General features: G+C 34.1%; 1 protein-coding gene and 1 long non-coding RNA gene across 11 annotated transcripts; one reads left to right on the top strand and one right to left on the bottom strand.

Moving 5' to 3' along the window:
- Positions 1-13,293: 13,293 nt before the first annotated feature.
- Positions 13,294-51,377, bottom strand: YTHDF3 (YTH N6-methyladenosine RNA binding protein F3). Of its 10 annotated transcripts, XM_074278772.1 has the most exons (9): positions 51,050-51,376; positions 50,540-50,564; positions 48,358-48,445; positions 46,502-46,649; positions 44,129-44,214; positions 41,866-41,952; positions 38,319-39,920; positions 35,313-35,375; positions 13,294-16,530 (listed from the first exon to the last, which is right to left on the bottom strand). In XM_074278772.1, exons 7-8 carry the CDS (start codon positions 39,900-39,902, stop codon positions 35,331-35,333), a joined length of 1,629 nt encoding a protein of 542 aa, XP_074134873.1. In that variant the 5' UTR covers positions 39,903-39,920; positions 41,866-41,952; positions 44,129-44,214; positions 46,502-46,649; positions 48,358-48,445; positions 50,540-50,564; positions 51,050-51,376; the 3' UTR covers positions 13,294-16,530; positions 35,313-35,330. The 10 variants fall into 10 exon arrangements, with proteins under 10 accessions (XP_074134873.1, XP_074134874.1, XP_074134870.1 ...); XM_074278773.1 differs by lacking the exon at positions 46,502-46,649; XM_074278769.1 differs by lacking the exon at positions 41,866-41,952 and having other exon boundaries at positions 51,050-51,375.
- Positions 51,378-51,516: 139 nt separating this feature from the next.
- Positions 51,517-70,138, top strand: LOC141549330 (uncharacterized). Its single transcript, XR_012484329.1, has 2 exons — positions 51,517-51,904; positions 55,450-70,138. It is a non-coding gene; the product is annotated as an uncharacterized LOC141549330 (long non-coding RNA).
- Positions 70,139-72,089: the final 1,951 nt, after the last annotated feature.

Raw genomic sequence — 72,089 nt, 5'->3', positions numbered from 1 at the left:
TGTGAAAAAATTTACATGAAATAATATAGAGGAAAATGAGCAAAACCAAGATAATTTTATATACAATAGTAGTAATATTGTTTTGAGAATGACTTTGAATGAAAAAGTTATTTTGACTTTTAAAAATACCCAAATTAAGTATAAAGGACATATGAAGACTGTCTATATCCAGAGAAAGAAGATTGATAGATATATAGAATTTTACATTCATACATATATATATAGGTATGCATATCTATAGATATACATATATAACTATGCATACTGAATGAGATGAGGTGAGATCTTTCAAGACAGTTGTGAAAATCGAGTAAAGCTTCATCTACTTTAGTGTCTGAGTAGGCCTGAAGGACTCTGAACATCGAATCAAGGACATAATTGCGTTCCCCTCTCATGATATCTCCTCCCTATTTCAGCCAAATATGGGCAACTATGTACTTATTGGTCAAGTTCAATTTCATGGGCAGATCTCGAATTTAGAATGTAAGACTCTCAGCCAATGAGGATGAGGGTCAGTGGTGGGAGGGGGTGTTTTGCCTTAGTGATTAAAGGGGCTGTCCTGCCCACAGGAGGTGCTTCCTCTTTTCCATTGTCTGCTCGAAGGGTGGGACGCCCTTCTCTGGAGAATGTACAATAAACTTTGCTTTTCTCTAGAGCTCTCTCCAGCTTTTTTATTAAATGGTGACCCCTCACCATTTCCGTACCACACAATACTTATACCTTTACCTATATATTTACCTCTACACACACACACACACACACACACACACACACACACACACACACACATATACACTAACATTTTACAACATATATCACAATAAACTCCAAATGGATAAATGACCTAAACATAAAAGATAAGAGAAACAAGAGACTGAGACAAATAGTGAGAGGCATGAAGACAAGTGTAGATACATGTATGTACACACACATATGCAATGAATAGATGGGTGAGGAGATAATTTTCACAATGCCTGGGAATAAGGATGCTTAACTAAAAAAGCAATAGAAGAGATCATACAGGACAAAATGGCTAATTGCAGTTATATAAATTTGAAAAGTTTTACACAAGCAAGATAAATTGAGTTAGAATTAGGAATTTTTAAAAAATTAATTGATGAAAAATACCATTAAAATAAAATTTCCTTGGTTTCACTGGTTTCCCCTTGACCAATACTAATTTTCAGAGTTATTTTCATCATTGAGATTCTGTATCTCCTTTTTTAGTTGATTAACTTTTTTTTCACAACCTTGTTTTTCTTGGATGGTTTTTATTTAGTTAGTTTTTCCTCAGTGTCTCTCATTTGATTTTTAAATTCTTTTTTAAGTTCTTCCATCAATTCTCTCTGGACAGGAAGCCATTTCACCTCTTTGGGGTAGGGTTTTTTTTTTGTTTTTGTTTTTGTTTTTAAACTTCATTATCTTCCTCTGAAGATAAATCCCATGCTTCCTTGTTCCCATTGTATGCTTCTGTGGTGGAGTTCTCACTTTGCCCATTCTTAGGTAACAGTATTAATTAGTTTTATGAAGTATTAATGTAAGCACCTCTAAAACAGGAACCCCAAACCAAGAGCTCCCCATTCCTACAAATGTCTACAGCCAGCACATCCCTGTCCCATGGCCTTGGTACTCACAGGTGTGCTGGTTCCTTCTGACCCAGGGTTGCAGCATCCCTGCAACACAGCTGGGCTTTGCATTCCTAATCAGCTGAGATTCTCACACAGAGACCTCGACCCTACAGGTGAAAGTTTAGATGGTTCCTGCTGAGGCTCCAGCCACACCCAACTAGCCCCAGGACTCCCCATTTGGCATTTCAGTGCCTCAATTTCACAGGAGTTAATCCCTGGCCCCAGGGCCTTTCTTAGTGGGAAAACTGCTGAAAAGTTGGGTTTCCACAATGTTGCAAGCTTAGAGTTAGGGTGGGATAGTGGGTACCACTCACTAAGAGGTTTTTCCGAATGTGAAAGGTTAAGATTAGGATTCACAGAACAATTAAGTGATCAATAGAAGCCAATAAGCAATGGGGGGGGGGGGGGGGGGAGGAAGGGGGAAGGGCAGGGCTAGGAAGGTACAGGTGGATTTAGCCAATCAGAAATAGAAAACCACAAACTTAAGATAATAGCCCATCCAGCAAAACTAGTTGGAGGTCAATCGAGCTTAATAGAATTAATTAAACAATACATCCCAGAGGAGGAATGTATGAATGTGTGTGTGGGGGGGACATGTTTTATACATATTAAGGGGAAACATATAGTGGGCATATCAGAAAGAGTGTAACCCGGATAAAACGGACCAATTCCTTCTCTGAAGGGAGGAGCTGCATCATACAAGCAAGTATAAAGGTTCTCTTATTTCTGTACTCAGTGCTCCCTCTTCCCTAAGAGGAATGGGACCTGCTTTTGGCCAAAAATGTTAAGACAATGCCTTATGATTATTCTTTAATAAATTTTCCTTGATATCTGAGTTCCAGTGTCAAGAGAATGATTTTTAACATTAGGATTTTCTCAAATTGTTTCAGTAGGACCCCAGTTCTGCCCAAAGTCTTTATTTTTCACCACTCTGATGAGGAAACCCCAAAACTCTGAAAAATCCTTAAAGGAGTAAACCTCCTTAGACTCTGCCTCAGGGAGGGGACTCCACCCTAAGCACAAACAGTTTATCTTTGTTATCTGGCTCAGTCCCAAAACCCATTGAATTCAATTCAAATTCTAACCCAGGTGGAAATCCAGCCAGGAGCCTACCTGAGACTCCACCCACAGCCCCTTTAGCTAAATCTCTCATTATAAAAGAGCCAATTGGGCTGGAACCCTCTCTTTGCAGAGGTTCCAAATATGACAGTCTTATGCCTGGCATGCCAAAGGATCTCTACCCACTGGAACACTGGTTTACTTAACACCTACTAACTAGACTTTACTTCCAAACCCCAAAATAAACTTCTTTTATCAATCTAGGTCTTCGGGTCTGTAAATTCCTTTATAGGGGACTCTTGCACCACTACTAGATCTCATTTAACTCTGTATCCTTGTGTCGAATCCAAAGGGATTGCAGGAGAGCTCTATTTGACTCCCTCTACCCCAAACCTGCCACTAGAAAACCTAATTTCATTCAGGTATCCCAATTCTAAACCTCATCAAGTCTATGTTCACACTGAGATGCAAATTTGATCTATTTGTGGGGGAAATTTGGGGGAGCTTGAAATTTATCAACCTACGCCACTATCTTCCCAGAATCTTCTCTCTGAAAGTAATTTCCAATCAGATAGATGATCAAAGGAAATGAGGCAGCTTTCAAGTGAAGAAATGCAATTGTATAAAAATTATCCAAAACATTAGTAAAAGAATATAATTTAAAATAACTGAGCTACTTTACATTCAGATTCGAAAAAATGAAAACAGGAACTGTTGGATGAGCGACAAAAGAGATAGCAAAAATGTAGCCGACTCCCTAGTACATACAGCATGAACCAAATTAAAATGTAATTGGGAAATATTTAACAAAATAAATAAAAATCTATTAAAATATAAATAACATTAAATTTTAAAAGTAAGCTAATATATCATCAGGATCCTAATATATGAATTAGTGGTCCCAGTTTGTTTGATTTTGACATGACTGAATTACAGAACCAGCACTACTGATGGAGGTGGGAATTGAAGTATTCTAGAATCTACTTCAAAACTATACCCCCCCCCCAATCATTAAATAAGGCATAGCCTTTGGCAAAGACATATAGAAGTCAACAACAGAGGGAGAGGTACAAAAATACTAAGAGGTTAATGTACTGAAATATTATTATGCCATAAATGATAAACATAAAGGACTCGAGAAACTTGGAAAAACTTGTAGAAACAAAGTGTGAAATAAAAAAGTTTACACAATAACCACAACAATATATGGGGAAAGAACTTTTAATACATTTTCAAATTCAGATCAATACAATTGATGGGGGAACCCTGATACAGTCTTGATTTTGGGGGGGGGACCATGAGGTAAATGCTTGAGAAACTCCTTGAAGGGGAGAAATTCTCCTTGAACCCTCAGAGAAGCTCTCCCCTGAGAAAGATGCACCCCAGGAAATTAAGATAAGTAGTTTCATTCTGTTACCCTGGAGACCTCCTACATCCTCCATTGATAACACTCACTACAGATTATTGAATTGAAGATTAGTCTAGGCACACTCATTCAATTGGAAATCTTCTATTCCATAGGAAGATTTCTGATTTCAACTCAAACTGCCCTCAGCCAAGATAAAACAAGTTTCTGTTCACTCATCCCTTTGCAGAGGGCCAAAGCAGGAATGTGCCAGGCCAAGGGACCTTTCCTTGGTATAGCTGCTCTGCTGAGAAGACACCTTTTTTTTTTCCAGCATTAACCCCTCTTTATGTTGCTGCCAAGATTTCTCTACACACCTTGTTTATCTTTCTGCCAGGACTCCTCTGCTAGCCCTTTACTTTCCTGTCAGGAGCTTGCTAGGAGGCTGACTTCTCAGTGCCAATATCTCTCAGGGTTTCTCTGCTAGACCTTTACATCTCTGCCAGGACCTTGCCACTGAGGAAGTCAGCATCCTAGCAAAGGCCAAGTTCTCAGTGCCTTCTTTCTTTTTTTTACCAGCCTAACTTTTTGGATACATAAATTCTTTTATGAAGGACCTGCACCAACCAGAAGGTGTTCCCACAACTCTCTGTCCTGCTCCAAACCTCATCACAATGAACCCTTTATTTTCTACTAGTTTAATTCCTAGGATTAGACTTTATTATGCCCCTCAGGGAACTTCATCAGGAAACTCAACATCCTTTGAGATTTCATCAGTCTTGGTACTCATCCGAAGGCAGAGGAAAGAACTCCTCAAAAAGTCTCTATTTAAAAAGGGCTACCAGGCAAGCCATCTCTTCATTTCCTACTCAGCAGCACTCTAATGAACTGGGGGAAAAGAAGGAAATAAGCATTTATACAGCCCCTACTCACTGCCAGGCACTGTGCCAAACATTTTTTTTTTTTTTAAAACAAATATTCTCTCTCAGTTCTCAAAATAATCCTCTGAGAGACAACAAGGCAAACCGAGGTTACTTGTTCACAGTCACACAGCTAGCATCTAGGGCCAATGTGATTGCCCAGTCTTCCTGATTCCAGACCCAAAGGAAAAAAAAAAGAACATTTAGCCTAGAAAAGAAAACATTTAATGGAAACACAATTTGTCATAAAATATTTAAATAGCTATTCTATGGAAGAAAGGTTAGAAAACTTTTGTTTGATTCCATGGGGGGCAGAATCAAGAGCAAATAGGTAGAAGCTGAAAAGAGGCCTGTTTAGACTGGTGCCAAAACAAACTATTAATCAAATATTTACTAATCACCTATTGTCCTAAGTGAAGAGCACACAAATACAAAGCTTACAATCAAATTGGAGCAGACAAAACACAAAAGGAAACTGAAAATGAGGGGAGGCTAGTAGAAAGAACTCAAAAGAAAGCAGTTAATGCTGGAACATGGAAAAATCAGAGAAATACCAGAGTAGTGCAGTCAGGTAATAAAGAAATTCTCTGAACAGAGTTCCCTCATTAACTGAAAGTTTTGGAGTTCACTCTCCATTCAGAGGGATAGAGGGTGGTGACAAGATGGAGTACCAAGGCTTATGGGATCCTGTAGCATGTCAAGGTTTTCTCAACTATGAGCTCTGAACGGTGCCATCCAAAAGTGTAATGGGTATTTTTGAGAGGTAGTAGATTTCTCCTCATATATTTCCAAAGTAGAAGCTAGGTCACCTACAGGGTTTCTTTCAAAACTGGGTTGGATTAAGTGCCTGCTTAAATCCTTTTGACTCTCATATTCCACAATGCAGAGAATAGGTGGACAATACATAACTCCCACTGGTAGCAAAGGTTATTAGTTTATCATCACTGGATTGGGAAATCTCCATTCCATACAAATTAATCTTATATTACATAGCCTTGGTTATTTTTAATGTTAGAAATATTTTTAGAACCAACTCATCTTGTCTCATTTGGCTTTACTATAAGAAACCAAAATAAAAATTGAGTTTAATCAATTTTGAATTCTAAAATATATCAAATTGGGCTTCATGGAAAACAACTATTCTACTCATATAGTACTACGTATGATGTTATAAAGTGTTAGTGTTACCAAGATGTGGTATAATTGGAAAAGAATAGAAAAAATTGGTTTGAAAGAATAGCACTCTTTTATTGCAAGGTCAGTGATCTCACATGTAGGCTGAGAGTCTTGGGTCTTGGCCCAGTCTCATCTCAAGAACTGAATAGTTATCTCAGACTCCAGTTAGATTAATTTTTGGCTATGTCAGGATTCAGCCATCACAAAAACCAGTGATTGCTTAGTAATCAGCTTTCCAAGAATGCTTTGAATGAATCTTAAGACCAGAATAATTTCCAATTGGATTTTCCAAATGTTTCATTTCACACATTTGTTAAAAACAATTCATCCTGAATTTGTAGAAACTCCAATTAAGTCAATGCTAGTTAAAGTCATTGGGGGCAGCTCCATGGCTCAGTGGATAGACTTGAGCCTAAGACAGTTACTGTGTGTGATGCTGATCAAGTCACTTAACCCTGTTTGAAAATTAGTAAACAATTCTATTATCTTTGCCAAATGGGGTCACAGAAAGTTGGATATGACTGAAAAATCAGCTGAACAACAAAAAAATTCAACCAATTGAGAAAAGAGTGCTAAGTATTGGCAAATCAAGTGGTGTGGTGTGGGATGATAGAAGGAAAAAGAAATACCAGGATGGAATTTCTCTCACTGGCCAAACTGAATAAATGTTACAAGCAACAGAGCAATATACATATGTATTGCATATATTGAAGATCTGTAGTGTTTGTTACCTATGTAATAGTAACCTTGCTCACAGTAGTTAGCAAACACTATAAAATAACTGCCATTTATGTATCAAGATTTATTGCAAATAAAGGGAAGATAAAGGTTATGAAGCCAGTTAAATACTTCAAAAGAAGTCATTACATATGTTTATCTCAGTGACTTCAATGTTTTCAGATCAACAGCTCGGGGAAAAACAAAAAAAGCTTCATTCATGTAGGACACTATCTCAGCTGAGTTTTGAAGGAAACAAGGGATTCCTAACATGGGGGACAGACTTTGCAAACAATGGAGAATGAAGTTGAGATGTTACATAAAGAACAGAAAGTTCAGTATGGTGGGAATGCGGGGTGCATTAAAGGGAGTTGTGTATAAATTGGAAAGATTGATTTAGAATTAGATTGTGAAAGGCTTTAAATTTCAATTTATATTTGATCCTAAAAGGAAATAGGAATTACTTTAGTATGAATAGGGGAGTTGAATGATTAAACCTGTGATTGAAGATATCATTTTCAAAACTATTTAAAGAATGGTTTCAAGTGGGAAAAGATTTGCAGTGGTCGATCATTTGAAGATGATGATTTACAAGAGACCATTGCAGTAGTCCAAATGAGGTTAAGGAGGCCCAAAGTAAAGTGGTTCATGGCCATGTTAAGTAGAAAGGAATAGATAGGAAATATGGAAGATTTAACAATAGGACATGTGAAATCATTGGATTGAAGATCACACCCAAGCTGTGAGCCTGAATGACTTAAGATTGGTGATACCCTTAACAGAAACAAATTAAAATTAGAACAAGGATGGGTAAGAACATGAGTTCTGTCTTGGACATATTGAGTTTGAGATGTCTATGGAACATAGATGGATAGGTTGAATAGGTAGTTGGAAATGTGTTACTCTACCTTGGTAGGCAAATTAATCAGGAGATATAGGTTTAGTAATCAGTTGCATATAGATGATATTTTAAACTCACTGAAAACAATGCTGTCAACAAACCCTAATGAGAAACTGGTCAACTAACCCTAGTAGAGAAAAAAGGACAAAGATTTGGGTACACTCATAGTTTGGGGATATGACATGGATGATAAAACACTAAAGGATAGTGAGAAATAATCAAACAAAAAGAAAACAGAAAGAATCAAGTCATGAAAAACCAAAGAGAGTATTGAGAAGAGGTGGTCAATAATGTTAAATGCTGAATAGAAATCAAATAAGAGTATTAAGAAAATATCATCAGATTTGTCAATTGAGAAATTATTGGTAACTAGAGACAATACATTCAGCTGAGTAAAGAAATAATTGAATAATCACACTAGAAAGACAACAATTAAAGGAAAAAATCTGTAATATTATTTTCCTGCAAATTTTTTACCATCAAGGACAATGGAGGCACCACACTTATATCCCAATATTAGTCCTAGATGTCCTTAAAAAGGTAGAAGTACAATTAAAAAAAAGAATAAAGAAAAGGCAACTGGACTAAATCAAGTATAAAGGAGGTCCATGCTGGAAGAAAAATGATTTAAGGGCAATGAAGGGCATGAAGTAGTCCAATATAAAATTATAATACATGAGTCTGAACCTCCATTTTACTATCAGAGTGTGTGTGACACTGGGTGAGTCATTTAATTTCTCTAAATTTCAATCTGCTCAAAAGGAAATGGACTAGATGATCTCCAAGGTTCTTTTCAACTTGATATTTATGAAGCTTAAAGGTGTCAGTTTTTATGATCTATGAGAGAAGGTAAGATATTAAATGAGAAGGAAAAACTTTTGACATCATACCAAAAAAGAGGGAAAAAAAATCTCTACAATCTCATCACTTGCTTTCTGCTCTATTAAAAAATTATATACATGCTTCTTAAGAGAATAAACTATTAGAATGTTCTTGATGAGGGTGGTAGAAAGGAATAGAAAGGTTTTGACAAGTTAATATTTTACACTAGGCTACATTTTTTTTAAAAAGCTGAAAAATACAAACTAAATCACATTTTATTACATATTTGCTTTAGTAAAATACCAAATTAGATTCTCATTCAATAAGATGTCTTCAATGTATATATCAAAATTATTCAAGACGTCTTAAAAACATAACATTGACTTTATTTGCTAATCAGGGAAGGAATGAAACAAATTTATGTATTTCAAAATGTTCATAACTATCAAGAAGGACATTTAGCACACAGTTAAGAATTCATTATAAATAGTAAAGGTCTCCTCCAGATTATCCTGTTTGCAGATGGCACTGATTTTATTATACCATAGAGCACTGCAAAACCTCCTAGATAAAATCAATAACAGTTAGGTTCTTACTAAATGCTAAGTCATTACTTAACAATTCTCTAGTTCACATCTTTGGTTCAGGCCTTTAAGGGGAGTTTACCCCTTTGAACTTCTGAAGAGGAGTTTACATATGAAAAGGAGTTCACACAACCTTTAAAAGGAGCAAGTTCATTGATTGAAGTAATTTTCTCTTGAGTTCTCACACACCCATTCTCTGGGAGGATAAAAAGAAGACAACATTGAGCAAGGAGTTAGTCTACTCTGGGATTGAGTCCAGACAGCAGATCTCCTCCCAGAGAGTGATTTGATGGGCAGTTTCTGGAGACAACAGGACATTACAAATAACCTTGCAAGAGCATGACCTATTTAAGGAAAAAAATCTAGATGGATATGAAATTATGTAGATAAACCACAAAACATGTTGAATTTACCTTCGACACTACTTTCAAATAAAGAGTTGTGCTTGAACTTACCTAGTAAGAAAAAGGTAGGCAGGATGCCTAAAAGGCGTCTTCTCCTTAAGACCATCCTTTAAATAGCAATATTCTATGTGGCTATGCTGCTGAGTCATGGAATACTAGCCTCTAAAGAACTGAAAATGATTATCATCCAGAAGGGATTAGAGAGTATTGTGGGCAAGAGTAAACTAAACACACTACTAGGAAAAAAAATATTTTTAAAAAAATATAATAATGAAAAAAGATGAATTTAACATGACCAAACTTTGGCCTACCAAATAATGCAACACTATTATGCATATGCATAAATATGGCATAATAAACTTTTTTTTTTTATCAAGAACACTAAAAAAATCATAAAGGAAACATGAAGACTAAGTCCTTAGAAGTAAATATGGTTTGCTGGTCACTTAGCTAAGGAGCCTATGCTGGAATTTGAATCCAGATCATATGAAGATTTTACTCAACATTCTTTAGCAACTTCCTATCTGTGCTACATTGTAACAGGAATTGACTTCAGGTATTTAAAATGTTATAATCATGGTGTAAAACCTCTTCCCTACTGCTAGGTTTCCCCCCAATGTTAAGGCTACAAGTCTAGGCCCAGTGTTGGAATGCTTCAATCACTTGAGGACTAGCCAGACTCTCAAGCCCAGAAATTTGAAAGACATGAATTTTTCTAGCTATGGAAACTTATGGAATAGGTAAAAATGCAAAATGGTCATTACTGTTCTGTCAGTGGAAAAAGAAAGAGGGCTAAGAATTGTATTATGTGAAGATTCTTTAATAATGAATATAATCTCTAAATAGTCTATCCAGTTAAGGAAAAGAGAAAGTTCAAAATGACAACTTGGTTTTGTTTACTTATAAGTTATTCTTTCACAAAAAAAGGGAGGTGGGAAGAGAACACTATTAGTCAGAAGATTTAGGTTCAAATCCCAGCTTTGCCAATTACTGTCTATGTGACTATGAACAAGTTCACTCTCTGGGCTTCACCTTGTCCATCAATAAGACTTGGGATTAGATACCTAAATTTGCTTTCAGCCTAAATTGAGGATATTCAGCACAGAAATCTCAACTTGAAAACTTTGAATGACCCATAAAATATTTATATTATGTGCATATATGTGTAGCTATGCCCATATCTAGATGCAGTTGATAAAAAGAGATCTGCTTTCAAAATTAGGAAGGGCTAGTTTTAAGTCCTTCCTTGCATACATAGTCTGCAGGAGAGTCACAGAGTACATTACTTACCTTTTCCATTGACAAAGATTACTCCTAAACACAAAGAAGTTTCTGGACAGGTACATTGGCAATGTCCTCAACACTATACTATGCTATTCTAATGGATTCCCAAATCCAGTTTACACACACATCATGAAATTGTTTCAAAAGTTGTTCATCACAGCAAATAAGTTTCATGGGGAGAAAAGGAGATACACCTCATTATATTAATATGTATTATGACTTTATGCTGAAAAAAATACTGGGTTTTTTTTTAATTTTTGAATACTGTTCTAGGTATGTTAAAATACATTTTAAGAGACATTAGTTGAATATCTACATATAGAATAGATATGGGGATGATGATAAAAAGATAGTATGTAGCTACTTATTCATTAATAATCCTTATAAAATTGCTTATAAGCACTTCTGCACCTGTTTCTGAAATAAGAAAAAGTTTTATGAAAGAAATATGATGTATCTCCTGAGGTTTCTTGCTATTCTTGAAGTATAATCGTGAAATCTTCTTTGACTATTTTGCCCACTAACAACAGGTAGCAACAATGTTCAAAATTCCTAAAAATATTCTAGTTGTTATTTACCTTCCCATGATTTCAGAGGTTCATTATCTTCTACATTGCCAAGTTTCACCATGGAAATTTGCAGACTAAAAAGTTGCATTAATCATAGCCACTTAAAGAATTCAGAAGTCAGTTCTGTATTTAAATATCTAATAAAACTAACAACTTAACTAGGATTACATGCAATTTTTGTTTTAACATCATCTGCCACCATATAATTTCAATGGTTGAGAAATAATAAGCTAGCCTCTAGTAAATTAGTTTTGGCAATAAGAAAAGGTGATTGTGTTTTTGACTGCTGTTATGATGGGGAAAAAAAGAAAAACAGTTCTGAACTTAGTATTATTTGAGTAAATACTAATTTTTCTGTACTCAAAATAAGTTATGTGATTCAGAAAGGGAGAACATTTATTATTTATAAATGCCCAACTTCAAAATGAAGGCATAATGATGAAAATACAAAACAAGTAAGTTCAAGGGGAAAAGCTTGTTTTTTAGATTGCAAGAATTTTACTTATATTAGAAAATAAGACCAAAAAAAATTTTTTTTTTCTTTTGCTGAGGCAATTGGGATTAATTGACTTGCCCAGACTCACCCAACTAGGAAGTGTTAAATGTCTGAGACCACATTTGAACTCAGGTCCTCCTAATTTCAGGTAGAGCTGGTACTCCATCCACTGTGCCACCTAGCTGCCCCTGACTTAAAAATTTTTATTTGCAAATTTAGCTTCTTAAAATGTTCAAGAAAAGACCACCATTTTAATGAAATTACCCTTTCAGTTTTAATCATTTTACTTTTTCAGAGCTATAAAAACTGGGAAAGGTTAAAATTTGTAAAACTAAGATTAATATAATTATTAAAGACATTTATTCCCTACAATTCATGTTTTCACTTTGGGATGCTTCTATATTATAAATGAAATGAGATCATCTAGATCTAGATGCTTCTAGAAAGGCTTCTAATTATAAATGAAAGCATTATAAATTACCAAATTATTAAAATTACTCAATTACATTTTAAAGTAAAGAAAATTAGCTTAGATTTTTATCCTACATTTTTCACTATTGTTTTATTCTTGTTTAATGTGTCATTTACTCCCATATCATAAACTGACAAGTCATTTTTCTGAGGAATAGTGGAATTACTTAGTGTAAGTGAAAGAAAACAAAAAAATAGCAAAATAAAAGGTGAATTTTAATAGTGCCTTATAGGTAGTTACTGTTCTTGCTATTGTAGTTAATTATGTAAATTTTAAGTATTCAGCTTTAGTGATTATCCTTAAAAATAAAGTTACAAAGTTGTTCCCAGTACAGAAATATTCTATATTAACCTATGGATAGAATATCAAGTATAATGTACTGAGAAATACAAGGTGGAATCAAAATAAAATATCTCTACAGCATAAATGCTATTTACAAGCAAGCTCCCTCAGTATTATCATAAAGGTATAGGGATTAAAGCTCAATATAAGCTTGTGACATTCAGCCTGGGGTCTGAGTGGAAAAAGAGGAAAGAGATTGGAATGTTTTGATTTTTTTTTTTAAGGAGGAAAATTTAATAGGCATGTAAAACTAGAGAAGGGTTGGGTTGAGCTATCTTGACATTATTGCTAAAAAAAAAAAGGAAACAGCTAAATAATTCTAAAAAATTGAGTTTGTATCTTTTGTTCAAATAAGAAAAATTATTCTAGTGAATTTGGTAACACAAACCTGAAAAGGCTGTTTTAAAACTAAATTTCAAATTAAGTTGTGATGTAATCCATTTATACTCAGAGGGAAAGGTGTAAATCATGAAAGCCATAATTCTGTAAGCAAAAAATGTTGCAAAATTTATTCTTCATAGGGCAGTATCTTATATATTGACAAAAGAAAATCTAGGAAAAAAATAGGCAGGTGTGAGTGAACAGTTTTTATTGAAACCCTCAAAGATTAAAGAGGACCAAATGGTGAGTTTTGGTACCATAACAGAAATCCTCACCCAACTGTACCATCATTCACATGAATGAACAAACCCAAACACGACAAAATTCAAAGTCCCATGTTCTTGCTACAAGAGAATGTAAATGAACTAATCATTTTATCATAACCTTTTCTTTAATCATAAGAAAAAGAGAAGGGAATTTACATGGCATAACAAAAGATATGCAAAACTTAATGAAAACACAAGTCTCTTAAATTTCTCAAACTTATTTTTAAAGGATGCAAAATTCATTTGAAAGTATTAAATTATTTAAGCTGATTCTTTTTATTGCAAACTGTTTAACATCAGCCCCACCCCCATGCATGGTATCCAAAAAGAACACAGTTCTTGAGTTAGAATGACTATTGTAAGTTAAAAATGTGGAAAGAAATACCAAAACTAAAAAAAGGCTGGGGCTTCTTTTGGAAAGAATCTGCAAGTACCAGTATGTATACCAGTATGTATAGAGAAAGAATACTAATTTTGGTTAGTTAGTTTTTTACTTTTAAATATATAAACTAGAATACCTTCCAACATAAAATACCTACAGAAGGTAATTTTAATAAGAAACATTCAAACCAGAACTAGGAAAAACATTAAACAAAAAATTTACTGGGCCAATAATTTTTCTGTATGCTCTATTACTTCAAATATTTGGTAAGTGCTCTCCTATCTCAGAACCCAGGTTCTCTGCCATTTGGTCCTACAGTTAAAGAACATTCAGTTGTGCTGCTGAGACAATTATCTATTAGCTTCACTGAAGGAAAATAAATCTTATAAGTACTATGTTGATAGACCAAGAAGGAAGAGAAAATGGGTGCTTAGAAGAAAATTTAATAAAGAAAAACAATTACCAATTGGGAGAAAACCCTACATTATAAAATAGAAAATTCTTATTCCAAAGGACTATTGCACCTATTTCACTTAACGTTAGCAATCCAGGTTGAAGGCACTGCAATGTATTTCTCACTGTGAATAAATCTTATTTCAAATTATTTAATTACACATGACATTTGAGCCTGCTATTGCAATCAGCTGGCTTGCTGAAAAGTGCTCCCATGCTGATTTATCCCATAGAAGTCATGTAAATTAAACAAATTTGAACTAGATGTATTTTTAAAAAACAAAATTTATATTAAAGTGCCAAAAATAGAGGCCCTTTGGGGGTAGAGAAGGGCTCAGGCTCTCTCTGAAGCTCTAAAGAATCAGTTCCTTAGACCATGCAGAATAGCCAACATCCTGATGATATATGCCCTATTGTCATTACTGATAAAAAAAAAAAAAAAAAAAAAAAAAAAAAAAAAAAAAAAGTTTGGTAACTATACCCAAATGCCAATTGCAATTATAAACAACTATAACAGACACAATATAAAAGGTTTCATGGCTTACTTTTTTAAACACTTAAAATGGGTAAAATAGGTGCAATTTCCCTTTAAGAAAAGTGTTTTTGTTTTATGCTACTGAGATTTGAATGTTCTCAACACATTGAAATAACTAGACTGACTACTAAGTAGCTGTGAAATAGCTATAGATATTTGCAAGTACTGTATCATTTTATTTGAATACAGTATTTACACAGGAAGAAGAGCTGTGCAACCTAAAAATATTTAAATGAAAGCCTCAGAGAAACCAATGCTATATTTATAATTAAATTTTGGAACTGAAGTGATCACTGAGACCACAGTAAAAAGAAACATTTCCAGACATGATGTGAACATATATAGAGTAATGTGAAACATCAAGGTATTCGGATCTTCTGTATTGCTATTAACAGCCTTAGCACATTTTCTTTCTACACAGTTTTTTCCTTTTAGGACAGTAATTTCTGGTGCTAGTATATTATGTTCATCATCATCATCATCATGATGTTATGAAATCAAATCAGTTAATACAGATGCTTGATGTTTTAAATTGTTTAAATCAATTTCTTCCAAGATACAAAATTAATGCTGATATGTAGCTAAAATTAAAGAAAAGGTAAGATGTTTAAAAAAAAAAAAAAAAAAAAAAAAAAAGGCAACTACAAGAATACCCAGATATGTTATATTCCCACTTATATAGCTCTGATCAATAAAACATCAACATATTCACTTAGATACTGATTTAAACCATGGATCAAGGCCATATTTCAAAGTATTTTGAGGATGCTAGGACACTGCGAAAGCTGGAGGAAAAAAGGTGAGAAACAGTATATGCTTGCTAAACAAGAACTATGTTTATTTAGCTAATGAATCATCTAGGAGTAAATTTTTTACTTCATGATAGCAATCTGTCAGGCTCGCAAAGATCCAGAAATAAGAATTAAGGATTATTTTAAATGTAGTTAGAAAGGTCATAAAAAGTCTGATTAGACTGAGGTACATTTACTTAAAACTTTTGAGATTCATCAAGTGGTAGCAAACAAAATAATTCTTCAGACAAATGCACATTTTTCAGTATACATGTTATAAGTTGGGAGAGAATGGGGAAGAGGAAGAATGTGCATTAATTGGTGACATCCACCAAGCTGCATATCAATATGCTGTTACACCAAACAATTTGAGACAAGGGAAATATCATTCTAATATGATTTTAGATTATATTTCGTTTGGCTAAAATATAGCTTAAGGTTGCTTTGCCATATTGAAAGTTTACTACAATAATTTTCACATGAACATTTAGACTTGAGTTTTACTCCAGGACTAAATATGGCATGATTTTGCTTTTAATCTGTCAAAGAGCTAAAAATTGACAATTAAAAAACTACGACAAAGAAAAAGTTGAAGCAGTATGAATCTTACATCATTGAACCACTTCTAATGGTTGTTAGTATTTAACAAATTCAAAGAGTTAATGAATCCTTGCATTCATTCAGTCTCCTGTGCCTTAGCTAGGATGCATAATTACAAAAGACAGCAGATACTGGTAAAAGCTTCAGGACAGAAAGTGCTTGACAAAGTTACAGTTCTCAAGTGTTTGGTGAGAGTATAAGGGCAGATGCGCTGATGAGAACCAATACAAGAAGAGTCAATTGTGTGTTAAAGTGTTCAAAGATGTCACCTTAAGCAGAAGAAAAAAAAAAAGCTTTAATAACGTCTTCTTAGACATAGGAGGCATTTCCAGAGTCTACATCATTAGTGTTGTAATTCTAGCAGGGCATCTCCACATAGTTATTGTTTGTTTCTATTTCTCTCCTGAAAAAAACAAAAACAAAAACAAAACAAAATCAAATTATAAAGAATGCTTTTCTTTCATTTCATTTGTACTTTTTCTGTTTAATATGGGGGCATTCCTCCATAATGCTGTCCAAACCAACATTTTCCTGTATGGTCATTAACACATGACAGCCAAATTCTAAATAGATCATTACTAATAATAATGATTTTAAATACTACATGGTTACAGCTTCTTTTAATTAGAGTAGATAGAAAAATCAATAAAAACATTAAAAAAAATATAGTATACTCAGGCTCAGAATCAGAAAAAATGTGTTGACTAAAGTCTAACTTTGACCCCAATTTTTGTGTGACCTTGTCACTTAATATTATCAAGTCACTTAAAGTACCAGAGTCTCAGGCATACCTACAGAATAATTTAATAATTTAACAATAATTAAATAATTAATGATTTAATAATTAATAATTTAATAATAATTTAAGATTTATAATAAAATGCTGTGTATATTTTCACAACACTTTGAAGAATAAGCACAAGTATTAGAATTTAGACATAGGGGAAAATCTAAGAATAACTGTAAGCATCAAGCTAAGAATGAACATGTCATATCAGCTAGAAAGTTATAGAGAATGGTCTGAATGAAGCATAAGAAAAGAAATAAGGGATAGATAGTCTTAGTGAAGAATGGGATAATGGAAAACCCTGAAATTATAAAACTCAAGAATAGTTCTACATTTTCATATTATTCCTGAAATAAAAGCAATACAATCACTTCAAACAACTTTATACAATTGAAACAATTCATTTATATATCATGTATTACTTTAAATATTCTAATTTCTTATTGTCACCTAAAATGTTATCTCAAATGCAACAGACTAAGAAGATATCAATATTATTCTGCCAAATCAATCTGATTCTAGGACTTACATATTCTTTAATCGATTCAGATTTTCTGCCAAAGGATAAAGCAGTCTGTTTCACTTTGAAATTTATCATGGGGGGCAGCCCTGAAGTCAGGAGGACATGAATTCAAATTTTACCTCAGACACATAACACTTCCTAGCTGTATGACCCTGGGCAAGTCACTTAACCTAATTGCCTGGGGGGGGGGAAATTATCATGAGCAGTGATATTATAAAGCTTTGAGTAGTTTTTTTCTACTAACCAGAGATTAATTAGCATTTGAATGAAAAGTACAGGAGAATTCAACAGCGGATTAATAACTGCTGGAGACAGACCACAAAGCAAACAAATTTTTCACGTATACAAAATAAATGTTTACATATATTTAAAAAAAAATTGAATAACTTGGGTAGCATAAAAGGATTAAGATTTCCTTTCCATGTGTATTATAATTATTTGCCTACTTCTTTTAAGGATTTTACTAATTTCCTCCATTTAAGAAATAAAAGGTGACAGTATAGTACATTGGAAAACAACATGGATTTTGGAGCAATCGTATGGATGTTCAAAAGAAGTGTGACTGAGTAAGTCATTGCCTACCAAGTCAGCTAAGTCAGAAAAGGGCTTAATTGGGAGTCAGGATGCAATGTTTGCTAGTTATATGGCTCTTTTTCTTGCTTAGTTGTTTCATTCACATCTGACTCTTCATGGTGCTATTTGAGGTTTTCTTGGCAAAGATACTGGAGTGGCTTGCCATTTCTTTCTCCCAGTCATTTTATAGATGAGAAAACTGAAGCAAACAGAGTTAAATGATGTGCATCCAGAATTAAGTTAGCAGTATCTGAAGCGGGATTTCAATTCATGAAGATGAATTTTCCTGACTCCAAATCCCACAGTTTAATGTGCTACCTAGCTGCCCCAAATTTATCCTTTCTCATTTTCAGTTATGATACTCCAACTCTGTGACCACATTTGAAGTTTTCTTAGCAAAAATACTAGAACAGTTTTCTCCAGTTAATTTTACAGATGAGAAAATGGAGCCACATAGGGTTAAGTGAAGTGTCTAAGGTCAGATTTGAAGGCAGGTTTTCCTGACTCCAGGCACAGGACTCCAGTCACTGCGCCACACAACAACCTCATCACATGATCCTAGAGAAGTCTTTTGATCTTTTTCTCAATTTTCTCATATGTAAAATGATGGAATACTACCTACTTCACACAGTTGTCAGGATCAAAAGACAGTGTATATAAGTAAAGTGCTTTGCAAACCTTGTTACCTATTATAATTTACCTCTCTGAAGTTCAATTTCCTTATAACATAATAAGGGAATTTGAAAGAATAAACCTCTAAGGTCCCATTCAGCTCTAAGCATATAATCTTACTTCCAGGCTCAGCCAAGGTAAATGACAAAAAATCCATTAGAATCTATTTCTCTGACTGATCACATTAGAAGGAAACTGTTTCAAAGAAATAGATAAGAGCAGTGAATCAATAAAAATTTATTAAGTGCCTACTATGTACCAGGCATATACCAAGCATCAGGGGAAAAAAGGAAGGTAAAAGATAGTCCCTGTCCTCAAGGAACCGTAAGTGAAGAAAAAAATAAGGAATAAGTTATACAGATGAATAAGAAATAATTAAACAAAGGGAAAGCACTAGAATTAAGATGCGTTCTTCTAGAAGAAATTTTAGTTGCAAAATCATGCAAGCTAGGAGAAGATTTTGGATGCTTAGGAGAAGATATTTGATCCTGGAGGTGATAGGGTGACACTGAAGGGGAGGGAACCCACATGGTCAAAACTGCACAATAAGAAAATGACTGCCTGGTTGGTGGCTGAACTGGATGCCAACCAAGAGGTGGTGAAAAACTGCACAAAAGTGGTGGCAGTTGTCAGAAAGAGGCATGTTTGTGTTTAATAGCATTTGCCTCTATGACCAATTTTGGTTATACCAATATTGATAAAAAATTATGGTAATTTCTAGTGTTTTATAATATGCTCATGCAAAACCTACTACAAGTCATTTTCTTACTAGTAAATTATTGGAGTGTATCTTGAATAATGGGGAAGAGTTATCTATACATAGGTTTTTTTTCATGGCACCATCAACAATTTTAATTAAAACAAAACAATATTTGTGATTGAAATTTTAATAGCACACCAAAGGAAATGCAAATTAACCAATAAGATTAAACACAAACTTTGTCCAGTTACTCTGTACTTGGATTTATCCTTAATTGAATAATTGTTTTATAGCTGACATTCCATCTGCATGTAAAAAAATTATTTTCTTTATTTTGCAATGTAGTTCAAAATAAGTTTTTTAAAAGAATCTAAGTGCCTAGTACACCTAGGTTAAGTACTATTCCAGGCCCCCAATTAAACAAAAATAAACAAAAAGATATCCCTAGCCCTAAAGGAATTCAAATTACATACAATTCTAAATTCATTCCAAATTAAAAACTGTGAATTAAAAAAGTACAACTTTCTTTTATTACTGAAACAAAGATTTTATTGACTGCATAATATTTTAGGTGACTGCATAATATTTTAACTGTCTTGTGTTAACCTACAGTTGAAGAAATCTTAATTTTAAAATAACTTTTAAGATGTTAAGATACTTTATAATATTTTAAATAATACCCACAGCATTAAAGTGTTTGCTGTAGAGAATAAAAATAACTAGAAACAAATGTATTGCCGACTGTACTTAAACCTAAAGACGTTTTGTTTTGGGATTACAACTTTATTTCTACTATTAATGAAAGGAAAAAAAAATCCACGATGCAAAAACTTCATATATTAAGTTTGGCTACAAAATCGTTTTTTAGGTAAAGTCTAGATTTTATGATGGAAGTTAATCAAAAAACAAAATCTGAATTTCCAAAATTCATTTAGTCAACTTCAGAAAGAAATCTTAATTGAGTCATACTATTAGAAATAAGGTATGGTAAAGTAGTTTGAAATCTAAATTCTGTTTTCTCATACCTGAGAGCATAACTTTGCTAGTGGGAAGGTAGTATATGCTTATAAGGACCCTCTCAATATTTCCCCTAGCAAGGAAGTGTTGTATCTTCTAAAGATAGAATTGACAGGCAAAAAAATTGTTAGTATACTTCAAAGAAAAATTTTAGTCATAGTTAATCTAAGTGCTTATGTATCAGCTTCATCTCACAAATAAATAACTGAATGATTGACAAACTAATTAATTAATGATGCTAGAAATTCTGCAAGACTATGTTCCGTGTGTTATTAAAACACAGTATCACATTTTGGCAATGCTTAATAACTGAATGGACCAGCCATTTCAACAGGTAACCTGGAAAAACTACTAGGTAGAAAATACACAAATTTGTAACTTTCACAGTACCATTAAAATTATTTTAAAATATAAAATTTTAAATATAAAAATTGGCACAAGAGTCCTAATACTTTCTAGAGTCAGCATCTGTCAGATTTTACAAAATCACAAGCAAATAATTTTTTTGTTTGTTTCATGGTAATGAGTCTCCATGATCACTTGGAAAACTGATTACAAAAGCAGAATGTTTTACTCAAAACCTTCACTGCATGATAGAATATTTCTACTGGCATACCCTTAGAGAAGCTAGAATTTGGTCTCTGACACAATGAAGAATAGGATCTGAGCACCAATTATTTCTGTGCATAATTAATAACACTAGGGAAGTAAAACTTTGACATAATAATTCATTAGTTGTGAATCATGTATATTTCATTATGCAAAAGACTATTAAATGACTTTCTCAAAGTTATACAACAAATGAAGAAACTTGCAACTAGAACCCAGGTTTTCTAATTCCCCCTCCCCACCCCAAGGTTCAAGTTCTGCCATACCATGCAGCTTCCATGATTAAGAAGGTGGTATAACTGACAAAGCAGCTGATCTTGGAGTCAATTATTTCTAAGTTCTTATACTGCTTCTGATACACAATATAATCAAGTGATAATTTTTAATGTCACAGGAAACTCTAAAAACTAAGTTATAGAGACCGTAGCTTTATTGAAGGTTGTTTCCTTACACCGATAAAAATCACAAATCTAAACCAAGAAAGTTCTTATAATAATAAATTATTTATTTTAAAAAATATTATGCTTTTTTAAATTTGTAAGTTTAATATTTAACTTAAAAAAAATGTGTTGTGTTGGGGAAAAGGGGACAAAAGTTCAAAAAACATTAAAAGAAGGATAGCATATATCTCCATTCAAAGATTCTACTTGCTTCCTCTTAGTTGAGGGTAAATAGGTCCAAACAGGGGAAAGTCCTACCTCCTTTTTCACTTTTTCCTTTTCTTTCATGTTACATAGGGTTTCTTTCTAATTTTAAAGAAAAGAAGAAGGGGAAAAAAAAAAAAAAACTTTCTAGACCCTACTAACTTCACACCAAAAAAGACTAAGGTCCAATCTAAGATGACTACTTGCATCTCAAATCTTGCCTCTAATCAGTTTAAGGGAATTACTTTGATATAGAGAAACTTGTTCATCAATAACTTCTTCCAATTTCTAATGATCCAAGTTTTGTTTTGTTTTGTTTCCCCTATGACCTGAGGCAAATCATTCATGTCTCAGAGCCTTAGACACATCAGCAAAATGGAAGAAGAATTGGGGGTGGGGGGAAGGAGGAAAGGGAATAGTGGGAAGTATTAGACATACTCTGGCCTCTAAAATCCCCTTCTAATTCTATTATCTAGAATCCTTTTCCTGTTTCCCCAGGTCATTCTCTAATATCTTCCTTAAGGTCTCTTCCAGAATTAAATCCACGATCAGTTGTATGAATCTTCTCCTCCCCCCCCCCTTAAGGCTGGGAGGTTAAGTGACTTGCCCAGGGTCACACAGCTAAGAAGTGTTAAGTGTCTGAAATCACATTTGAACTCGGTCCTCCTGAATTCAAGGATGGTGCTCTATCCACTGCACCACCTAGCTGCCCTTTGAATCTTCTCCTTTTTAAAATAAAATACCAAGGGAAGGTCTCTGCCTCATCTGGAATATCTGCTATTAAGATTCCTAACCCTCTAATATAATTTCTACTTCTGAAAATAAAACTTTTGATGAAGAAATTAATTTTTAACATATCACATGGAATTAACAATATTATTGTAATTAGGAAGACTATTAATCCTTTATTTAAAAATTTTCTACTCAATTAAAAAAGTAAAATAAAAAACATCACTGCCTCTCTTATTTGAAGTTCAATTTATAATGTTATTTACTTTGTTTAATAACCAAGACTTGATATAATATAAAAACAAGTAAAGCTAATACAAGATTTAGAAGTGAATAAAGAGCCATCTAGTGGCCCTTTAAAGTCTTCAGCTCCAGTTTAAACTTCACAATTAGTTACTAAAGAAAATATACAACAGAAGAAAAACCATTAGTTCTTAAAAAAAAAATATGGCCCTCATAGAATTTCCTTATCACTCATAAAAGCAGAGTTGGAAAGAATTTTAGATTATCTCCTCTATCCCAACCTTTTACAACCTCAGAAAAACTGGCACAGAAAGTACAAAAGATATGATCAAGTCACAAAGCTATCTCAAGAAAGAGTACACACCCAACCCAAATGTCCTAATTTCCTTATCAATTCATTTTCTACTTTTGAGCAAACTTAAGTTTAGTAATAGTTAAATAAACTTTTTATATGTGAGTGTGGCTAGCAAATGGGGATAGAAAGCTAGCCCTAGTCTTCAAGGAGGCCTGGGATGAAGTCTTCTCTCTAGCCTATGCTGTGTAACCATCAGCAAAGTTCAGACAACTCTAAATAAACAATAGAGCTGCAGAGAAGGAATTCAGATCGCAGGACCAGGCCCAAATTTCTGTAGTGTGTCATCTGATTGATGCAAACACAAAACACTATATTTCAGCAAGTTTAATGCATGTCATTTAAAAAAAAATGAATACTGCTGATTAATTTTATTTTTAAATTTAAAAAAATCTAGTATTCCATTCTTTTTCAGGAAAATTTAAAAATTTATATGACAAATTTATCCCTGGGTATTAATATTTGCATAAAAGTTTAGCATATAGCAAATGTTTAAAATTTTAAATGATAGATACGAAGAAATTTCCGAATGAGTGATAACTGGAATCTGTATGTATTTCTATATCTGTATACATGTTATGGAATTACAAGTAGAGTAAAAAGAACACTACTAGAATACAAGTAAGAGGCCTAGAGCTTTATGAATTTCCCATGTGGTTTAACCTTTCTGATTTAACCTATTTTTCTCATCTATGAGATATACTAGATGAAGGATCTTAATCTGTTTTGTGCTATGTACCCCTCTGGCAATATGGTGAACAGATGGACTTCTCACATTAAGGGAAGAAGAGAAAAACATTCATATAGCATATAGTGTCAGGCCCTATGCTAAACACTTTTATAAATATTTCATTTGATCCTTATAACAAACAGGAATATACTAGAAACCAATTTTAGTGAAACACAATTATCAAATAATTTTTTAAAAACCAAGTTCTTTTCATGTGTATTAGATAATCTCTAAGGTTCTGATAGCAATAAAATTCTACAACTCTAAATGGTGATTTGGAAACAAGGAACTATACACTATACCTGCTTAGGAAAGGGATAGCCTTCCCCAAATTATGAGACTTTAACATATCAATTTATGAGATTAATTTCAATTATTTTCAACAGAATTCATTAAACATCTATTGTGATAAACTCCTGTGCTAGGCTAAAGAAACAGATGGAACAAGATAGGCACTGACCTCAAAATTTAATGGAGTGTGCAATCTTCGAGCACAAATAGCTAATATAAATAAGTATGTGATAAATGCAAAGGTGAGCCATAAAAGTCTTACGAAAATTCTAATGAATAAGAGATTAATTTAAGCATTGAGTTCGTTGAAGAATGCCTCACTGAAGAGAATGGTCATGAGTCTTAGAAGAAAGGAGATTGAGTAGGAAATGCTTCAGAGGTTACAGAGGATAAGGACTAAAAAAAAGTACCATTTGATCTGATGATAGAGAAATCATTAGCCAACAGAAGAAAAGCTGGAATAAAGCCAGACTGCAAGGGGTTGGGGAGTGAATGGGAAAAGTATAAAAGATATAAACAAAAAAGCTGTTACTGAGGGAAAGTGGAGGGTAAGATTATACATGGGAATGGTGTTATTTTTTTGTTTTTTTTTTCTTTAGGAGAATGACAAAGAGAAAGTTTGTTTTGTAGAAGGCAACAAATAAAAAAGGAGCAGAAAATGGTGATCAAAAATACAGGAACCATTTTTCCTTTGAGTTCTGAGGAAAGGAGAAAGTAAATTCTTTACTTTAGCGTAGGAGAGTAATGAGAGCAAAAGAGAAAAATGAAATAAAAAGGTGATCCTATAACTTGGCATGATGAATAGTATGCTGGATTCAGGGGATGGTGGCAAGTTACTAAAATTTTTGGAGCCCATTTTTTCATATGTAAAACAGGAATAGTAAGACTTGAACTACTTATATCTCAAGATATGAGAAAAAAAATACACATTATATGTAATGTTCTGATAGTCTCTCAGTTGTAATCCTTCTCTGGGAAGAGGTTTCTTTTCTGCATAATCTTTTCCTCTATGAGCAGGTTTCTTGGGAGGCTTCTGGAGCCTCCAGCCAGCCTCTTCTTCTTCCTGAATCCTGGCTCTGAATCTCCTCCAGCTCTTGTCCTTCCCCAGTCCAGACTGCTCTCCAAGTTCAATGTTGCCTTTTTTTATCCTCCCAGAGAATGGGCATGGGACATACAAGGGCTTCTGGGAAGAACCACTTCAACCAATGAGATTGCTCCTAGAATTCCTAAGGTGTAAACTCCCTTTAAAGGCCCAAACCAAAGGTCTGAGCCAGAGAACTGTCAAGTTAACCTGAGTTCTCACCTTGTAATTGTCCAGACAACCTGAATTCTCACCTTGTCACTGTCCAGACAACCTGAGTTCTCACCTAGTAATCCTAACAATTATATATCTTAACAATCGAATTATTTCTATTAACAAGGATAGAATTATTTTTTGAAGCTTCCTTTCAAAGAGAACAAGAACTTGTAACACAAATATATGTATTTTTACTCTAATGAAAAAGTCTGGGAGCACTTATTTTGGTAAACTGTCTTAAATTTTTTTTCCCCTAAGAAAATTGAGAGAATGCTTGGAAAAAACTTTTAAACTGTTTTTAAGAGACTAATTGCAGTAAATATCTTTTAACATGGCAAATATGAAAAATTATCAAAAATTATAGAACTTTAGTAATGTATTAAAGTACATATAAACTCAGGAAGAGTATTAGCAGGTGGATGGATAAAGAAAAGCTTCATGCAGGTTAGGAGAAGAAACTCCAAGGAAGAAAATAATGGAGTACATTCCAATCATGTGGGACAGCCAATTCAAAAGCTCAAGAGATGGTATGTCTGGTGGGAAGAATAAAGAGAATGCCAGTTTATCTAGATTGCATTGTGTAGGAAGATGGAATAATGTCCAACAAGGATCAAGAGATAGACTGAAGTCAGGATATCAAGGGCTTTAAAAGCTAAAAAAGTTTATATTCACATCTGCATTTCAGAAAAACTACTCTGGCACAAGCATATAGAATAGAATAAAATGATTAAAGATTTGAGGGAGTTAAGCAAGAGGTGTAATCTAGGTGTTGAAGTGATAAGTTAAGATGACAGTTATCTAAGCTATGCACAATTATCTATTAAATATGGAGAATAAGGTAAAGTGAAGCATTCAGGATAATGACATAGTCATAGACTGGGGGGCTAGAAGTGTGGGAGTGCTTTCAAGAAAAATAGGCAAGTTTGGAAGATAAAGATAAAATGCATCATCCATCAGTTGGAGAATGGTTAAATAAGTTATGGAGTATGAATGTAACGGAATATTATTGCCTTGTAAAAAACAATCAGCAGGATGATTTCAAAAAGGCCTGGAGAGACTTACATGAACTGATGCTAAGTGAATTGAGTAGAACCAAGAGAACACTGGATATAGCAACAAGATGATTATGTAATGATCAATTCTGATGGATATGGCTGTTTTCAACAAAGGTGATTCAGGCCAATTCCAATAGACCTGTGATGGCAGCCAGAAAAAGGATTGTGGAGACTGAATGTAGATCACAACATAATATTTTCTCATCTTTTTGTTGTTGCTTGTTTTTTGTTTTCTTTCTCATTTTTTCCTATTTTGATCGGACTTTTCTTGTGTAGCATGATAATTGTGGAAATATGTTTAGAAGAATTGGACAATTTTAACATATATTGTTCTTTAGTGGAGGGAATGAAGAGAGAAAAAATATGTAACAAGGTTTTGCAAGACTGAATGTTGAAAACTATCTTTGCATATATTTTGAAATAAAAAGCTATTAAAAACTAAATCTCATCATTTTGAAAAGAAACAAAACACACATGTTATAAAGTTTTTTTAAAAAGAAAAATAATAAAATCCTGTACTTTCTGGCTATTCAATTAAAAAAATGTATTAGTTTTGGACATGTTGAGTTTAAGATGCCTCTGGAATACTTCATTTAAAATGTTCAAGAGCCAACAACTGATAAGGGACTGAAACTTAAGTATAAGAGTAGGCCTTAATATAGATATGAAAGGAATCCATATAGATGATATAATTCAATCTACAGTTGGGGAAGTATATAGCTCTGGGAAATCTCTTTAAGCATTTAAGGCAAATCTCACAGTAGAAATGCCCTTAAGAAAATATGCTAAGGTAAAACTCTACATTGTTGAAGAAGTTCCCTAAGGAAAATGAGATTTTTTGGGGGAGAGGAGGGGAGGGAAAGAGTGTTAGTGGGAGGGGAAGAGCTTGGGATCAGGGGAAGAATGTGCTATATGAAATTTGTGAAAGATGTAAGAGATTCAGTTGATAAACTTATTTTAGTCTCAATTTGGCACTCTTGATTATTATACAATAAAAAAATTAAAATTTATCTAAAATATATGAAAATCTCAAATAGATCTCAAGGCTCTGAAGTAGCTTTTAGTAAATTGTGTGCTGTGACTATATGTGTTTCTTATTGTTTTATCTAAATTGTTTGTTTTCGTGTCATATTTAGCTTTATTTGTAGATTCTGATACTCTGGAATATTTCGAAGAAAATGCAGCCAGCCAAAAGATGTATGTAAAAAGAAAACTGCAGAGGTAAGAATTCTGGGGAATATTAATAAAGTTTCATATTTGAAATAGTTCTCATAGCTTTCTGTAATCTGATGCCAAACTCCTTGTCCCAATAAAATACTTTTGTTATTTCAGCCTTGACTACGTTAAAGTAACAGAAGTAAAAAGTCAGATCCCCACTCCCTCAAAAAACAGAAAATTTGTCCCTGGTTTGTAAAAATTTATGGCATTATAAACCTGATTTGAAATCTTCACATAGTATCTTTACTGTCAATTTCCAAATTATGGTAATTGTTAAAAAAAAGTCTTAGTAGATTTTAGAGGTGTGCAATTAAGATTAAGCACCTCTCTCCCCTTTCTGAAAGGAAGGACTTATGTTTTAGTGAGTTTTGGGGTACCACATGGTCTAATTTGTTTTAAGGAAATATAAAAATATGACTTGAGAAATACTGAGAAAATTTAGACTTCTTATTTCTTTCCCTGAAAACTGATAAATCTATAATTTTTGTACAGGGTAAAAAGGAAGTTGATTTCACTGATTAGAGAAAGGAAATTGAAATTAGATTAAAAGCAGTTAAAAAAAAAAAGGCAGGGGCAGCTAGATGGCACAGTGGGGACCAGCCCTGAAGTCAGGAAGACCTGAGTTCACATTTGACCTCAAAATCAATACTACCTAACTGTGTGACCCTAGGAAAGACACTTAACCTCAATTGCTCAACAACCATCACCAGCCCCCCCCTCCAAAAAAAAAAAAAAAAAAAAAAAAAAAAAGCCTTACAATTTGTAGTTTAAATTTATCTGGTACTGAAAAACTGCTTGCTCTTAATTTTTATTAACCATGAAAAGAGAAAAATGTAAGTCAGAGAACAACTTAAGAATAAACAAAATTGATTAAGGCATTGGAAGAGAGATTTAAAAAAAAAAAAAAAAAAAAAACTTACAAAACAGAAGTCCTGAGGAAGTTCTGTCTACCTTATGTTTCACAATGACAGAAGCGATCAGAAACTAAAAATGTCTTTTGGGAAGGTTGAAATAGAATTTTCAAAGTCTTGTAAAACAGAATAAATTATTTGGGTCAATTAGGTCAACTAAGGAATTTCTAAAAGACCATGCATTTGTAAGATCTTAAAAATCTAAAAAGAATTTTGAAATTTCAAAGCAGGAAATATAAGGAAGTGAAGATTAATTATTTTGATAATCTGGGATATGACTGGGAAATGCCATATTCTGCCCCTCAATAGCCATTCAAAGGATGTATCACAATCTTTAGACAAGTCTTTAGCTCCAAAGCAGGATGATAGGAATTTGAGGTTGTCATTTGGAGCCTCTCACCATCTTTCATCCAGGATTAAAACCAAAAGCCTCAGAGAAAGGTATGACATCTTAGGAACTGATTTAGCTTTTTGGGTAATTTCTTTTCTTTTTTCTCAGATCTGTGAAGAAGGAAAAAATCTGAGGCTAAAAAAGGACTGGAATACATTATGAAATGCAAAATAGATAATTTTGATTATAGTAAATTAAAAAGATTTCCTACAAACAAAACCAATGCAGACAAAATTAGAAGAGAAGTAAAGAACTGGGAAAACATTTTGACATCCAAAGTGTTCTGATAAAGGCCTCATTTCTAAAATAGAGAACTGACTCAAATTTTTAAGAATATAAGCCATTCTCCAATAAATAAATGATCAAAGGATAAAATTATCAAGTGAACAAATTAAAACCATGTCTAGTCACATGAAAAAAAATTATCTAAAATTACTATTCATCAGAGAAATGCAAATTAAGAAAACTCTGAGGTACTACTACACACTTCTCAGATGGGCTGAGATGACAGGAAAAAATTGATAAATTTTGGAGGGGATATGGGAAAACTGACATACTAATACTTTGTTAGTGGAGTTGTGAACTGATTCAGCCATTCTAGAGAACAATATGGAACTATGCCCAAAGGGCTATTAAACTGTGCATATTCTTTGACCCATAAGTGTCACTACTGGGCCTATATCTCAAAAGAGACCATAAAAAAGGGGGAAAAGAAACCATATGTACAAAAATGTTTAAGCAGCCCTTTTTGTGGTGGCAAGGAACTGGAAACCGAGTGGATGCCCATCAGTCAGAGAATGGCTCAATAAGTTATGGTATATGAATGTTATGGAAGATTACTGTTCTATAAGAAACAATCAGCAGGATGATTTCAGAAAGACCTGGAGAGATTTATATGAACTGATGTTAAATAAAGTGAGTAGAACCAAGAGAACATTATATAAAGCAACAAGATTATGTGATGATCAATTCTGATGGACCTAGTTCTTTTCAACAATGATGTGATTCAGGTCAATTATAGACTTGTGATGGAAAGAGCCATCTGTATATCCCCCTCACTCTACCCCCCAACCCCCATGGGGACTGAATGTGGATCACAACATAGTATTTTCACCTCTTTTTGTTGTTGGCTTGTTTTTTTGTTTCCTTTCTCATTTTTCCTTTATCTGTTTTTTCGTGTGTAGATTATATATATGTTAGATTAACTGTACATGTTTAACATAGAGTGGATTTCTTACTGTCTAAGGGGTGGGAGGAAGGGAGGTAGAAAAAATATGGAACACAAGATTTTGCAAGGGTGAATGTTTAAAACTATGTATGTATTTTGAAAATAAAAGGCTAAAAAAAAAAAAACCATAAAATTGTCTTCTGTTATTACTGCTTTTCTGAAATTTTTTGTGAAATTTGTTACAACAATTACAGTAAATGGGGTCTAGATTAAAAGAGAAATTACTTCTATATTACAGAAATGGTTTCTATTTGGTCTGGATTCTGTTGGATTATAAATCAAGTTGTTCACAGATTTCATTAAAAAAAAAGTTTGAAAATGATGACGATGTTGATAATTTACTGTTTGGGGGAAAACTTGCATAAATTCTTTCAGATATCAAAGTCCCTTAAAACTCATAATCAGGCATGATCATAAGATCTTATCAATCCTACTGACTGAATATTATAAAATTCTAAAAATAAGACTGAGAAATAGTGTCCCTTCTCCCATTCTTTGTCAAATTAGGGCATTTATAAGTTTACTGTAATAAGTGAGTTTTCATCTGTAAATTTAGCTATCATTTATGAAAAGGTATGTGGTGATTTAAGATATAACTTCAATAAATTATTAAATCATATGTATTGAGGTTACATCTTTAATAACAATAGACCTCAAGTTTCAATTCTGCCTTAAGGGAAAATGGACAATACAGATTGGAAAGCTCACAACTAGCAATCATTTGGACTTTTAAAAATTTTTATTTTATTTATTTATTTTCTGCTGAGGTGTTTGGGACTAAATGACTTGCCCAGCTGGGAAGTATTAAGTGTCTGAGGCCAAATCTAAATCCTGATTTCAGAACTGGTACTCTATCCACTACATCAACTAGCTGCCCTTGGACTTTTGTATTCATCACAACTATCATGTATGGGTAGAACTCATGATTATTCTTAATTTCTAAATGAAGAATAAGTCATAATTTTTTTTTAACTTCTTAACTGTTTGAACATTTGAGTAAAAACAATAACCTAGCCCTAAACTATGATTAGTGAAATTCTGTTACTTGAAGTAAAATCTGTTGGCATGGCAATTTAATACTGCTCTGAGTTCGACTTCAGATATGGTTGTCTGCTGCTCATTAAACCAACACTCCACTACTAAAGCAGAAAAAGGCATATAGTACAGTCTAAAAACTGTCACAGATAGATATCTATTCCTGAAAATAATTGAAGTGACAACTTCAGCATGGCTTTAAGATACAATCCTCTAGATTTAGCTTCCCTATGGTGCTATAAACAGATATCTCCTGCTTAATCCTGAGCTGGATTTTTGATATCCTGTAAATAATGTACAATCCGGTTATGTGACTAGCTGTTAAATATGTCATACCTGGACCTAAAGATCTAAAGGAAGGGCTTATATCAAGTTGTTCTGTGCCTTTGAAGTGACAAATCTTGATTTTATCATAACCCTGTCCCTCCTTTTCCTTTCATTGCAGATTTCTATCACTGTAAATTGTATAAATGTTTGATTCATATAACTTTTTGTTATCGTGAGGCTGAATGAATCTATTCATTAAATTAAAATCACCAACATTTTGAGTACAAATTATAATGATATTCTCCTAAGGGAGGAGTCAGGTAAAGTATAAAGATAAAGACATAATGTAATAATTTTCTAATTAGATGAACTCCCTATCACCTCCAAGACTAAATTACAAATCCTCTTTGACATTCAAAGCCTTTCATAACTAACTTCCCCCTAACTCCTACCTTTTCAATCTACATATATACTGTTTACCATGCATTCTTTGATCCAGTGATACTGGCCTAATATTATTACTATTCCTTGTATCAGATTCTTTATGACTTTGCTCCAGGCAGTTTTTCCCCTAAATTTTTAAATTTAAATTTAGATTTAAATTTAAAATTCTCTCCTTTAAGTCCCAACTAAAATCCCCCAGTCTACATGAAGATTTCTTTTCCAATACCTTTCCTCTCTTAATTATTTCCTACTTATCTCAAATACAATTTTTAAAAATACATTTGTTTGATTATTATCTCCTCCATTAGACTGTGAGCTCCTTCAATGTAAGAATTGTGAATGTGTTCTCTAAAGGCACAGTGCCTAGCACATGGTAAGTATCATATAAATATTAGAGCTATTACTATTATTACCTCTCATCCACCAAATTGGCAAAGAAAATTAAAGCTGCAGAAATTCCTATGATGAGAATACTAATGTGAGAATATTGTAGGTGGAGCAAGGAAATGATCAATCACTCTAGAAAAGAAAATGCTACTATGCAAAGATAGTGACTAAGGATTTGACCTAAAAATTCCTCTGCACATATACATTAAGGAGGTCAATGACAGAAAGGAAGGGAAGGAGAGATGGATGGAGGAAGGAAAGAAAAAAGTCCTATCATAAGTAAATGATATGTTTAAATATATTTTGGATTACTTGCCATTTAGGGGAGGGGTGGGGGGAAGGAGGGGAGAATTTGAAACACAAGATTTTGAAAGTGTCAATGTTGAAAATTTATCTATGCACATATTTTGAAAATAAAAAGCTTTAATAAGAATAAGTAAATAAATAAAAATCCCATAAACTCTTCCCTCCCCCAAAAAAGAAGTAAATGATAAAAGCAATACTTTCAACCAATAACTGAGGAATAGATGGATGCTCATCATTTTGAAAATTCCTAATTAGGTTATGTACAAGAATGTAACAGAACATTACTGGAACTTAAGAAATAATGGCTATGATCAATACAGAAGCATGGAAAGACTGTGAAGTCATCATAACTAAGCTTGGTTTCAAAGAAGAGATAAAAGAATGTACTTTCTTTTGTTGCAGATTTAGGAGACAACATTAGTATAAGATGTGACTGATGTGTTCCTAAGTTTTACTTAATTTTCTACCTCTTCTTTTTTATTTTTCTTTTAAAGGATGGCTCTCTGGGTGCCAGGGAATGGAAGGTATGTGTGTGGGAGGGAATGGACAAATAAATGTAAAATGAAGACAATGAAAAAATAAAATTTGGAATAAATTTTTAACGTATAAAACTGGGGGGAGGTATAAAAATTAGAACTGTAGACCTACAAGACGACACATGTTTAATTATGTATGTTTTTAAGAATATATAAAATATAGCTCCATGAGAATTCATGGAGAAGATGAGATTCAAATTTAATAGTAATGAGTTTTGAGATTTACAATGCCTCAAGTACTGAGTTCTGACATTCTCAAAATACGCAGAAATTTGGTGTGGACCAAGACAATAACAATAATCTTTAATCAGAAAATACCAGAAAGAAAAAAAAATTTTGTTTCCTGGATACAGGATCTTCTTCTAGCTTAGACAATAATATTCACTGATTAATTACAAACTAGACACTGCAAGCAAAAAAGATATTTTTAAAAAGCGGTCCTATTATGCCTCTAATTTTCCCATCTTAAGAGTCTTGGATAGCCTAAGATGAACAATTCACAGATAGAATTTTAGGATTGAAATAAATTAAAAAAAAAAAAAAAAAAAGACATCATCGTGTTCCACTTTGCATTTCATAGATAAAAATGAATTCAAACCTAGAAAGGGTAAGTTGCTTAACAGAAGGGTCAAAAACAGAAGTCAGGCCTTGCTGAATTGGGTGTCCATGGACATTTCAAGTTCAACACAACCAGAGAAGAATTAAAATACCTTTCATTTCAAACTCCTTAATCCAGGTCAATAACTATTGCACATCTGGCTCTTGTTTATTTCAATCTATAAGCAATATTTTCAGACAACTTTCAACTTACACTATAAAGAAATGACTCAAAAAAATAATGAAAATGGATGTAATGAAATGTCATATTAGAGTACCAAAAGATCAAAAACTTTTTTAGTATTCACTAAAATATGCCATTAATCACCAAATGAAAAAGACTAAACTCAAAAAAGGGTAGAGTAGGGTAACTTTGTGCACATGACTTCAGATTCAATCAATGAATTAACTAGTTTTAACTGTTTTCTCTTTTTTTAGTTATGCTACAAAGGATGGCTTCCTAAGCAGGATAGAGATAAGTTTGAAATTAAATGTAGGGGCAGCTAGGTGGTGCAGTGGATAGAATACCAGCCCTGAAGTCAGGAAGACCTGAGTTTAAATCTGGCCTCAACCACTTACCACTTCCTAGCTGTGTGATCCTGGGCAAATCACTTAACCCCAATTGCCTCAGCAAAAAAAGAAAAAAAGAAATCAAATGTAATATTAAAAAATTACTGATTTTTTTAAATTAAAAAAGTTAAAGGAATTCCAACTATTCACATAAACTCAAAGACAAGGATTTTCATTTTCTTGTTTTTCTTTTTTATCCATAGTCTTTGACTCAAGTACATTATCTCTAGTCTTTGACTCAGGGAGTCCATTGGCTTTTACTCCAAAGAAATCACACTTGTGTTGGAAACAAGTAGGTATCAATCAAATGAAGAGCCAAAGTTGTAGTATATGAATGTAATGAAGTATTACTGCACTGTTAGAAATGACAAAAGTAATAAATACCAAGACACCTGGAAAATTTTACAGGAACTAATTTAGTGGACAAGAGCCAAGGAACAAATACAACAATATATATTAAAAAAAAAAATTATTACCCCTTTCAATAGGGATGATAAATATGCTGATAAATAAGTTGAATGTTACAAAATGTTACAAAGAAAAGATGAGTAGAGCGGAGAAGAAAAGGCACATGCCAAAGCTCTTCCTTATTTCTTACGAAATAGCTTTAAATAACTCCTCAGAATAAATTCTAGGGTGGCAAAACCTACAATATTTCAGAGTGAAACAATTTTTCAACTAAGACAACTTAGAAGGTCAACCATAAAGGATGAGAATGGAACCCAGTCTAGTCCAGCACAGGCCAAGCCCCAGCAAACCAGCAGCTGGCCTTGGGGATAACTGGCAAATTAATGGATAAATAAATGGGGATAAATTGCAAAAGTGGCAGTTTTTGAAGCTTTCAGCCCAAAGACAGTATGGGGGTTGAATGTTATTAGGAGTTTAGAGTTTACACCTGAATGCAAAGTGGAAGGACTAGCATAAGAGAGCTTGAGATTAGAAGGGAGGAGGAACTCTGGTCACAGTTCCAAGGTGGAAAAGAATTCGTGGCCAGTCACAGACCAGAGCACAGGCAAGAAAAGCAGTGACCATACTTCCTTAGATTATACCATCTTGGAAGACAGAATACTTACTGATCCCATTAAAGACCTCTAAAAGCTTGGGCAGTGCCCCTTCATTCTGTGAGCAGAGTCCAACTTCAACATGAAATTAAAAGCAAAAAAAAAAAAAAAAAAAAAGATAGAAAAATGAGCAAACGAACAACAACAAAAAAATAACCAGATCATACAATATGTTACCATACTGTCTGGTAAGAGCAAAACACAAATTCAGAAGAATAAAATAAAATCAAAACTAACCAAACCCTCAAAGAATAAGATGAACTGATCCCAAGCCCTTTGGAAAAAAAAAAAAAGATTTTTAAAATCAAATGAGAGGTAGATTTAAAAAGGAAAAAAAAAGAGAGAGATGCAAGAAATCAAGAAAAAATTTCAAGAAGGAAAAAGAGCTACCCTGAAGAAAATAACACCTTAAAAAACAGAATAGGCCAAACAGTAAAAGAGGCAGCAAAATCCAATACAAAGAAAAACTCCTTAAAAGCAGAATTGGTCAAATGGATAAAGATAAAATATCCTAATCCCACTTTGTTGAGGAAGAAGTTCCATTAAGTGTTGTACAATACACATATTTTCAGATTTTTTAATAGATCATCTAATTAGCTAGTTTATTTTGTCTTAAAAATACTGCTATAAGGAAAGCCCTCTAGGAGGAAAAAGAACTTTTTTAAAGTAAATAATAAATTAAAACAAATTAAAAACCTAACTCAAATCACTGGGGCAGCTAAGTGGCACAGTGGATAAGACCCAGAATTTAAACTCAGCCCCAAACAATTATTAGGTCTCGAATCCTAGGCAAGTTACTTGACCCCAATTGCCTTTTGGGAAAAAAAATTCATTAAAAAAGCATATAAGCCTATAAAAACGGCCCTCGCCTAAAATGATCCTTGAAGAGGAGGATGTCCAGGAAGGAGAACCTGAGTGAATCCATATGGAGCAATCTGACAGTCAACAGAACTTCAATTGTATAAAGCAAACCCAGAGCAACTGTATAAAGCTGAAGCCACAAAAAGTGGTTTCCTTCAAAACTCAGTTCAAGGACCATTTCCAAAATGAAGCCTTTCTCAATTGTTGCCCAAAGCTACTAGTTGTCCCTGCCCCTCAAGCCACCAAATTACCTGAAGGCAAAGGCTTCATTTTTCATTTTGAAATTTTCAAAAATTTCATTTTGTATTTCCAGGAATTAACTCACTAATATGCTATGAAAACACAAGTAGTAAGGGCTCAAAAAAATGTTAACTGACTTAAACCAAGGGAAGAACAGAAGCAAATAACTACTATTCTAGAAAAATAATTTTGGAGAATTATTTAAAGTAGTTTTTTAATCTGGGAATCCACAGACAGATTTCAAGGGGTCTCTTAAAAGACTCAAAGATGAGAGGGAAAAAAAGTTATTTTTTTCCTAATATCTAATTAAAATTTAGCATTTCCTTCAATTATGAATGTGTGCAACAAGGTATAAGGGATCCACTAGATTCTCTAAACTGCCAAAAGGATACAGGATATACAAAACAATTAAGAAGTCCTAGCCTAAAAGGATAAAAGGAAAAGTTTTGTCTGCGTGTTTTAAGAATAGAAGTTCTGAACACATATCTGAAAAGTGAAAGTGGACTTGTGAGAGGGACAGCTCATGCATGCATTCATCAAAATATAAGTTCACCAACAGAGTGATGATAGGAAGGAAGAATCATTTCATCTTTTGAGATGAGAGCAAAAGAGAAGGATAAGGACATACTAAGGATAAGTGTGGTTGTTAGGAGATGCTAATGATGATAAATGTCATTTACATAATATCACTTTAAACTTCTAAAGTATGTTAGAGAGGTAATTATAGATAAGAAAACTGGGACATAGTGAAATTATATGATTTGCTAAAGGTCACATGACTAAGTGTGCATCAAAGATGAGATTCAAATCAATCTCTCATAAAGCTACATCAGGCTTCAATCTTTTCAGTCAGATGAGGTCTTTTTCTTTGGAGGAGGGTAGAGCAAAGGGGACAGTAGGTGATCTATAGATGTAATAGTGAGGTGGTTTAGAACAGCTATGATTGTGAGTGATTCGCATGATAAAAAAAAAAGGCAAGGAAGTAAGGGCTTCAAATGAAGTAAAATAACATGAATCTAGTTATGATAATCACCAGGATTTTGTGATTTCTTTCAATAGTACACAATAGCAGGAACAGAAAATATATGCATTAGGGGTGTCCCAGAGTTGAGACTAAAAGGATAGAAAGAGAACAAAGGATTTTGGATGAGAACATTTTTATTTCAATAGCTATGAAATGAATCAAAGAAAGAAGTGAAATCATGTTATGATAGGATAGGGAATAATAATGGAGTGTAAAGAATACATTCAAAAGTGACATAGTAGGAGTAACAGAAGGATAAGAGACCATGTGGAGAGAAAGAATTTCAGGATTTTGAATTTTGCAGGTATATTGTTTCAAATGATAGTAAAGTCTAACACATGGATACCATTGTGTATGAGTGAGATAAAGCAAAGTCAGTGGTCATAGGAGTTGAAGGTTGATGAAACTAAGAGAACATGATTCAAAGGATGGATATTGAGCCACTAAGTTTGATGGTCACAAGTGAGGAAGAAAAGAAAGACTAGTCTTAGAAAGCTGTATATAAAAATATTGTTATCAACTCAATATTTTAACCACTGGTTTTTTATGAAGGAATCCTGAAATGATCTGTTGCTACAAATCATATATTTATTTTGTAAACATTAACCTTTTACCATTCTTCCAAATGTTTTAGAAAATCAGATTATCAAATGATGGTTTAATTGTCTTTAACTGGAACATATAGGTATGCTAATTTAAATTATCACATTATAAAATTTTTATTTCATAAATTACTTGGAAACCTGAAAAACAAGATTTTGTGAATTTGGGGCTGATATATATATTCTGACCATCAGTTACCAATAATTTAAAAAATATCACTAAACTTTATTGATATTAAATTTGGAATTAAAAAAAAATTTTTTTTTTAAATATTACATCACTTATCTTACCCTACGCATGGCTTCCTCCTCTTCTTGACGCTTTTCATAATGTGCAAAGTCATCAAAGATTGAGGTGGTATGCTTGAAAGTAGCAATTATTTTAAGCACTTGCTTAGCTTTTTCTAGGGGTACCTCTTGAGTGTCCCTTGAATTTGTAACTGGTTTGTTGTCATTATTTTCCAAACGGATATGCCGCAATTGGTTATTGGGAACGTCTTTGACAAAGATCCATTTAACATCAAACTTGCCCTTCCACTTATCCTGAGACCAGACTCCAGCATATGCATTGTAGTCCACAACAGACTTCATCTCAGCCACTCCACAAAAGTGTCCACTACCATTCACACTGAAGAGTAAATAGAGCGGACCTTTGCCATTTAAAGAACGGTACGCTGCATCCAAACGCTTATTACCATGTTCAGTACTACACCAGATAGAGTACTTAATGGAACGATGTATATCGTCCTCAGAATAGCTTTTGATTATAAACACACGTCCATTCTTCAGGTTCCAATCAAAGTCTTTGGGATTATAGTTATTTATGGCCTTTAGTTTTTCCAGCACTGGGTGAACCTCTACTCCAGATGGTGAAGAGCTGACAGGAACAACACCTAAACCAAAGTTTTCACTGCCTGCTCCATTGTTCTGGTTGAAACCTACTCCTCTGTTACGAGGAGCTACCCAACGATTTTGCAGCTGCGGTGGCTGCTGCTGCTGTACTTGGTGAGGCTGGGCCTGTGACTGAGGTCCTTGTTGCTGTTGTGGTTGTGGTGGCTGAGGCTGCTGTTGAGGCAGTTGGCTTTGCACCAATGGTGGTGGTTGAATTAATGGCTGAGGCTGCTGGATTATAGTCTGAGGAGGCAGAACTGGTTGGGTGGGTGGAGCTTTTACCACTGACCCTTTTTCATCCCAAGTTCCAATATTCATGTTATGTTTTATAGGAGGTGGTGGTACAGCAGGTCCCCCAATTCCCACATTGCCCTTAGGTTTAAGTTTCGGTTGAGGTTTGGCAGGCTTTCTGGCAATGGCAGCCCAAGAGGTTGGTTTTGGTGCTGAACTGCTAACTGGGGGTACACTATTTGCTGCAATGCTTGTCATACCTGTACTGCTCAAAGCGGAACCTACAGTTTTTGTCACAGCAGCTGTCATATCACCACCAATTTTCAGCCCAGTCATACCTTGCTCGATACTACTAATGCCAGGCACCTTACTCAAAGTATCATTGCCAAATCCAGCTTGTCCATCAGTTATAGCTCTCCCAAGAGAGCTAGGTGGATAACCATAGCTGCTACTATAAGCAGAACTTTGTGTTGATTGTCCCTGAGATCCACTTGTCCCCCAAGTAGAGAAATCTGCATTCCCAGGAAAAAAGTTAAATCCATGTTGACCAAGGAATGGGGGAGTATTTCCTAAAGCCCCAGGTTGACTAAACACACCATCAGGTATATAATGATGTTCACCATTGCTCATTTGTCCATAGGTTGTCAAATATGGCATAGGTGGGTCTCCAGCTGTGGACCATGCTGCTTCACCAAGAGAATACGGAAATCCAATGGATGGAGCATAGTAACTAGGCATGTATGGATCTGACATTGGTGGATAGCTGTTACTCTGTAAAAGAAAATTCATAAATCAGTAGCGAAATGTACCTTTTTTTATAAACAAATTTCAGCAATCAAGTTACTTCAAAAAATGCATGTTCTATTTTAACATACCCATTACAGTTATTGTATAAGTGGACCCATCTGTAGACATTCCCTTCCCCTAGTGGAGCTCCATGTGGCCTGAGCCCTTTCACAGCTCTATACCTTGTAGTCCAAGCAGCTTCAGTGCCTGGAACAGAGGAGCCTTGGCTCAGGGGTGCAACAATGCTCCTGCTAGTATTTGCCCCTGCCAGAGTTACATAATAAGTCAAATTTATGTAATGAGAATTTATGAAAAACAAGAACTGTTTACATATAAAAATAAAAACATACCCTTTTCCCCAAACCAGGAATTATGTACATCTTTGAAAGTCTTACCAAATTATTTCCTACAAATATATTTTTTGAATAGCAAACTCTCCTAGAGCATTTAAAATGATTTGACTTGAAAAATGTTGACTCACCGGCACTCAAAATACATACTATGATGCAGTAGAAAACACAATTAAGACAACAGACCACTAGTATAATGATGGCTTTGCTATATGAGCTTGGGCCAAGATACTTAAAAGTGTCTCAAATAAGGAAACTGGAATGCAATTTAGTGTAGCAAAAAAAATAATTCTAGATTTGAACTCAAGCGGATATAGGTTCAAATTCTTATTCTGTCATTTATTATCATGGACACTGGACAAGCCGTTAAATCATTTTGTGTTTCCATGTCCACAATGGAAAAATGAAAGGCTTAGATCAGATGACCTTGAAGATGCCATTTATGTTTTATTACATAATACTGCAAGCCTTAAAATTCAGACAGCTAAAAGTTTAGAAGTGAAATTGGAGATCTATTATCTAATTTAATGCCCTCATTTTAGAGATGCAGAAACTGACAAAGTTGTTTGTCCCAAAATCAAAAAGGTTAAAAGAAAAAGGCAGAGTTGGGATTCAAATCTCTTGATTTCTGGTCTACTACTATATAAAATGAGGCATCCTAATATTTTTTAAAATTCCAAAGATTCACAAACACTAATTATTAGAGTGATTTTATTTAATTATTAAATATTATTTAATAATTTTTATTTAATATAATTAAATCTAAAAATTTAACAATTATTTATTAAGTATTATTTTAAAATTTAGATTTTTTTTTTAGATGTTTAAAATCTACTTAATATTTAGGACTCAAAAATGACTAGAAAGAGCTAAAATTTTTTGCTAACCATAAAACAATAACTGACACTCATTGAAGCAATGGCTGAGGGAAAAAAAGGTAGAAATAAAACAGTAATTAAAACTTTCATTCAAGCAATGGCTGAGAAAAAAAAAATTTGAGCTTTTAAGGGCCATCAGTGCTTAAAGGAGGTCTAAATTGCTTTAAAGGAAAACTTAGAAGCAATGTAGAAATACCAAACTGAACTTGAAGCAGTCAGTACTCTTAATTTATTGTACCTGAATTCACAAAATTTTAATTTTGTGGTCATTTGAAATTTTTGGATCTAAATTAAAATTTTGTTATTTAAGTCATGTGAAAAAGAAAAAAAGTATGTGACAAAAAAAAAAATTAAATAAATTAGACAAATACTAATGAGCACAAAAAAGTTCATTAGATAACAACCTTAGAGTCAATCGATTTAAAAGCAGGGATAAACCTGAAAGTTGCAATGCACAGAATATAACACCTATTGATGGCCCCAATATAAGATTATTATGCAAATACAATATTCTAGTAGTTCAAAACAGAACAAAATACACGAGATAACCAACAATCTCAGCTTGACCATACCCTACTTCCAAATCTTGAATTAATTTCTAACTACTGTAAGGTTATTAAAATCTGAAGGCCAAGGAACAAAACATCCAGCATAGAGGCAAAAAAAATTAATGATTATAATAAACAAAGATAAGATATATACTCATGAACTTGGATTGGTGAGAATCCCATTCAGTTCAGATTTCTAGAAGAATGGCAAAGTTAATTTTTTATTCTCATCAAGGGTGTTCTGAAGAAAAACATGGAAAAATATTATTTTACTATACTTCTGATGAAAAATAATCTTGTTTCGACAAAATTGAAGACTGCATTCCTAGTCAAAGTCAAAGCCTGCATAATCAGGTGAATACATATTTATATACAGTGGCATTATTTAAATTAACTTCTTTTAGAAAAACTAAAATTGGTAGAGGAATAATTTAAATTCTTAACTTCAAAAGACCCTTTGAGAAAAAACTCCTAACTTACACATTTACTTGTTAACAATTTTCAGAAGAGCCTTAAGAAACTGTTAAAAACAGAATTAGGACTAGAATACAGATACTATCCAATCAGAAGACAAAATTTACACGGTCAACCTGGCTACAAATAAATATGAATAGATCACAAATTGGGGTATTTTAATATTGCTATTATATACAAAATGTTCCTTCATTATTGATGCAAGAATGTAATTTGAAACTTGTTTTGTGCTCTTTTCACATGGATATAGTAAATACTAGAAAGAACTTTTATTAGTTTATTATACTAATCACTGTGTTTACTTCAAAGTATTATGATACAATACATACCTCTAATTTTCTAATATTCAAAGGCTCTGTTGTTAGAATGACAATTAAAACTTAATTCCATGTTGAAAATATTGATGCAAAATTCACTGCATTTTTTTAAGATTAAAATTATCCAATACTATATATTCTTTTATTTCACAAATATCTAACATTTCACAACAGATATTTCACAAATATCTAACATTTCATATTTTTGCAGAGATGTTAGCTATTCTAATGTATAAAATACACTAATAATTAATTAATAATGTAAAAGCTATTCTAATCCAGCATTTTAACAATTAAAAAAAAGCACAAAAAGTTGTTAATCTTCCTTGTCCAGAATTTTTTCTATAAAATTATTCTATTCTATTAAGTGACACATATCTCTTATAATTAAATATAACTTCAATTTACCAACTAATTTAATAAAATGGCATTTTGGCATGATTACATATGATTACATACATGATTACATATAAATATATCACATATACACATGTATACATGTAAATATAACTGAATTTTATGAAATAAGCTAAATTAAAATAAAGCACATTATATATTAACTATTAAACCCAAACTTAAAATTACTTCCAAAATGGATCCTTATTAAATGAAATTTATTTATTTTCATTAAAATTGGAATTACCATCCAAGTACTTTTTAAAATTCACTTTTCCTTAATAAAATATCTATTTTTGTTGCCATTATAAACTTTAATAAATTTCATTTAAAAGGTACAGACTATAACAAGTTAGAAGTAATAACACATTTATAATTAAAAGCCAGTTCAATATGATAAGCTTTAGATATTGGCTTCTTCGGACAAGTGACTTCACATTCACACCATTTTCAAAAATGCTTTTATTATAAAAAGTTTTTGTCTCCATAAATAAAAAAAATTAAAACATTCCATCGAAATAGACGATCACAAATTTCTAAGATTCTATAAATATAGCAATTATTTTGGTTGGGAGCAAAACAAAAAAGACTCTCAAAAATCACTATTATTTTAAGAAAAAATACTTTCCTAAAACAAAAATAAAAGTATTATAATCAATACTGAAAACATGAGATATTTCAAAAATTCCTATAAATGAAAATGACAAAACATGATAATCCAGAAAAAATTCAGGGGCAGCAGGTAGGATTCTTGACATCTGAAATTTCTAGAAATTGTTTTAATTTTCTTTTCTACTTTATTGGGAATTGATGCCAAAGTGTATTAATTTTTTTAAAAAATATTTTATTATGAATTTTATATTTAAGCTTTCCCCTTCTTTAAAACAAAAAAAAAAAACTTTAGTTTTGATAATCCACCTTTTTTTCTTTTCTCTAAAATAAATCTAGAAAATAGACATATCTCAGATTCTAAGAAGAAAATAGTTCTCAAGTAATTATTCTTACATGAATATAAAATATCGAGTCCTACATTATCACAGCAAATCAAATTTTAAATTCATGTTAAAGATATTTTCACTTATTAATATGTTCTTTCTTTCCTGGTAATAATAGTTCAAAAAGGTAATGTAAAATATTTTATAAATAGAAGTTTACATTCTAAATAACAAAGAGAAAAATGATATCAGAAGACTTCCAAGATTACCATTTCAAGAATGAGTATATGCTTACCTGATTTGTCTGGCTACTTAGGTATGGCTCAAAATCATCATCATTCACAGCATCTTTCTGATGAATCGAACCATTTTGTACTGAAACTAAAAAAGTAAGATTTATAAGCTACTGAAGCCTTTCATGGAGCACTACTCAATGTCTTAAGATAGTCATACAGCAACCAAATGAATTCATTCTTGTTCAGTCTAATTCAGGAAAAAAAAAAAAAAAAAAAAAAAAAAACTACATTGCATTCATATTAGTAATAGTCTTTGAAACACATAAGTATTTAAGTGTCAGAAATTTATTTTTGTGATAAAAGAACCAGAAAGTGACTTATAATCTGAAATCTACAGTGTCCTCCGCAAAAATAATAGCATATTTTTTACACATTAAAAGAATGATTACCTGCCTTCTTACAAATAACAGTATTAAAACAATACTAAAAAAAATCCTAACCACACTACTACATTATTACATTTTAACCTAAATATCAATTTTAAATTGGGTTTTGTCTTGTTTGCAGGGGAAGCAGAAAATGTAGAATAAAATCACATAGAACCTGAATCAAGACAACATAGAACTTTCTAAAAATGAAGTATCACATCTCTAATAATCATTTTTTTTTTTTTTTTTGAGGCTGGGGTTAAGTGACTTGCCCAGGGTCTTACAGCTAGGAAGTGTTAAGTGCTAAGTTCATATTTGAACTTGGGTCCTCCTGAATTCAAGGCTGGTGCTCTATCCACTTCGCCACCTAGCTGCCCATCTCTAATCATTCTATAATTATTACTTGGATAGACCCAAAGTAACAGGGAAAACTGATATTTTAAAAATATAATTGATGAAATAAGGTTTTCATGAATTCTAGGAAAAAAAAATCTGAAAATCCCAACAGGGTTTAGCATAGTATGAGAGAGGATTTCACATCAAAATAAAAGATAACTATAATAATTACTCCTATACCAAATGCTACTAATTACTTTTGGACACTAATGCCCCTATGATACTAATGTCTAACTTACAAAGCCAAATGTTTAAAATCATTTAAAAAAAAAAAAAAAAAAAAATTAGAATACTGCCAGTTCTTGATCAAGCAAGAATCAAGTTATTAAGCTAAATTGAGAACCAGTTTTTGTTGAGTATATCATGGCATAAACATTTCCTCTAAACTAAAAACTAGCAGGCTGGTACAATTTGTCCAATACTATTGCCACATTAGTCCAACTGTTGACCAACTTTTACCCTGAATCTTGTTTATGTAAAATTTGAGAATGACATATAATCAATGTCTCATAGAAGGGTTTCTCAGTGTTTAACAAGTAGCATGGTAATAGAGAAATTGGGCTATTCTGAGAACTAAAAAATAGGAATGCCTGGCAATATAACTTATGCTTCACATTTTTGAAGCATAGCAATATGGAAGGATTTTACATAGAAAGGTTGACATGATCCTGGCTCCACACCAAGGTAGCTCAACCAACTGTGCCTAGATTAGCAACAGAAGATAAATTATGCTATATCTAGGGTTATTCAAAACTAAAAATTGTTCCATAAACCAGGAATAAATGGGATGGTTCTTTGATTTGTTTCTGATGTCAGATATATATACAAGACTATACCTCTCCAGTATAAGATTTAGTCACTTTTTTATTTTAACATTTTAGCTATAGTTCCAGCTAATTACATCTCAACACAAAACAGGCCCTTTATTCTGGATAGTCTATCTATTCTATTACCAAGAATCATTTTAGAAAAATCTAATAGTTTCAAGTAAATAAGTAAAAATTTCTAGAATTTTTGATGCCCAAGGAATAAATTCCAATATATATCATAAATCTGTTTACAAACTTAAGCATTAAAGTAAAAAGGTTTTTCTCAAAATTAACCTAAATATTTCCTATCCCATTGTTTTGATCCTTTTCCCCCCTTCTTCCTCAGTAGAAATTTTGAACATATTACATATTCAATATAGAATAACAATTTTCAAATCTATGAAGTTACCTAAAATTTTACCTGAAAGTGATTTGTAATCTTAAAATGATACATAAACATGTCTGCAAATGTCTAAATCTAGGAATGTCAGCTTGAAGATTTTTATCAAAAGTAATTTACTTATACTGACAAGCAATTTACATAAAATTAGAATATGAATTATACTTTTCACTAAATCTCAGTCATGTAAGGTTAAATCAAAAACCTTAATATGAATACATCTCTTTAAAAATACATTTCTGGAATAGTCCAAAATATTTTAATTTAGTTTTTGAATGTCATTAACTACAAGACAATATTTTTAGACTGAAAGCTTCAGACCATGAAATAGTCATGAAATGCAACACAGTCCTGTAGTGCCGAAAACCTTCTTCAAGGAAAAGAGAACAGATGACTTACATGATCCTTCTCCTGTTTACTCTGCTCTATGGAGCAGAGTCAAATCAAGATAGAACATGGGCCTTAGGAGCCAGGTGATCTTTGTTCTGGTCCTGACTACACCAAGAAGTTAGGAAAGTCAATACATCAGTGCATCAAGTTTTCCCACCTACAAAAACAGGGATAATACCATATACCCTCTATCTCCTCATGGGAATGTTCTGAGGATTAATAAAAATGAAATATTAATAAAAATAATGACAGTAAAGTGCTTTGAATTTTTCTTTTTAATTTTGGATGGAAAAGGAGAACCATTAAAATACAAGGCTTACCAATACTGTCTGAATTTTTTTTTTTTTTTTAGGAAAACAATTACACAAATGCATATGTACACATCTTGTTGGGGAAAGAATATACTTTATGTATTTGTCTAATTGTAGAACAATAAAACCAGTGGAAGAATCATAGTAGGAAAAAAAAAAGTTATGTATGTCTTGAGACTCCAGGAAGTAATTTGACACTTGATCCTTCCCCCACCTTTTGCATCATCATCATCAGTACTGCTTTTAAGGGAAAGTGACAAGAGATCATTTGCTCCAGCACACAATTTTGGTATTTGTTACCAGGAAAAAAGTTCCATGACAAAGTAAGTTCCTATAATTAGCAAACATTTCATATTTATCCTTGAATTTCAAATAAGCATCTGGACTCTCATCTTACCAAGGATGATCAACGGTAGGCCCTAGCTTAACTATTAGAAGTATAAAATGCTTAAAAAAACAAAAACATACAACAAATTATAGGTGATAAATATATTGTATTATCAAAAAGACCAAAAGGGCTTTATAAAAGGAATCTCAGATAATTCCTTTCTAATAACTTCCACAGGGCAAATGTTTTCCTATAAATTATTCCTATATATTCTATTCAGATCATCACTTGACATAGTAATTAAGAGAGAGAAACCCAATGCTAGAAATGTAAGTCAATGGCAACTGAAGATTAATCATAAATTAAAGCAAAATATCTCTGTAGTGACTTGGGAAATGAATCTATTTTTAAAAATTCAATTTACACAAACTTGTCAGGAGCACATCTACTACAAAGAACAGGATACATCAGAAAAGAACACAGGAAATTTTCCATCAACTCTCACAATCTGTACCTATTGTTATGTTTTGAAGAAGAATTTGAAAATAGTTTCACTTTAAATTCATAAAATTATACAAAATATGGCTTTATAATTTTTTAAAATTAGAGTAGAGTAGTTTATTGAATTAGCATTCATTTAAGAATATCCACTAGTGATTTTCCCTACCACCACTAATTATTATTTTTTTAATATGAGGAAAAATTCTAAGCATCACCATAAGAGCTCAAAGCACTTTACCAACATTATTTAATTACTGCATGTATATAACTAATAGCTAATTCTATATGTATTGAACTAAGTTACAGATTCATTCCTTCCCTCTTAATCTTCCCTCTGAAGAAGCATAAAAAGTGTGCTAGGTGCACATGCACTACTTACACATCAATTTAAAAGCAGTTTTCAAAATTAATTTCCAATATTTTGCAGGCAATCCAATTTTTCCCTCTTTCACTGTAGATCATTGTTGCAATACAGATATAGATGAGATGGTGAAGAGGAAATCAACAAAACATAAAAAGCTTTGTTTTTTTATAGATGACATGAAACATTTTCTGACAGGCATGTGCCTTCCAATGTATATAGCATAATCCAGGATCAAAACTAAATTTTCTGTAAATATAGTAATCCTCATAACATCCAGTGGGATTTATATCTAATATTACTATTTTCATTTTACAGGTGGGGGGAAAATTCTGACCAAAAGGTGAAATGTGTTCAAGCTCACTTGGCAAGTCAGTAGCAACAGTCAGTATTAGAACTCAGGTCTCCTGGGACTCCCAGTCCAACGTTCTATCCATGGATGAGACTATGAACTGAACAGTAAGGGGGAAAGAAAGAAAAATTCTTGGATAAAGAAACTACCCAAGTAAGTTCTTTCAATGTTTTTAAACATTTGAACAAGAATTAAAATCAAGTGCAATTAAAAATATTTAACTCAAGCTTAAAAAAAAAAAAAAGACATTTAGAAACATAGGAAAAAATTTCAATCTAAGATATCAAAACCACCTTATGACATTTTTTCCAATTAAGTCGAAAATCATATTCACTGTACAAAGCTGATATCTTTTTTAAAACACCAAGCTGGGGTTAAGTGACTTGCCCAGGGTCACACATCTAGGAAGTGGTAAAGTGTCTGAGACCAGATTTCAACTCAGGTCCTCCTGAATTCAAGGCTGGTGCTCTATCCACTGCACCACCTTTTTTTTTTTTTTTAATAACTTTTTATAACTTGTTTACTTACCTTAACGCTGAAAATACAAATATTTAGCAACTTAGCCATTTCCCCATTTATATAAGTCAATTACAGCAAGTGAGTAATAGAGGGGAAAAACATTTAAGTTTCAGTTTTCTAGTAGAAATGTAAAAAGGTAAAAGAAATGTCAATGTGTCAATGTTACTTTATTCTCTCTATATATAGTTTTCCAATTTTAAAAAAGCCTGCATTTTTGAATAAGATGGTATGTTATATTAAATAGGCAGTATTTATACACACTAAAATATCTTTACAAATGAAATGCAGTAAAATGGAATTTTAATCTCAAAAATCCATGTGTGGATAAGAAAGGAGAGGGAAAAAGAGGAAAAGGGAGAGAACGAAAGGAAAAGAAAAATAGTGTTAGGGGAAAAAGCATATACTTTCCAGGTACTTGTGACAGTGCTACTTTATTTTATATAAATGACAAAGAAAAATTATGTTAAAGATGACAAATTTTTTTCATAATACATTACACAAATTCAGATAACGTGATTTTCCTTCCAAATAAAGACATTCTATTTTAGAATTTCAATAAATGAAAAGAATGGTATTAAAATTAACACCAAGTTTAGTCCAAAAATTAGAAACACATTTCAGAATTAACTAAGTTTGAAGTAGTGAAATAAAAAATATATTTCAAGATAATATATGGAACACTAAAAGTGAGAGGAAAATGAACATATAGGATAGCTTAAGGGAATAAAAATTTGCAAAAAGAAAATAAGATGGAAAAGTATTTTTAATTTGAATCATTTCCAACCAACCCTACAACATCACGTCAGCAATATGTCTTGCTTTCACTTAAAAAAAAAAAAAATCTTTTAATTGATCCTTTTTCCTTGAAAAGTATTTTTTTATACTTTGTGTCACATGACTGTCATGTTTTAATCAGCTGACTGCACAGGACCTTATTAAAAAGCAAAGAAAACATTCCTTTAAGAGGAAAATATATCTCTCAAGGTATGTATGTGTGTTTGTGTAGATTGTCAGACTTTAAAAATACCCTTCAATTTATAAATATAGCCAATAACAAAAGTTTACTAGATAGGTCACAGATTATTCCTAAATTAAAACAAATCTTGCTCATAGACTCAGGACCACACACTAGAGTGCTTCCACTATATAGTGATGGCATGCTACTTCAATTTCAATTTCTCACGTGTTAACTCTTAGTAACAATTTTAGTGCAACTGAGGTTAGGAGCACAACAACTTTCATTAACATGTCATGCTCAATGTTAAGTGGGCTGCAACTGTGTCCCAATTAATATATAGATGTCAAACCAGACATCAACTTTAATAACAAACTTGTCTACATATGAAGTGCAGAAACTGCATGGAACAGTTGTACAATATGATACATATGACTGAAGTATCACTGTTACCATAAATTCCCTTTTCTGTTCAGGAAAAAAAAAAAAAAGGAAAAGAATATGGCTTGGAAATCTGTTCTGCACTCCACTACAAAAAATGAACGTAAGGCGGGAAAATGCTATCGGGATGGCATGTGAATTTAGGAAAGCTGCTTAGTTTGATTAGTACTTTTCTATTTAAAGTGTACGTTTTAAGAAGGAAAAAATAAGCCAACACTCCAGCCTCAAGAGTCACCCAATAGGAAACAATATTTAGGTAAAAAAACAATTCACGCTCACCTTTATTTCCTTGCCCTTTAGGTCTCTGTGTAACAAGATGAAGAACGGTTGTAGTGAGGGAGAGAGGAAGGAGGGGGAAAAGCGTGTTAATCAAAGAAATCACCAAATCCAAGTTATTTTTAACTAATTGGCGTAGAATTAACACACCCCACCATCCCCCACCCTTCCTCCATCTTTAAGCCGTCTACCAACACTCCTCACAAATTTCCTAACTCTCTCCTAGTCTCTACAGAGTGTCCCCCAGGCCGAGTCCTACAGCCCAGTGGTTCTCTTCCCTTCAGCACCGAACACGCGATTCCTGGCTCGGTCTGCGCCTGGGGCCCAGCGCCTCCACGCCGGCCAGCTCCGGCCCCGAGCAGCGGCTCTGCTGGCAGCTGCTGGAGCCGGGCGGGCGGACAGTCAGCACCGTTATGAGGCCAGCAGCAGCGGGGAAGAGAAGCCGAATCTCCACCCGAGGGTGGAACCCCGGAGTTTGGGGCCTCGCCGGACTGAGGCCTCAGGCTTCCTCACCTGATCCACGCTAGTGGCTGACATTCTTCACCACAACCCAAGAGCTGCCGCTGCTGATGCCGCCGCCGCCGCCGCCGCCGCCGCCGCCTCCTGGGCCTCTCCCCGTGCACTCCCAGCCGTCGGCCGCCGCCCTCCGCCAAGTGATTGTCCCTATCGCCGCCGCCGGCTGCGAGGCCAGGAAGAAAGAAGGCTTGCACTGGGGGAACGGAGGAGGGGGACTCCTGCTTTCCGCTTACTCGTTCCTCTTCTCTCTCGCACTCCGCTCCTTGGGTCCACAATGGCGGACAGACTCCCCGTCTCACTTCCGCTCCGAGCAGTCCTGACCTTCCGCTCCCCACTCTGACGTCCGCGCTGACCTCTCTTCTTCCCTCCACCCTCCACCCTCCCGCCACCAAGTCTTGCTCCTCCTCCCCACCTCCACATCACGTGAGAGGGGCTTCGCAAGCCCTTATTTCCGGAAGCGGAAACGGAATCGCGTCCACCTGGACCTACGCGCAGAAACGTTTTACCCTCCCGTGAGGCCGGGGCGGAGACGGAGAGCTCGGGGCGTGTGGCGCTTGAATTTACTAAAATCCTCCTCCTAGCTGAGAAAGGAGAAAGCCAGAAAATTTGAGGCACGTGAGAGACTTATGGCTAGGCACGTGTTGTCCCGGTGCGCACGCGCGGGCGAGTCTGCGCAGCTGTCGTGTATGTTCCCAGTGTGCAGTCTGAGGTCACCTCAGGGCGGTGAGGCTGGGTGAGGCGAGGCTTTTGAGGCCTGTTAACGGAGCTCGGGGTTCTGGTCCCAGCCCCGGGAGTCAATCGGGGAGGAGCGGCTCAGGTTCCCTCCCCCACACCCAGCGCCTCGTTCCTCGGGTAAGTAGGTGCAGCCCATGGGCGGGCGGCTCGCTGAATTCAATTTTTGCGACTTAGAAAATTGTTTTGGGGACCGTGCTGGTGGAATGAATGCCTCTGGGCGTCCCTTGAATGTATACTTTAGCAACTGGTGTTCCCGGAGACCGCCCGTGGCGTTTCTTTGGGCTCCAATAGTCAAAGCTAGAACAAAAAAGAAATGGAGCCTACCTTGTGTAATCTTCCCGTTTCTCCCCCTTTAAGATTTATATTCATGACAATCATCATTTCTGTAGCACCTAGTATGTAAATCCATGTTTTTATAATTTGCCTACGACCCTCTGAGATTAGAGGTCACCGCTAGGGCCCAATTAGTTTGAAAAAAATAATATAATGGGTTCCAACCCTGCGGAAATATGCCGGGTGAATTTGAATTAACTACCGCTAAAGAAGAATGAGTCATTTGTACTAATCTGGAACTCAGTCTGTATCTCAGGGATTCTTAAATTTTATGGGGAGTAAGGCAGTCTTTTTCTGCAGGAGTTCTGTGTGTTGTGGGAGTTGGGAGAAGGAAGGGGGGGAGGATTATCATGTGTTAGTCCCTGAGTTAACAATTTTCTGATCTTCAGGCTTTCAAGTACTTGTTCTACCTGATCTTTAGTGCAGAACAATGCCCCTCCCCCATCCTTCATTCCAATATAAAGGAATTTTGAGCAGACCAGCCATACTTAACTATCTCATACTGCTATTATTCCGTGCTTGGATTAGTAATCCTTGGTTAAGAAGATATATCCTGTATACACATTCCCACTTGTGTAACATGATTTTTTTGAAATGCCCTTAAATTTTTTGGAGATTTTTCATTTAATAAATGAAAATCATTTGTTGGAGTGAATTGATTAGCCCAAGATTATGTTTCTAGCTGGAACTGAGAATTTTTATTAGTAGCATTTTATTTTTCCAAACACATGCATAAACACTTTTCAACATTCACCCTTGCAAAACCTTGTGTTCCATAGTTTTCTCCCTCTCCCTAGACATCAAAGAATCCAATATAGGTTAAATGTGCAATTCTTCCAAACATTTATATATTTGAAATGCTACACAAGAAAAATGAGATCAAAGTGGGGAAAAAACCACAAGAAGAAAAAAAAAAACAACAACAAAGGTTTTTTGTACTATACTTTGATCCACTTAAGGAGCTTACAATCTAATGTAGGAGACAAAGTACAAGTAAACATCCAAAGCATGCCTTATGTGGAATAAATAGGAAATAATTAGGATTGGGAAGGCACTAGAATTAAGGGAAATTTGTGGAAGACTTCAAGTAAAAGATGGGATTATATTTGGGGCATAAAGGAAACCTAGAAGATGAATAGGGAGACTATTCCAGGAATAGGGAAGTCAATGAAAATGCTTGGAGCTGTTTCCATTGGATCTCTTGTTCTTGGGAAACACCAAGGGATTGATGTCACTGTATTGAAGAGTACAGTAGGGGAAAAAAGTAGGAGGAGACTAGGTTTGAAAGGCCTTTGAATTCCAAATAAGAGGATTTTGTATTTGACCCAGGGGCCATAGATTGGAATAGACATGTTGGGCCTACTTCAGGAAAATCACTTTGGCTAAATTGAAGATGGATTGGGGGAGAGGAGGAGACAAGAAGCAAGCTACTAGTATGCTGCAATAGTCCAGGTGTGTACTGTAAAGATCTGAACTAGGTCATGACAGTGTCAAAGGAGAGAAAAGAGCATGTCCCACAGATGTTGCAAAGAGGAAACCAGTTGACTTTGAGCTTGATTAGGGAGGCTAAAGATAACTCTTAGATGATGAGCCTGAGAAATGGCATGAATAATGTTTCTCTCTATAGTAGTAGAGATAGTGAACATGAAGAGAGTTTAGGAGAAAAAGTAGAGACTTGTTTGGGACATGTTGTTTAAGATGTCTGAAAGGTTGGAAAGGTGAAATTGGAGGTCTGCCTAGAGATTAGGCGGAAAGTTCTGGTTGGTTTTCTGGAGGTCTTGGAGCTGCCTTCATTTCAGCAGATTAATCACCAAGAGAATAGCCAGGTGTTAAAGTCCAAATTTTTTATTGTCCTCTTGCCTGGGGCCACTTGGTCTCAGTGGAGGAAATGCAGGACAGGCCAGCCACCACAGTGGTGTGAGATATGGAGTGAATCTCTCTGGCTGAGATTGTCCCAGCTTATATGGAATATACTGAGTATAAACCAATCATTATATCATTAGGAAATCATTATTTATTATAAGATTAAATCAATTGTACTGTACTAGAGAACTATTAAGCACCATGCTAAACTAGATAACCATTGTCTTATCAATTCCACTGACTTGTAAGAATTCTTGTTTCAAGTACAGAGCCCTTACTATACTTGGGCCTATAACAGCTAGGGTTAGGACTGCTAGATAGGAGAATGATCAGTATAAAGATGGTAAGTAAATCCTTGTGAGGTGATTAGATCACTTATTCTGATCTTACTGATAAGTGAAATGATGTAAAAGAGGATAGAGGTTGGGAACAAGTTACCCGATACTTACAATTAGAGGGCATGATGTAGGTGAGGATTCAGTAAAGGTACCTAAGAAGAATCATTCAGATGGAAGGAGAACAGGGTAAAAAGTATCCCCAAAACCTAATAAATCATCATCATATCCATGTAGTTCATATAAAAATACATATAGCTTAAAGTTAATAAATACATATTTTATATACATAAAATGAAAGGAGTTACATGTGAGGGAAGACACTAGCATATGGGACCTCAGGTATGACTTGATGTAGAAGATTGTGGGAGCGCTATATTTTAAAGGAGATGTTGAATTGGAGGTAATGCTACATTCTAGCCTGGAAGCTTGCCATTGCAAAGTACAGAGATAGGCAATTATAATGTGTGTCAAGGACGGATTATGTCTAACTGTGCTGGAAAGGTAGATTGAAATTGTGAGGTGCTTCCAGAGCTGAATAGTTTTTTTGTTCTTGAGGCAGTAGAAAACCTCTGAAATTAACTGATTAGGAGACTCATAGTGAAATCTGTTCTTAAAATTATTTTGGTGATATTGTGTAGATTGAATTGGAGTGGTGAGAAATGGGAGGCAGGGGGACCAATTAGGAAGCTATTGTAATAATCTTGGCCAGAGATGTTGAGGGTTTCTAATTTCTGAGTGAATAGAAAGAAGGGGTCCATATGAAAGATGTCATGAGAGAAATGGCAAGATTAGTTGGATATATGAAGTGAGAGAAAATGAGAAGTTCAATATAACTTAAGGATTATGAATATAAAACATGAGGAGAGCTGTGCTTCCCTCTCCCCCCCCCCCCCCAAGAAAGGAAAGTTTTGAAAGGGGGGAGATTAGGACCACTCACTTGGTGTTCAACAACTGGATAGGCTGTCCTCTGATTGGTGTTTCTTCGTTGTTCAGAAGGTGCTCATTCAGGTTCTCTGCATAGTGATTGGAGAATGCTCACTGTTCATGCTTGCCAAATCATATAAAATAAAGGCTGTACTGCTCAGTAAAATGAAGTCTTTTTGTTACCATCACTGGCTTCCATCCCAGAGAAAAGGAGCTTGACCTAGTCATCTACTCTTCAACTGAACCTGCTGGGACAAGTGGCACCCAATGTGGGGCAGGCATAAAGAACAGAAATCCTTGAGAGACAAAGCGACCTCCATGATTAAGACAACCTCTTCGAGAACTCCAGGAAGGATTCCCTCCCCTTCTCTTCTCCCCTCTCCTCCCCAACCCCCCAGTGCGTTCCTGGGCCAAGTGGAGATGGCAGAGAAGGTAAGATAATGGGACAAAAATTAGGGACGCTTAATCCCACAGATAGAGAACACTATGTCTGTGCATTGTACAAATGTATTAAGGAACAGGGATATACAATGCACCTCCAAAGACCTTAGAAAATTCTTAGATGTAGCTTATCAGATATTCCCGTGGCTCCCCAAAGAAGGGTGCTGCAGTTTAGACAGATGGGAAGATGTTCAGTGAACAATTAAAAAATTATGACAAAACTTGTCCTGGCACCATTAGTCTGGCACATTTTACCATTTACCAATTGGTTAAACAAAGCCTAAAGGGTGAAACTCAAAAAGAAAACCGTTGCTCTCCAAGCAGCACACAGACAGGACCTTTGCTTAATAGTAACAGTAGGGATCCTTCACTTGAGAGGAGAGAGGAACCAGCATGGCAGCCACCAATACCTTCAGCCCCAAGCTAGTCTTGCTTATATTCGAACCTAGATATACTGAGTCTTCCCCACATGATTATAATGTGGATGCCCCACAGGTTCCTCAAAAAAAGGGAGGAACTGGTGATACAGATAAAAAGACAACTAAGAAAAGAGGAACTTATGGCACAGCATAAAATATAGATAGGGAGGGAAGTGTGGATAACAACAGAAAGAGCAGGAGGCCCCCTAATGGAAGCAAAAGGGAATAGGCATTACAACAAACCTAAGAAATACCCAATTACAGAGTGAAAATAATAGTACTTTGGGGGAGAGGGGTGTCTCTTTCCAGTCATAGAGGAAGATGATGCTTTTACCTTTAATCCTGGGCAAAGAAGAAGGGGTCATGAACCCCTTTCTCTTAAAACAATAAGCCAGTTTGAAAGACTCTAGAAATATGGGCCTACAGCTCCTTTTGTTATATACCAGCTAGAGAATGTGTTGAGGACAATCCTGTACCCTAATGATAAGAAGGCATTAGCTAAAAGCCATTCTCTTCCCTGATCAATCTGTATTTTGAATGAATGAATTTGTCCAAAAAGCCAGACAGAACACTTTGCAGCTCAGCTACCATAGGGGTCCTAACATGACTGTAGTCTTTGAACAACTGAGTGGGACAGGAAGGTACACCACCACAGTTGAATTTCACAGAGGAAGCATATTTGTGCAGTTCACAATGTGCATGGAAGATGTGGAGCAAAATGCCATTAGAAAAGGCTGAAAAGGAGAGCTTCATCCAAATAAGACAGAAAGTTGGCGAGCTCTTCTGTGATTTTGTGGCCTGGTTACAAGAAGCCATGGCCCGAGCAATGGGGCATGGAGGCGGTGATAGGATACTGAAAATCTTGGTGAGGGAAAACTAATACCAATTATAAAAAGGCAATGGAAAAGGAGTATACTTTAAATGTGGAAAATCAGGTCGTTTTAAACGAGAATGCAGAGTTGGAGCCCAAGAGTCTCAAAAGGCATATTGCCCTTGAACCACTTGCCCAAAATGTAAATGCATGGGACACTGGGCATCTGGATGCCAGTGTCATGGAAACAAGGTCTGGGGGAATAACTGCTCAGACTATTGTCAGCAACAATACTAATGGAAAAACAAGTACGCCACTTTGGCAGCTAGGGAACCCTCACCATAATTTTCCTTCATAGTGACGGGTTCTATAGATTACCCTCCTCTTCCCCCCCTCCCCCCAAAAAAGGGTAAATGAAGTTCCAATCCAAAGATATCCAAATGGAGATCACCTAAAGATGTTGACTATCTTGTCCTCTATTCAACTTTATTCCCTGGCCATCCCAGAAATTCTGCTTTAAACTCATATCCTACCCACTCTCAATTTGTATAATATTGACAATGATGATACATATATAGAAAAAGGATGATGCATTGCTTAGCATATAATTCTTCCCAATGAGCTACAAGTTAAAATGTAGGATAAAAGCATACAACAACCCCTGCCAGCTTCTAACACAGAGGCCATTGTTGGCTCCTACTTTACACAAACTATTTAAGTGAATAGATCCATTACTACAATACATGTAAGAAACGTAGTTTTGGAAGGACTCATTGATATGGGTGCCAACTCCACTGTAATATCTGCTGATCAGTGGCCTCCATGGTGGCCTATCACAGATGAGAAAGTCAAGATTACAGGGATAGGCAGCACACAGGACACCAAGGTATCGTAGCACCCCCTAAAATAGAAAAAATAAGAGAAATCAGGATGTCAGTTTATGGGGTCAAAATATACTACAGGACTATCACCATCCCAAAAATGTCATGGAAATCCAATAGCCCCTCTCTATTGAAAAGATAGTTGCCTTTAAAAAAAAGTGGGGGGCAATTGAAATTGGGTCATATAGAAGAGACTTCCCAGAGCCCATGGAATTCTGCGGTGTTTGTTATCAAGAAGAAATCAGGAAAATGGAGAATGTTAACTGACTTGAGACAAGTTAATGATATATTGGGAGATATGGGCCCCTTACAATCAGGCTTACTTCTCCCTAGTACAATTTCCAGATGTTGGCCTTTATGAATCATCAATATCAAAGACTGTTTTTACTCCATACCTTTGCCCCCCGAGGATTGGAAGTATCATGCTTTTTCCATTCCTACTTTCAACTTTCAGGGGCCAGTAGATGGTGCTGCCCCAAGGAATGAAGAACAGTCCCACAATTTGTCAGTGATATGTTTAATGAATGAAGTGAGACAACAATATCTTGATGCTTACATGCTGCATTATATGGATGATATTCTTTGTAGCTATCCTGATCCCAATATATTAGAACAAATGAATGGGACTGATTGGGTGATATTTTCTCAGTTTGAAACTAAGTCACATGATCTCTATTCCCAGAGCCAGGAGAAAAGGTCGTGGGTCTCAAGTTTCAGGAAGTCACAGAAAGTGATGTGATCCACAGGAAGCAGACAACATTGGTTTAGGATAGTTATGTCCTTTTAGTCTATACAATGAAAAGGCTTGGGTCTTTTCTTATTCAACTGGGTATTCTACTTCCTGATGGTCAGATTGAGCACATGGTGGGAACTGGGATGCCTCCTGAGTGTTCTGGGCTTCTCCCTGCAAAGACAAAATAAATGCTTTCTCTTTGAACCTGAAGATGGCTTTGATTAGTTAATTTGGGAAAGAGGGTCTAGCACCCACCACCCACACAAATATTGAAAGTTATGACAAAGACATTACAAGCCTTGGGACTTAAGATAGCCCAAGGTAAGGTTCAAAAAGTAGTCCCATATCACTATTTAGGGATTAAAGTGAGTCAAGACACTATCATGCAAAGGATGCCAGAAATAAGACCAAATCACATAAATACATTAAATGCCTTTCAAAAAATGGTAGGGCATATAAGGTTTGAGAGCACAAGTTGATATATCTAATATTTTCATGATGCCCTTATATGAAATATTGAAGGGCAACCCTTAATTGGTATTGTCTAGGCAATGGTCCTGAGAGACTATAACTAGCATTCAGGAGATTATAAGGAGGTTCCATGACGCCCATACTGGGGGAGATATTCATAAAGTCATTGAAACCTCTGTGTTGCTCGCTCCAAAACAACCCTTAGGCATAATACATCAAGGAGATAGTATTATTGAGTGGATATATATGTCGAAAGTTAAAAAGGTTAGAACCCTATCTAGATAGTGTAAATGAGATCATTAGGAAAGTGTTCACATTTTACAAATTGGTGGTAGAGAGGGCAAAATCTGGATCAACATGTGTAAGCCAATTGGTGTTCTTATTGCACATGATGAGTTATAAAACAGCTATTTTATGTTCTGCCATGCAAATTAAGAACATATATTCCATTTCTTATACTTCCACTCCAAAAAATGAGTTGTATGTATTATATTTGATAGCCAATATGCTGTGGGGGTTGTACAAAGAATAGAAACAGCAAGCATAAAAGGGACAGTCAGAAATTACTAGCCTTTTTAAACTGGTCCAAAACAATCCAATAACATGTTAATCCCTTTTTTATTACACATGTGAGACCTCAAAAACATTGACAAGGACCCATATTCAAAGGTAACATAAGTTGATGCATTCCTAGAAATTTATACAATCATCACCTATTTAGAAAAAGCCCATGCTAATTATATCTCCAAGAAATCTCTTGGAAAGTTTATATAAAGAAACCGTAAGCAAGGCAAATAGTGAAAAGATGCACTGCTTGTGTCCCTTATTAACCCTCACCCCTTCAGAAAGATGTTAAACCATAAGAGCTTATACCTAATATTTGACAAATGTTATTTTTACAATTGCACATTACAAAAAGTCCAAAATAAATGTTATGGTGGGTGCTTATTCAGGATTCACTGTGGCCACTTTACAGAGAAGAGAGGCCGCCTCTCATGTTATTCTTCTTATCATTGTTTTTCAATAGCAGGGTTGCCCAAAAATACAAAGACTGAACTGATAATAGGCCACCCTACACATCTAAGACTGTTCAGCAGTTTCTTCTCAATCATGGCATATGTTATATATTTGGCATACTATATAACCCCACAGGTCAAGCCATTATGGAACATACAAATCAAACTATAAGAGATTCCTTGAAAAGCAAAAAGGGGGAGTTGGGTACACCAAGTGACACAAGGAGATATAGACAGTCATATATACTATGTATTAGGTAAGATTTGACTCCCAAGAACTGAGTTGGGCTATGAAGTTTTATAGCTCAAAAGGCACAACAGGCCTTAATCAAGCTACTATACACAACCCCTCCCCCCCAAAGACACAAAACTGATGTGGAAAGATCTCCATAGGGTATTAATCTGGGGACCAGGGTATGCTTGTGTCTCAACAGACAGTTCCCTCAAGACATCTCAAGGTTGTAACTAACACCTAGAAGACACAGGAGAAGTCAGTGCCTGTCAACAAGAAAAATGAACACACCCATTCAGCAGATGCTAATTGCTCTTGAAATGTTGGCACCATCCACAATCTGCTGCCAATGGGGAGAATCACTGTTGGCCATCATCATGGACTCTCCATGGCCAAGAATAACTGTGTGGGGTAATAAAATTATCTAACATGATACTCTAGGGAAATGAGTCTCATTTGGTATGTGATGAATTTATGTTTCAAGGAGCAGGGAACAAAATGATACTGTCAGTAAAGTGTACAGGCCTCACCTTGTGTCCACCTTTATGTTAGACAAGAAAAACATCCCTATTGTGTACTAGTGCAAAATATCTCATGCAACGTGAGTGTTCGAGGAATGGGGCTCCACCAGGTTTACCTGTGAGGAGAGCAAGGGATACCTTGCCCAAATACCACCCTCTTGCGTGCAGGGGGTTTGGACAGGTGCAAACGGACTAATAAGTTCAGGTGGCCCTTTCTAGGACCATGTGTTGCATATTTTTGTATTTGTGTGAATATAACAGAGAATGTTGTTCAATCTTGGCATGTGACTGAGGGACATTCTTATAAAGAAATGTCTGTGCTCATGTGGATACCAACAGTAGGGAGTCCATGTGGAAAGTGCTCCTTGCTATGGATTATGTGGTGACAACACAAGAATTGGGGTCAATAAAGGACACAGAAATAAAGATAGGGCTCATAATGGGAGCTAGGGCATGCTTAGAGGAAAGATGCATTTATGTGGGGAAATGATGTTAATGTTACAAATCAAGGTGAATATTTTAATGTTAATTGTAAAAATTGTACTGTTATTGAATGTAATGGAAGTGAACTCTGGAAAAATTGTGTAAAATAGTCACTGAAACCATGTTCCTTTTAATGTGCAAAAAAAAGAGGCCCAGGCCCCAAGAAGTCTAGAGGGAAGGCCCATCCTCCCAGGGTGAGATAAACAGCATTATTCAAGGGCAAATCAATTCCCATTGATCTTTTGGTGAGTCACACCCTCATTCAGGAAATTCTAATTTTCATTCTTTTGAGAAATCCTGGTCTGATTATTAATTAATTCAAACTGCCCCAGATTTGCTAATAAAGTGGATCTTTGCCAGTCATTCTTTGCAAAAATTTTCTTCATTAACAAAATATGCCCACTAAAGGAACCTCTAGTGAAAAATAAAACCTTTTTGCCACAGACTTTGGGGTTAGTGAATTCTTTTGCTTCTGAACCTGCATCTCTGAGCAGGGAGGATCTCATTTATTCACTCGTCATCAAATTTATAGGCCCGAAATTGGACAGTCCCAGACCATGTTTGTCATTACTAGAACCCATGTAGCTATGATGCCAATCAAAAATGAAGACTGGTATCATAGCAAAACAGACCACATATTTGACACTATTATAAGAAAGAAAGAGTATCCAGTTGTTCACAGAACTAAAAGATGTATCAGTTGTGTCATTTTAGGTATCACACTGTTGTTGGTTCCGATTGCATCATCTATTTCATTAGCAATATCTATTTCTGAAGTACAGAATAGCATAGTGCTGGCATAGTATGTAGAAGAACTAGTTAAAAATATGTCAGCAGGATTTGCTAAACAGACTCAAACAGATAATCAGTTTTATATGATGATAAAGAACCTATGTTAAAAATAGAAATGGAAGTTGAACTGCTTAAATTACAGAGGACCTCAAAATACAATAATAGATACACAAATCTGTGTGATGAATCTCCAATATAATGAATTGAGGTCAGAGTATTCTTGGGATGAGAACAGAAAGCATTTAAATGGTCTGTTCCTCAGTAAGACCATAGCAGATGATATAGAAAGTTTGTACAAATTGGCTTCAGGCATCGAAAAGGCTTCTGATGCAGATTTAAATCCAAATAAGATAACAGAAAAAAATTATGAATTAGTTTGATAATTCCTCCAGTTGGTGGCGGGGTATTGAACATTGGATTGTCATAATTGTTATTTTACTTATCTAATTGTGTGGACCCACATGTTTTGGGTTTCTCTTTAGAGAATTGTTTAGTGCTGTGCAAGAGTCCTCTGCTGAAATAAAACTAATGCACCTAAGAAATAAGGGGGAATGATGAGGTGAACCCATGGAAGGGAAAGACATTTCCTTCTTCTCAGGGTATGACAAGAAGTTGGCATCTATACATGTGAACAGGGAAATAACCAAGGGTCACAGCTAGTTGCTGACTCTGCAAGGATGATCCCATGGAAGTTCTTATTTGGCAGTCAGCAGCTGACACGCTGGGTAGGCTCTCCTTGGATTGGTGTTCTTCACTGTCCACAAGGTGCTCATACAGGTTTTCTGCATATTGATTGAAGAATGCTCACTGATCATGCTTTTACTGAATCATATAACAAAGGTTGTACTGCTCAATAAAGTGAAGTCTTTTTCTTACCATCGCTGGCTTCCATCCCATCAATCTGTTCCTGAGAAAAGGAGTTTAAACTGGTCTCATGCTCTTCAACTGAACTGGCTGTAACAGGTATAGGATACAGTAGGGTAATTATTACCCATGAATTAGACATTATTTCTTCTAAGACAAGGTAAAATTTTAGCTACATCATACTTTTGATTGCTGAAAGGAAGTATGATATAGAACAAAGCTTTTTGCAACTTTTTGGTTGCAACCCCATATGGAGTTCCATAACTGAATAAAAGAGTATCAAACACAAGCCAAAATTAATTCAAAATCAAATGCATAATGAATTAGAGGTGTTTCTGGCAGCACTTGTCAATGTTGCATCATCACTGCAGTCTTAATTCTGAATATACATGCATACTTTGTACTGGTCATGCTGACGTGCCATGCAGCACCAACAAATGCAGCCAATAACATGTTGGCTCACATTCAAGACTATTTTAACTATATACAAAGTTTTCTGCTCTCACAGAAACAATAGTTTTAATTATGGAAAATAAAGACTTGTAATATTTTCTACCGTCATTCCTCAAAATGTAAAAATCATATTGGTATATATTTGTATTGTGTTAGAATGTTTGATTTTTTAAAAAATTAATTACTTTCTCCTTTTATAGAAAAATAAGTATTTAATTGGAATAAGACAAAAATCCTTTAATAATATTTCTCTACCATCACCAATGTATGTGTATATAAGTATGAACATCAGTTTTTTAAATTACATGTAATTTCATAAACTAAAGTTAGTATTTATTTGAGAAATTATTAGCAATATTTAATTCTATTTTAGCACAAAATTTTTTTTATTCTGGATTAGTGGTTTAAACATATACAGAAGAGGTAAAAAATACTGATAACAATGCTGCCCAAGACTTCACAACTAAGTTATAGTACACCTAAATTGACAATGAAAAAAAAAAATATGTCAAATAATTGCAATTTGGTTTTACTTATAATAGTGATGATGGTGTGGAAAAATCTCTTTGCTTAATTTGTAATGAAGTTTTGGTTGTGGAAGACATGATACCAGCGGAGCTAAAACAGCTTAATACCAACCATGGAATATGCTGCAGTAAACAAAAATTTTTTAAAAAAAAAGCAATAATTTGGGGAAATTGTTGTTACCAAAAAAGTATTTACTTGCATCTTATGAAAAATCTTATTTAATTGCAAAACCTAAAAAGCCCTACACAATAGAACATCCTGTATTACTTGCTAACTATTAAAATATCAGAAATAAGGGCAGCTAGGACTTAAATTCAAATCTGCTCTCAGACATTTAACACTTACTACAAATTGTGGGACTCTGGACAAGTCATAACTCCAAATACCTCTTTTAAAAATGTCAGATAAGCTTCATGGGGGAAAAGTATGGGGATGAAATTAATACAATCCTTTTATCAAGTGATACTGTTTCCAAAAGAATTTCTGAAATTAGTAATTAGCAGCTTATTACCATACTTGATATTTCTAACATGGCACAGTTCTTATTTTTGTAAGATATGTTTATGAAGGAAATATATATGAGGAATTACTGTTTTATCCTTTGGAAAGGCACAAAAGGATAAGACATACATATGCATACAGACATATATCTTAAAAGTGAATGAATTTTTTACAATTGAGGGTTTATAGTACAAAAAATGTGTTGGAGTCTGTACACACAGTGCTGGAGCAATGCTTGTTGAATTTGTAGCAAAAATTGTGCTGCTTGATACTTTCAAAATCATTAACTTTATTAAAAACTGTTCCCTTAACAGATGTTTCTTTTCAAGCTTTTGCAAAGATATGGGTTCCATCTACAAAAGTTTATTATTGTAAGCAGAGGTAAGGTGGCTTGAGAGAAAGCAAGGTTTAAACAGATTGTTGAAATTGAAAGACAAAGTTATTTTTTAGCAGAAATCTGGTTTTGTTAATTTTTTTCATAATAACTTGTGACTTTAAAAATTATTACTTGTTGGATATTTTTTAAAAATTGATTTAGTAACCATCTTTAAAAAAAGATAAAATTGTTTGTTAAAGGATAAAATTGAAACTTTACTTTAAAAAGTTATTAAAAAAGAATAGAATGGAAAATTTTTTTAGAAATGTATACAGGTAAAGATAATTTTATACTTGGAAATTAATTATTATAATAATTATTAATATATAATTTAATTAATATGTATTGTATGATAACATAATAATTATATTAGTTATTAAATAAAAATTTAATTGTAAGAGTGATCATCTAAATGTGCCTGTGAAGTATTTCAGAAATACTTCCCTTCAAATTTTGATTCTAAAAAACTAAGTTGGATTCATTCATAAGAAATACTCAATTGAAATTAAAAATGTCAGTTGTCTGTCTTAAAAAAAAACTTGCCAAGTTAACAAGTGACACAGGTTTAAAATTTGAGTTTCCTAAAACAATTGTTAAATGAATTTTGGCTTGAGAGTAAGACAAAGTTTCCAATAGTTTCTGAAATGGCACTAAACATACTTCTGCCATTTTGTACTATATATTTATATATGGCAGTATTTTCAGCATTAGCAGTTATAAAAATCAAAATATCGATCAACTCTGAAAAATGCTGAAGATGTTCTATATCCTGAAATATCAGGTATTCTTCCAGAATTTAAATCTTTATATAAAAATAAGCATATTCATCTCAGGATTCAAATTTGCTTTTGTCTTTAATAAATGGTGAGATTTTATGTATACCAAAGAATTGTTTTAAAATCTGTTTATAATTTATTATGAATAAATATTTTAGTTGTATGTTTTATGTAAGTGGGGTCATATAAAAATTTCTTTGGCAAAAAGGGGTCACAAGTAGAAAAAAAATTTTAAGAAAACCTGTTAAGAGGGTATTGAGGGTAGGCTTTGGAATCAAGAAAACTAGGTTCCAATCCCACTTCTGGATTTGGTTCTGTGTCCCTGGGCAAGTCATTTAGTGTTTAAGTGCCATAGACAGTTCCCTAAAACTATGCATTACAGAATAGTTGCTGATACAGGCCTATACTATTAGAGGTAGTTTCCCTACTTAGAGTTGCTTATACCCATAAAATTAAGCCCTTGAAATAAAGTTTATAAACAACTAATTACAAGCTAAAAATCCTTTAGGGTAAAGTGTTGCCTGCTAATTGGTCCTAATCCTATATCTATATATGAGAGGTTTTTTTGTTTGCTTGTTTTTTTAACCTTAAGGTAGTGTTTGATATTTATTCCTATTAAATTTAATTTATTGGAATCCTGCTCTGATGCCACATGTGATACTAATTTCCCAAAGATTGTGTTAATTAGTAAGTTCTGTCTGGGCCAGTCATTCTGGATTTCAATTATGAATCCAGTAATGAACTTTATATCAATTCACAAATCTTATCATCCAACTTGACTGCAGGGTGAAAAATTTTTCAACCATAACATCTCTTTGAAGATACAGTTGTGGAGGGTCATAAATTGTACCAAATGGACAAAGTACACAAGATAATAAACTCATGGATCCTTGAAATACTTAAGTAATTTTTTTCATTTTAACATAGTAGTCCAACCCTTTTAAATCTTTCTAAATCCTGATTTTGTAATTTCTTGCATTAGATTTTCTTTCTCAAATTTGGTTTGCTTGCTTTCTCCATTATCAACCAAATCATTTAAAAAATTGATGATATACAGGTTACCCAAAAGTCTTAGTACTGTTAAAACATAAAACCTCACTTAATCTTTTAGGACATTTTATACTGCTTTGAAATTAGTATCAAACTCTTAAAAAAAAAATCTATGCATATAAAATCCACCTAATCCTTTAGGTCATTTTGAATTTATACTATTTGTATTTATGTCAATCAGGCAATTATGTCCATTTGCAACATGGAAATAATAATTCCATTTCGTTGTTTTTATAAAAGTGAATTATATAAATTATTTCACTTGATTAGAACTTTACATGCTTTTCTAGTATTTTCTTGTTAAGTATTTTACTGTTGGTGTGACTCCACTTCCAGTCTTTCCAGAATTTCTTAATTACAATAAATATAATTCCTATCTAGTAAATTCCTTTACTTTTGGCATTGGTGAAGGAAGAGACCTAAAGTATTAAAATTGATTTTCTTGTATGTCTGGAAACCTAGCCCCAAAAGACAAGTATATAAGTAAAGTCACTTTTTAATTAAAAAAACAAAAAAACAAAACTCCTTTGTATGAACATACGTACCATGCCACCTCATAGTCAATCTTTTTTTAAATGACAAAAAGCAGGTCTCTAATGAAAGTTGCAAGCCATTAATTTTTAAAGTAATATATGGAGTCACAGGTAAGTTGTAAAGAACTTTTGACTTTCTGGTTTCAGATTCAAATTCAGCCATAAAATAGAGGTGGTTTTTGTTGTTGTTGTTGTTGTTGTTGTTTTTGTTTTTGTTTTTGTTTGGATACAATGAAGTAGGTACAAATTAGAGATAGAGAAAATAATTTAAAAATCAAATGTGCTTGATTCATGAATTTTAAAGAGCTATATGCCTTTTATTGTCAGGGTGTTAAATGAAGTTGCAAGTGCTAGTAAAATAGCAACCAAAGGAATAGCACAGAAAGATCATGAGGCCTCTGTTTATTACAGGAACATTCAAAACTGAAACATCCATTTATTTTTTTAAAAAATCATTAAATGACCCTGTGTCTTCACAAAATTATTTATCAAAATATTCCCATAGAAATTTTTGTATGCTCTTTGTGGTATTCCCTTTTTTCCTAATGTAATCAAAATATTAGGTATTAGGAAAGTAGAAATGAGAACTTGTTAGTGTAATATCAGACAAATTGCTTAACTTATTCTTTTTTTTAGTTTTCCTATTTGTAAACTCCTTAATTTCTTTATTTAAAATGATGTGATTGGATTGGACAGGCTCTAATGGCCCTTGTAGCTCTACATCTTTTGAATTTATGAAATGATTTTGGAAAATTTTATACTGTAGATCAGAATTGTATAATCTAAAAAAGTAATTTTAATTATTGATTTGTTTTATTATTGGGCATTTTATACATAATATATTTAAATTCATTAAATGATAACTGTAATGTTTTAAATAAATAAAAATTGTAGAAAATACCCTATTCAACTACTTCCAAAGTTAATCTGATTTAATCTATAACAACATTTCTAGTAATAACATACCTTTTTTAGTGGAAAGTTATATGTAACTTGAATGAGAGTCATGCCTTCCATATATTTCTACAGATATTTTCATTTTATTGAATTATTCAATGCATTTATTGTAATATTTAAAAAATTAAATCTGGAATTTCTTGCCTCTGTTTGACAAGACTTTTAAAATAAGTGTATCGTGGAGTAAAATGGATTTAGATGAATGATATAAGGAAACAGATGCATGTAGCACAGGTGAATTTTTTTTTTTATCATTCAAAAATAATTTCTTGAACTTGGCAAAATATATGGTTTCTGAGAATGTTGAATATTAAGAATTAAATTGTATTATTTGTTGGAATTGAGTTTAGAAAATGTCTGAAAAAGTTCCCCAGAAAATGTCCATGTAAAAATTAAGTTTTCAAATGAAGTAGTCATTTACTAGTGTTAATATCTTCCCCCATTACTTTGCATTTACTTTTTTCCTCCCCAATCATTTATGAGCTTCTTAAAAGACAATAAAAGTGAGTGTATATCAATAGGCTTTAAGCATCTAATCACAAGCCAGACTTTGTGCTAAGTAGTGGGTTTACAAGTACTAAGAAATAATCCCTACTTGCATTCTCATAGAGGAAACAAGTACATATAAAAAGCATGAGGCATACATATGAAGTTTTGAATATTCCTCTCTCAGAAGTCTCTTAGAACAAATTATTTAAAAACAAAAAAAGGAAGAGGAAACAAATTGAGCAAATCAAATCACATTTTAAAAACTGACATCCCATGCAGTATTCTAATCTATAAGACCCCCCCTTTGCTATCTTGCTAATCATTTACTCTGCCTTTTCCCCCTACCATTTCTTAGCTCATTTGTATTTTCTGCTATATTTGAGGTATTTAAATAATAAGAATAGCAGTTCGGGTGGATTAGGAAAAGTTTCATGCAAAAGATGGTGCTTGAGGTAGGTCTCTTCCAATTCTAAAATTCTTTTTATCTGTGACTATCTTAGGTGGTATAATAGTAGGATATATTTCCTAGATTACAGTCTAATTCCACAAACTGAACAACAAAGAACAAATGCATACGGTTTATGATTAAGCATTTATTTGTATGCTACATCTTATACTTTATTTGAAGTCAGAGGAAAGAAAGATTTTGTCTAGAGCAATACTTAAAACTTTTTCTACTTGTGACCCCTTCTTGCTTGAGAAATTTTAAGTGACACCAGATATATAAAATAGGCATGCAAATCAAACAATAATAAATCATAATTTTGTGACCCTCATATTCAGTCACATGACCCCCCCATGTGGTCACAAACCACAAGAATCTTTAGTCTAGTGAAGTAGAGGTAGGTAGGTGGTGCAATGGAAAGTCACCTTCCTAATGAGTACCTCCTTCAAATCTAGCTTCAGACAGTACTTCTGAGACCTTAGGCAAGTTATTTGATCCTCTTTGCCTCCATTTCCTCATTTGCAAAGTGAGCTGATTAAGGAAATGGGAAACCACAGCAATATCTTCACCAAGAAAATCCCAAATAGAGTCATGAAGAATCAGACATAACTGAACAACAAATTAGTGAAGATTTCTATTACAAAATGTAATTTGAATTGAATTTCAGTTAGAAGATGGCTAGAATTTGACTTCATTCTACAAGTCCTTTTTAAAGTAACTTTCATGTGGATATCTTCAACATAAAGATCTAATTCACTTCCAGTTGATCAATGATGGACAGAAACTACACCCAGAGAAGGAATACTGGGAATTGAATGTAAACTGTTTGCACTACTGTTTTTCTACCCAGGTTACTTATACCTTTGGAATCCAATTCTTACCGTGCAACAAGAAATTTGGTTTTACACACATATATTGTATCTAGGTTATACTGTAACACATTTAATATGTATGGGATTGCCTGTCATCTAGGGGAGGGGAGTAGAGGGAGGGAGGGGAAAATTTGGAATAATGAATACAAGGGATAATGTAAAAAAAAAATTACTCATGCATATGTACTGTCAAAAAATTATAATTATAAAATTATTTAAAAAAAAAAAGATAAAGTAACTTAGATGTGAGTAGTTGTATTACAGGGTCAGAGTGGTACCAAAAAAAATGCAGAACATGGCACATATCCAAGGGTATGTTTATATATTCATTTGTTTAGTCCACCATAAAACAAACATCATATAGAAAGTTATAACTGTAACTGAGTCTTGAAGGAAGGCTATTCTGACTTTCAGGGAAGGATTGGATACACATTAGGTATGAGGAACAGTTTTGGCAAAAGCTTGGAGACAAGAAATGGAATACTATATGTGAATGAAAAAAACAGGTTGTTAGTACCCTGAGGTTGCATGATAATGAGCAACAATAAAATTGGAAATATAGGCTGGGATAAACTTCAGTGGGTTAGAAGTAGCAAACAGAAATTGAAATTTGATTCTGAGATGACATTGAATACAGTAATAATACCAGGTTTGTGCTTTAGGGGAAAAAAAAAATACCCTTATTAGGTAATTGTGTGTATTGGAGATGGAAAACTGAGACTCAAAAGCCAAGTAGGAGACTACTTCACTGGGACAAATTAGAGGTAACTAGGGCTAGAAATAGAGGTGGAAAATGTGGAGAATTGGGAATTTGGGTTTATATAGCAAGATTGCAAAAACTAATTACAAGACTAATCTCAGGTGAAAATGGGGAAAATCCCTTTCAAATTTTGAGGAAAAGATAATGTTTAAGATAACCTGAATTTGAAATGTTTCTGGAATATCCAATTTGAAATGTCCAACAGATGATGGGAAACTAGGCTTAATTATGTATATTTAGGAGATGAGATGGCAGTTGAATCAATGAGAGTTGCTGAGAGCATGATCAAACAGCAAAACAGCCTAAGATTATATAAAAAAGTGCTCAGAAAGCAGGATATCCATGAAGAGAATAAGGACAATAGTGTCAAATATTTCTAAATAGCCAATAATTATAATGGTTTCTGTTATCACAGTTAAGATTAGAGGAGGGGAAAATCTGGAGTTATGTCAATGGATTTGAAATGTAAAGGACTGATGGAAATCAGTTTCCTTTGTAAAATATGAAGTGAGCACTTGAACTATAAGAGTTGGGGTTAATGTGAGGAAAGACTTGAAATAGCTGCTGTGGGATACACCAGAAAATACAGGAGATTACAAGAAGATACAGGAATTGTGTAGTCTCTAGGAAGTCTCAGCTGATATTAGATAGCCTAAACTGGTGGTGGACTCTCTTGGTCATTCAGCATATGAATAGGACGGAAGGAAGAAAGAGTGGGAGTAATCAAGATCAAAGTTTGGCAAGACTTGAGTTACCATGGATGGGACTAGGGCTCAAGGGCAATCTAAAATTGAATTGGTTACCTGGAAGACAAAGATTAAGAAAAAGTAAAACCAGAGTTGGAGTAGTGGTTTGGAAATGAACTGAGCAAGGTAGAAGGATTGAAGATCATAAAGAGGATTAAGAACAGATGTAGGAACAAAACTAATGCAAACAAGATTAGAAAGGTAGTAACAAATTGGGAAAATATTTTTACAGTTAAAGGTTCTGATAAAGGCCTCATTTCCAAAATATATAGAGAACTGACCCTGATTTATAGGAAACCGAACCATTCTCCAATTGATAAATGGTCAAAGGATATGAACAGACAATTTTCAGATGATGAAATTGAAACTATTTCCACTCATATGAAAGTGTTCCAAATCACTATTGATCAGAGAAATGCAAATTAAGACAACTCTGAGATATCATTACACACCTGTCAGATTGGCTAAGATGACAGGAACAAATAACGATGAATGTTGGAGGGGATGTGGGAAGACTGGGACACTAATACATTGTTGGTGGAGTTGTGAAAGAATCCAGCCATTCTGGAGAGCACTCTGGAATTATGCCCAAAAAGTTATCAAAATGTGCATGCCCTTTGACCCAGCAGTGCTACTACTGGGCTTATATCCCAAGGAAATACTAAAGAAGGGAAAGGGACCTGTATGTGCCAAA

Source organism: Sminthopsis crassicaudata, chromosome 1 (genome assembly GCF_048593235.1).
Source record: "Sminthopsis crassicaudata isolate SCR6 chromosome 1, ASM4859323v1, whole genome shotgun sequence".
Lineage (NCBI taxonomy): Eukaryota > Metazoa > Chordata > Mammalia > Dasyuromorphia > Dasyuridae > Sminthopsis > Sminthopsis crassicaudata.
Note: the sequence above shows the minus strand (reverse complement) of the source record. Positions and strands in the feature narration are given on the sequence as shown.

Coding starts and splice junctions, on each gene's coding strand:
- YTHDF3 (XM_074278776.1), bottom strand. CDS start 51,073: ATGTCAGCCACTAGCGTGGATCAG. Junction 44,215..50,539: donor TAAAGGGCAAGGAAATAAAG/GTGAGCGTGAAT, acceptor TTACTTTTTTAG/TTTCAGTACAAAATGGTTCG. Junction 39,921..44,128: donor TAAGTAGCCAGACAAATCAG/GTAAGCATATAC, acceptor TTTCTTTTACAG/AGTAACAGCTATCCACCAAT.